The 72089-nt window shown below is 44.3% G+C and overlaps 3 protein-coding genes and 1 long non-coding RNA gene across 4 annotated transcripts; all 4 read right to left on the bottom strand.

Moving 5' to 3' along the window:
• Positions 1 to 9374: 9374 nt before the first annotated feature.
• LOC135527511 (uncharacterized) lies at positions 9375 to 10617 on the bottom strand. Its single transcript, XR_010453442.1, has 4 exons — positions 10594 to 10617; positions 10465 to 10506; positions 10225 to 10396; positions 9375 to 10147 (listed from the first exon to the last, which is right to left on the bottom strand). It is a non-coding gene; the product is annotated as an uncharacterized LOC135527511 (long non-coding RNA).
• Positions 10618 to 37396: 26779 nt separating this feature from the next.
• LOC135527646 (olfactory receptor 5AN1-like) lies at positions 37397 to 38581 on the bottom strand. The gene has a single exon (XM_064956131.1). The coding sequence runs from the start codon at positions 38579 to 38581 to the stop codon at positions 37397 to 37399; it is 1185 nt and encodes a 394-aa protein (XP_064812203.1).
• A 1521-nt stretch (positions 38582 to 40102) lies between these two features.
• Positions 40103 to 50079, bottom strand: LOC135527645 (olfactory receptor 5AN1-like). The gene is made up of 3 exons (XM_064956130.1): positions 48976 to 50079; positions 40507 to 40689; positions 40103 to 40363 (listed from the first exon to the last, which is right to left on the bottom strand). Exons 1-3 carry the CDS (start codon positions 50077 to 50079, stop codon positions 40103 to 40105), a joined length of 1548 nt encoding a protein of 515 aa, XP_064812202.1.
• Positions 50080 to 66028: 15949 nt separating this feature from the next.
• LOC135527644 (olfactory receptor 5AN1-like) lies at positions 66029 to 67213 on the bottom strand. The gene has a single exon (XM_064956129.1). The coding sequence runs from the start codon at positions 67211 to 67213 to the stop codon at positions 66029 to 66031; it is 1185 nt and encodes a 394-aa protein (XP_064812201.1).
• Between the last annotated feature and the right edge of the window lie 4876 nt (positions 67214 to 72089).

Raw genomic sequence — 72089 nt, 5'->3', positions numbered from 1 at the left:
CAATGGACAGAGCATGTTGCGGTGTGTGTTGTGGCGCTATGGAAAGCAACTGGGGCGGTTAGGTATGATCCCTCTGGCTTTCCATAAAAAACGGGGATAATGCGCCGCCTGTAAATATTTGATTTTGATTTATAAAGGCGGGGTCAAGTTTACCATTGAAATTGCTTTACTCAACTCTGACTCACACCCCATCACCACAGCCACAGGGTTTAGTTAGCTTCTTAGCTAGCTGTGAAAAGCGTTAGTGTTTTTAGCCTTAGGCTATTTAGGTAGCTCACACCAGCTTATCTGCCAGTGCCACAATGGATATCAGAAATTGGCTTCGCCAAAGTATATAAGCAAAGCCAAAAGGAGAAGGAGCGCAATGAGTGGCATCAAAGCACCGAGCGATGATAGTGCCGAGTTCCAGCTAGCTCCATAGGCAGTGCCTACCCACCCTTCCACAAGCAACACCAGGATAATGGCTCCACAACCCCCTCCACCTCTGACTGTTCTTGATGATCTTGGAACAGAGGAGACAGCCCAGGTTAAACTACACTAGTCTCAGGTTTTCTGTACAAAAATGTTAATTTAATAGTAACTGGTTCGTAGGAACAGAGTGGCTGGTATACTCGGTTACTGCAGATACGGCATGTTGGTTCCCATTACTAAAGTTCTGTTTTGGGTCCAATGCTAACGCAGACAAGGACTTCACCCAAGCTGGGTATTCGAACTGGAAGAATGTTATTGATAGAACCAAAGGATTGGCTAGGCACGCATCAAGCAAAGATCATTTGAAATGAACTGCGGGAAAGAAAGAAGTTTTAAGTGCTATGAGAACATCGGTGTAAACACTTGTTAATGACGGGCAGTTGGCAAGAAATTGCATGTATTTGTCAGCGATTATGTGGACATCATTGTGTTCCATGTTTCAAAACAGCAACCACTGAGTGGGCAATTGGATGTGACAGAGTCATTGCGCCGCAGCGCTAGCTGTGTCACTACAGATCCTGGTTCGATCCCAGGCTGTGTTGCAGCCGGCCGCGACCGGGTTAAGGGAGGGTTTGGTCCGGCCGGGATGTCCTTGTCCCATCTCGCTTTAGCGACTCCTGTGGCGGGCCCGGGCCAGGCGCAATGCACGCTGACACGGTCGCCAGGTGTACGGTGTTTCCTCCGACACTTTGATGAGGCTGGCTTCCGGGTTAAGCGAAAATTGTGTCAAGAAGCAGTGCATCTTGGCGGGGTCGTGTTTCGGAGAACGCATGGCTCTTGACCTTCTCCTCTCCCGAGTCCATACAGAGATGAGACAAGACTGTAACTACCAATTGGATACCATGAAATTGGGGAGAAAAAAGGGCTAATTAAAAAATATAAATAATCAAATTAATACTGTACTCATGAGCGGCATGGTTCCCCCTGTTTGAAGTGGGCCTATAGGCCTAATTATTTGGCAAGACAGCTGTGCATGGCTTCATCTCAGTGTAGTAGGCTGTAGACTGCATCTCAGTGTAGTAGGCTGTAGACTGCATCTCAGTGTCGTAGGCTGTAGACTGCATCTCATTGTAGTAGACTGCATCTCAGTGTCGTAGGCTGTAGACTGCATCTCGCTGTAGTGTGTTGTAAACTGCATCTCGCTGTAGACTGCATCTCAGTGTAGTAGGCTGTAGACTGCATCTCAGTGTAGTAGGCTGTAGACTGCATCTCAGTGTAGTAGGCTGTAGACTGCATCTCAGTGTAGTAGGCTGTAGACTGCATCTCAGTGTTGTAGGCTGTAGACTGCATCTCGCTGTAGTGTGTTGTAAACTGCATCTCGCTGTAGTAGGCTGTAGACTGCATCTCACTGTAGTGTGTTGTAGACTGCATCTCAGTGTAGTAGGCTGTAGACTGCATCTCAGTGTAGTAGGCTGTAGACTGCATCTCAGTGTAGTAGACTGCAGACCGCATCTCATTGTAGTAGACTGTAGACCGCATCTCATTGTAGTAGACTGCAGACTGCATCTCAGTGTAGTAGACTGTAGACTGCATCTCAGTGTAGTAGACTGTAGACTGCATCTCAGTGTAGTAGGCTGTAGACTGCATCTCAGTGTAGTAGACTGCAGACTGCATCTCACTGTAGTAGGCTGTAGACTGCATCTCACTGTAGTAGGCTGTAGACTGCATCTCACTGTAGTAGGCTGTAGAATGCATCTCACTGTAGTAGGCTGTAGACTGCATCTCAGTGTAGTAGACTGTAGACTGCATCTCACTGTAGTGTGTTGTAGACTGCATCTCAGTGTAGTAGGCTGTAGACTGCATCTCAGTGTAGTAGGCTGTAGACTGCATCTCAGTGTAGTAGGCTGTAGACTGCATCTCAGTGTAGTAGACTGCAGACCGCATCTCATTGTAGTAGACTGTAGACTGCATCTCAGTGTAGTAGACTGTAGACTGCATCTCAGTGTAGTAGGCTGTAGACTGCATCTCAGTGTAGTAGACTGCAGACTGCATCTCACTGTAGTAGGCTGTAGACTGCATCTCACTGTAGTAGGCTGTAGACTGCATCTCACTGTAGTAGGCTGTAGAATGCATCTCACTGTAGTAGGCTGTAGACTGCATCTCAGTGTAGTAGACTGTAGACTGCATCTCAGTGTAGTAGACTGCAGACTGCATCTCAGTGTAGTAGACTGTAGACTGCATCTCTAGTGTAGTAGGCTGTAGACTGCATCTCAGTGTAGTAGACTGTAGACTGCATCTCATTGTAGTAGACTGCAGACTGCATCTCAGTGTAGTAGGCTGTAGACTGCATCTCAGTGTAGTAGACTGTAGACTGCATCTCAGTGTAGTAGACTGTAGACTGCATCTCATTGTAGTAGGCTGTAGACTGCATCTCAGTGTAGTAGACTGTAGACTGCATCTCATTGTAGTAGGATGTAGACTGCATCTCAGTGGAGTAGACTGTAGACTGCATCTCATTGTAGTAGACTGTAGACTGCATCTCAGTGTAGTAGGCTGTAGATTGCATCTCAGTGTAGTAGACTGCATCTGATTGTAGTAGACTGTAGACTGCATCTCAGTGTAGTAGACTGTAGACAGCATCTCAGTGTAGTAGACTGTAGACTGCATCTCATTGTAGTAGACTGTAGACTGCATCTCAGTGTAGTAGACTGTAGACTGCATCTCAGTGTAGTAGACTGTAGACTGCATCTCATTGTAGTAGGCTGTAGACTGCATCTCAGTGTAGTGTGTTGTAGACTGCATCTCATTGTAGTAGACTGTAGACTGCATCTCATTGTAGGAGACTGTAGACTGCATCTCATTGTAGTAGACTGTAGACTGCATCTCAGTGTAGTAGACTGTAGACAGCATCTCAGTGTAGTAGACTGTAGACTGCATCTCATTGTAGTAGACTGTAGACTGCATCTCAGTGTAGTAGACTGTAGACTGCATCTCAGTGTAGTAGACTGTAGACTGCATCTCATTGTAGTAGGCTGTGGACTGCATCTCAGTGTAGTGTGTTGTAGACTGCATCTCATTGTAGTAGACTGTAGACTGCATCTCATTGTAGGAGACTGTAGACTGCATCTCATTGTAGGAGACTGTAGACTGCATCTCATTGTAGTAGACTGTAGACTGCATCTCATTGTAGTAGACTGTAGACTGCATCTCATTGTAGGAGACTGTAGACTGCATCTCATTGTAGTACACTGTAGACTGCATCTCATTGTAGTAGGCTGTAGACTGCATCTCATTGTAGTAGACTGCAGACTGCATCTCAGTGTAGTAGACTGTAGACTGCATCTCTAGTGTAGTAGACTGTAGACTGCATCTCAGTGTAGTAGACTGTAGACTGCATCTCATTGTAGTAGACTGTAGACTGCATCTCAGTGTAGTAGGCTGTAGACTGCATCTCATTGTAGTAGGCTGTAGACTGCATCTCATTGTAGTAGACTGTAGACTGCATCTCAGTGTAGTAGACTGTAGACTGCATCTCAGTGTAGTAGACTGTAGACTGCATCTCATTGTAGTAGACTGCAGACTGCATCTCAGTGTAGTAGACTGTAGACTGCATCTCTAGTGTAGTAGACTGTAGACTGCATCTCAGTGTAGTAGACTGTAGACTGCATCTCATTGTAGTAGACTGCAGACTGCATCTCAGTGTAGTAGACTGTAGACTGCATCTCAGTGTAGTAGACTGTAGACTGCATCTCAGTGTAGTAGACTGTAGACTGCATCTCATTGTAGTAGGCTGTAGACTGCATCTCAGTGTAGTAGGCTGTAGACTGCATCTCAGTGTAGTGTGTTGTAGACTGCATCTCATTGTAGTAGACTGTATCTCGCTGTAGTGTGCTGTAGACTGCATCTCAGTGTAGTAGACTGTAGACTGCATCTCAGTGTAGTAGACTGTAGACTGCATCTCAGTGTAGTAGACTGTAGACTGCATCTCAGTGTAGTAGACTGTAGACTGCATCTCATTGTAGTAGACTGTAGACTGCATCTCATTGTAGTAGACTGTAGACTGCATCTCATTGTAGTAGGCTGTAGACTGCATCTCATTGTAGTAGACTGTAGACTGCATCTCATTGTAGTAGGCTGTAGACTGCATCTCATTGTAGTAGACTGTAGACTGCATCTCAGTGTAGTAGGCTGTAGACTATTTCGGCTAATTGGATCTCCATTCACCTTTTGTTTACTGTTAATGTGGCCTAAATATAGACTGTGTCATGTCTTTATCGATCTGATAGTTCCTCTACAATTCCTACTTGATTCCACTGTTGAGTTCTGTTAACATTCATTGGTTCACATTCCCAGTTGTGTCGGTATTCTAAACCTAACTGTTATTGAGTATTATTGTTTTGCATGAATAACTCGGCTTCTACTTTCAACCTTCAGGTCGGCATTATTTTGGTAAGACGGCTGTGTGTAAGGCTGCGTTCACATACGTATTCACCTGTTACAAACAGCCTATCTATCTTGTAGCCTACAGTATATTCATTACCAAAACGGCCTTGCTTTAGTGTGTAGGGCGCTGTATGTTGTGGTGATGCAGCACAGAGGAGACAGCCTAAAGATTTCACGCCAACCTGTCACTTCAAAAGCACTCAATGATCTTGGAGTCTCTGTTTTAAAACTTTATGTTTATTGTGAGATAGCGTCATATAAGCAGAATTCAATATAATTCCAATGCAAAAACCCAGCGAAGTTGTCCCACCTCACCGATTTAAACTGCCCCCCTTAGTCACTTTATCCTGGCGCCAGGTCTGCAGGGAGCACCAGAACCAAGTCGAAGTGAGAGGTAAGTGAGGTTATGGTTTGACGATTGGGAACCTGTATGAGCTACCTGACGCCAATTCCATAAAATTGCTAGGTGGCTAGTAGTAGAGTAGTGTTACAGAGAAACTACAACAAATATTTGTAAAAAAAAAAATCTATAATAATAATTTGAACAGGACAATTATAAGAGTGCCATCTGTGGGCATGATGCCTCTGGTTCGAATTGGGGTATATTATTTGTTTTTTTATACCGGACGCTTCCGAGCGGTCGGGTAGGCTGTTTGGAGTGTTTATCTGACTGAATAAATAATAATAATGTCTGCCCCACTTCTAAAACCAAAGTTGCGCCCCTGATATTTTTCATTTGGTCCTGTTGTTATCACATTGCCAAATTTCAAACGAACTAAAACTCATAAACAAAACTACGTGTCCATTCAAGTAATGTGTTTATTGGACAAAAATGCTCACGTTAAATTATCATGAAGCATCACTTGTATCCCAATCTACATACTACTTTCGCTTTGGTCTTCAACAACATGCGGGAGGAAACAGCGCAATAGCTGCTCTAACTGCGACATGAATAGTCTATATTCAGTAGTTTATATCCCGGCATAGCCTCATCTCCACTAATCTGCATCGGATGCACTCATAAATGCGCTGCTATACAAATAATGTTTCAGAGATATCAAGTTATGATGCTGCATTTCATCTAATGCTCGCAGTCAAACAACCAATAACAATGCGCGACTGATTATTTTTCTGTTTGGTCCGCACTGAGTTCTCACCTGCAGCAAACAAAATGCCCTACGTTATAAATAGAATAAGGCCAAGACCACCCTTTTCGAGCGAACAAGGGGCGTTGTTTAGTGCGCCCCCGACTGCGGCTAGGGGGGGTAAACTAAGGGTAATTAGTTTTATGACACAGGCACAAGATCAGTGTAATGTTAAGTGTTACTGACAATGCTAAAGGTAACAAAATATGGCTAGTAGGTGTCGAAAGGAAATTAAATATGACAAAATTGCCTTCTTGAACGAACTACAGCCAAGGTAGGTGGAATATCATGTTAGTTTGTATTCTTCATAACCTATCCCTTTAAAGATGGCGGTGTGTGTGTGTGGAGTTAGAACACTTCCCTTTAGATGGACAAAGATGGTTCGAAGGTGTTTTTGCTAAGCATCCAACTTGCCGTTTGCAAATCGCTTTGAATTTCTCTGCAGTATTTTCAGGCATCATAAAATGAATTGCAGCTTTCATCGTTTTCAGTGGCTCGTTGAAAGAGTCATTATGGTATCTGAGCATCACAACTTATTTGTACTTACCTGTACAAAATATAATTGTTTGACTTGATTATGTACACCTGGGGCGATGGAGATTAAGGAGACTGGACATTTACTAAATGTTCAGATAAATGTATTGGGTCGATCAAATATGACTTTGAGATAGATTGGAATAGTATAGCAGATTGTGTGTCCTCTATTCATTATATTTCTATATTCAACATGCAGTTCTAGATACAGCCCTGCCATTAGTTGAAGACAGCCAATCCAACATGCAGTTCTAGATACAGCCCTGCCATTAGTTGAAGACAGCCAATCCAACATGCAGTTCTAGATACAGCCCTGTCATTAGTTGAAGGCAGCCAATCTAATAGTTTCAGAAAAGTAGTCACTGAGATCTGTATTCAAATAAGTAGTTGCTTTCTCAGATCTATATTGAAATAGGTTTAAAAGGGAATCACTTTCTGAGATCTGTATTGAAATGTAGTTATTTGTTGGGATCTGTATTCAAAAAAGTTAGCAAAATCCGAATAGCTGATTCACGGACCATCTATATCCAAGTTGCATCCTGTTTACACAGCCCAACCTGTGTAAACCGGAGCGCACTGGCACGCATTGTGCATAGGGAGCAGCGCGAGCAGCGACAACGTCATCCAAAAACAGACATTGGATGAATCTAAGATGTTCAAATCTTCAGCTGTGAGTGCTGGAAATAAAACCCGGCCTCAGCGACAATTATGTCATTAGGGACCTTTATTTCCTTTTTGTATTTATTTAGTATGGTCAGGGCGTGAGTTGGGTGGGCAGTCTGTTTGTTTTTCTATGATTTGGGGATTTTTATGTTTCAGCCTCGTATGGTTCTCAATCAGAGGCAGGTGTCATTAGTTGTCCCTGATTGAGAATCATACTTAGGTAGCCTGTACTGTTTGTTTGTGGGTGATTGTCTATGTTAGTTGCTTGTGTCAGCACAGGGGCCTGTTGCACAAAACTAGGATAAGGGATTAAGCCAGGATATCTTGGTGATCTTGGCTCAATTGATCCGTAATCCGGTTGCACTAAAGATGGATAGGGGGCAGGAGGATATGTTATGGTATAAATTACCATGGAGATTTATTCTGTGGAGCTAGCCTGCTCCAGACCAGGCTAAATTCCAGGATCTATTTAATCTCATCCCTAATGTCAGTCAGCAGTCACCACAAATGGAAACCAATAGTTATTTCACTGCTCACTATACATTGTTATCACATAACTAGACCCACTGTTATTAAACGTTTGTGATCATTAATTTCAATGATTTTGGATAAAAAATGTTTAGATGTTGCTATCATTAGATAATTTACAGTTTCCCATAGACTATAAGGCTATATATAAAATGATAGAATATTAGGGCCACAGAGGGGAAAAAAACACGTCATAATATTGTAACCAGTTGTTTTAAAGGAGGACAGTTGTTAAAATGACAGATGTGGGGCATTTCGTGAAATTGTACTTCAGTATGGTTTCATAAACAAAGACATGCTGATGTGCCAGAATATTAAGTATCACATTGTCATAAGTATCAAAACAATATGTAGCTTTTCTGCAGAAAGAACCAGCCTCATAAATGTATGACTTTATCCTTTTTCTTCAGTGTGGCCCTAGTACTCTTGTCATATAAACAAATACACATTCCATATGAATATAAAAACACAATGTGCAACATTATGTTCCTTTATTGAATAAGGACAAAACAAAGCAGGTAAACCATCAGCTCCTTTCGAAACTGAAGTCACAGTGGCTCTACAAGATGGAAAGCACAGAATCCAAGCATATTATACAAAATGATACATACACATTCAAAGGTCTGTATATAACACACCCTGCATGTCTGCACACTAAAATAAATGCAGGACAAATCCATACACATCAACTGAACAGACAAATGAATGATGCAGTAGCCTCCCTGCAGCCTTGTATTACACACAGTATACCGCACAATCATCATAAGAGGCCAAATTCGTCAAAAAACGAACCCAAAAAAAAACCAAATTCCTCTGCCACCGCAGGACATATTTAACCAAAATTGAAAGCACACATACTAACTAAAATAATTCAACACATATTGGTCCCTCAGCAGCCGACCACTGTCGTCATCAGGGAAGATTGCCGGATTGTCCCAGTCCATGGCTGGTGGCACTCTGGGGGCCCTCTCCTTCCTCAGGCAGGCCACATTGTGGAGGACAGCACAAGCCACAGTAATATCACATGCCCTAACAGGGCTGACCCTTAATTTGTGAAGGCAGTGAAAGCGTGCCTTCAGGAGGCCAAAGGTCATTTCAACTCTGGCCCTGGTCCTGGCATGGGCATGGTTGTAGGCCTGCTGTGCTTCCTGGGGGTCTGTGAAAGGTGTCAGGAGAAAAGGCTGGCAGCCATACCCCCTGTCTCCCAGCAACACACCAGAGAATTCACCTGTCAACACAAAATCTCATCATTACTACCTCATAAACACAGTGATATTCTTGACACAGCCATGATGGTAATAAATAGGGGTTGTGTGGCTTACCTTGTGATAGGCACTGATAGATTTCAGAGGCACTGATAGATTTCAGAGGCCCGAAAGATTCTGGAGTCATGGACTGAGCCAGGCCATTTTGCCACAACATTGCTGATCACTCAGTCAGCATTGCAGACCATCTGAAATCATAAGATGAGGAATATTACACCAATCAATGCACATCACTGGCAATGCAGAGTGTTCGTCAATGGACAATATCAAAAAGTTATGTTCACCTGAACATTAATGCTGTGAAAGGATTTCCTATTCACAAAATCGGCCTCATGGGCACCTGAGGGGGCTTTTATCCTTATGTGTGTGCAGTCCACTGCACCAATGACATTGGGGAAACCTGTCACACAAAGTAATGAGTATCCTACTATGTGTTAACAGTTGTCCTGTAATTTGTAGATCCTCTTACCTGCAATCCTATAGAACTCCTCTTTGATGTCACAGAGTCTTCTGTGGCCAGGGAAGGAGATGAAGACATCTGCTAATGCTTTGATAGCCAGACACACACTCCTTATTGTGTGGCAAATTGTGGCCTTGTTCGGCTGTTCTGCATCCCCCACTGAGTACAGGAAGGCTCCACTAGCAAAAAAGCGCAAGGCCACACAAACCATTTGCTCCACACTCAGTGCATGGCTCCGTGCAGTGCGGTGCTTAATCCTGGGACCCAGTAGTCTGCATAGATACCTGATGCCATCTGCAGAAAACCTGTATCTTTCATATAGATGGTCATCAGGGAAGGCCAGTGGGTCCAACCGGTCCCTGAAGACCCTTTCTCGCCTGAAGGCTCTCCTCAGCACAAGTGCTTCTTCATCCACCACATCTCGCACGAATGGGCATGCCATTGTCAGAGCAGAAAGGAACACACAATTTTGGGCCTTCATATAGGCTAGTGGCCACACCTGGTGCTGGGGGGGTGGGCAAAAGAGGGCGATGCCTTATAACTATGACTTGGTTGTACTGATTGCTGGGAAAATAAAAAAAACCTTAGAAAGATGCCACCGTCCTGTGTGCTCACAATAAGAGCTCATATGTCATGGCTCACTTGACTTTACGAGAATATACCTAATTTTTATTTTGAGCTGTGTCATCTTCTTGGAGCTGGGGGAGGAAAGAAAAATAATGATTAATACGTGTGTTACAGTTAGCATACAGTGTACATTGAAGGCATATCTCACCTCCCTCTCAAGTTTTTTTATTTCAAGGTCCAGTTTCCTAATTGTCCTCTTTTATTTCAGACTCCAGTGCAAGATTTTCCATCTTTTTCTTCTTGTACTGAATGTCTATGTCTGCCAGTTCTATTTGGCGCCGGAGGTGGTTGCCATACAACTTTCTGATAGCTTGTGAGCTCTGTGAACACAATACAATTAGCGCAGCTGGAATTTGGCAGGATGTGGTGTCCTTTTATTAATACGCACTATGTTGCCAGGCTGGTTTTCCCACTGTATAGCATCTGGGTCCTGTAAAATAAATTAGATTTTTTGATTTTGATGAGGACTCCTCACCATTGTAGAGTAAATAGTACTTTCACAGTCTTAACATGATACCTCATGCCTTCTGGAATCCAGAGATGGTCTCCTCCTCATCATCGTCTCCATCATGTGCTGTTGCTGCTGCACTGGGGCCTTCACCCTATCACATTTAATCGGATTCATATTGAAGCTAGTAGACAAGACATGCCAGGCCTACAGTATGCCTTTGATGGAGTACTCACTGGATCAGCATCGTCTGGTGCTTGTGCTGGTGGCTCTAACAGGAACACAGTGCTGCCAGACACTGCAAGGCAATAGGTAAACCAAAGTCAGACAGTCCAAATTGATTCAATATGAATGTGGTTGTATCCCATGTAGAGATGGAAGGACATACCTTGAATGAAGCGGGTGGCATCTTGGGAGGAACCTATGCTCGTCTCTTTCCCCCCAGGGATCCCCTCTAAGACGGGCCTGCCTTTATTTAGCTCCAAGGCCATGTCCTCTGCTGGGGTAAGGTCAGCCTTTGGTGACCCACCACCCGTGCCTTGTCTGTGGGTATTCTTTTTCAATGCTAAAACAGTACAGACAATGTGTGAGCAGGCACCTTCTGGGTACAATATATGCTTGTGCTTTGTTAAATATTAGTCAGGGACCATACCATTCTGCAGAATGTTCTTGTATTTGATTTTGACCTGCTGCCATGTCCGTTTTGGCCCGTTCATGTTTAATCTACACACACACACACACACATTTAATGGAGTCACACTGCAAAAAATTACTTGGTATTTTTGTCTTGTTTTCAGTAAAAATATTAAAAAATGTATCATAGCTTTATACAGTGTGATGGAGTTACTTTACACAATTTCACTCATATCTGCAGTGCATTTCAATTAAATTTAACCGTTTCATAATTACAGTACAACTGCATTTTTGGAGATGTGAATTAAATATTTGAATTGTAATTGTGATGTTTCAGCGGAGCGGTGAGTGTGTAATTGTGCACTACTTACGCATTCAGGCGGTCTGCAATACTTTGCCACGCTTTATCACTGTGGCGGTGTTGCCTTTCTTCTTAATTATATCTTTTACCTCCTCGTATGCCCCCATGAGGATTTGTGCTTCCGACGGGGAAAAGTACGCGGCTCTAGTTGCCATGGTAAATCAGTTAATCTGTGATCTGTGGCGGGGTCTATTTGAGTGAGCCGTGAGCGCGCACCTATCCAGGATTGGTTTCACCTGGTTTAATGAATCCGTGTCTGCTCATCCTGGCTTGGTCTTTGTGCAACCAATTAAGCCTGGACGCACATGTTTTGGCTTCATTGAGCTCAGCTGAGTCATTTATCCCGGATGTCTTAATTCTACTTTTGTGCAACAGGCCCCAGGTCTCATTTATAGCTTCACGGCCGTTATTTGTTTTTGTGTTCAGTACTTTCTTTAATTAAATATTCATCATGAACACATACCACGCCGCATTGTGGTCCTCCGATCCTTCTCGCCTCTTCATCCGACCGAGCCCTCCCTAACCCGGACGACGCTAGGCCACTGCGCCACCCGGGAGGCTTTCATAGCTCTTTTCATTCAGCTGATACTGATTATGGTGTCTACTTAGATTACATTTAGGATCAATATGGTGATTTTGATTGATAAATACTCTCATTGTATTTCGGGCACTGAAGGATTCAATTAATGTGCCACTTCTAATGACAAACTCAAAGAATAATACAGATTGTCACAAATAAAACAATTACTTTTTAAAACTCTTAGCGGAAACAACCAAAATACAATTTTGTAGATAAGTACTGCCACAGATAAAACAATGAGACAAATATTTCACTGGATGTATAAATGTGAAGCATCCGGTTGGCGTTTCCACTTACTACCAAATATGGTAGTGAGAGGAAGCCCACTCGCGGGCAGTGGGAGAAGATGGACCGAGATGGATTTTGGCTGATATTCTGCAAATCTTCTCATGAATTAAACATGTGATCTCAATTTTTTTATTTTACCTTTATTTAACTAGGCATGTCAGTTAAGAACAAATTCTTATTTTCAATGATGGCCTAGGAACTGTGGGTTAACTGCCTGTTCATGGGCAGAACGACAGATTTGCACCTTGTCAGCTCGGGCAGTTGAACTTGCAACAGTTGCAATACAGTTTCTGTTCCCAAAATTACAATATGTTATGAACAGAACGGACAAAATTGACGACTTTACACTTTGCAAAAGTTTCGAAGGAGTGCAAAGGCGAATTTAGTCATTACACACTTCACAGAGTAAGCATTCCCAAATGGAAAAATGCTGATGTATACTAGAACGCAACAGTAGGATATCGCCAGCGCGTGCTTGGCTCTGCCCCCCTCCTTGCTTGTTCTGCCCACTATGACTCTTTTGTTCCCATTTGAAAAGGACAAGCTGTCATCTTTCTTGGTTTAGCTATAAACGTCTTTGGTACTGCTCATCATATTAAAGTGAAGGCTTCTGGCAGATGAAGTTCAACTCAACCAGCATCCTCTCAATAATCTGGGACTGCCCTCTAGTGGAAGATTTGTCCAATTACACACACATTTCACTGACATTGGGATTAAGTTTCATTAGGAATAACCAGTGGTGGAAAAGTACCTAACCGTCAATCTTGAATAAAAGTAAATATATCTTAATTGAAAATGACTCAAGTAAAAGTGAAAGTCACCCAGTAAAATCCTACTTGAGTAAAAGTCTAAAAGTATTTGGTTTTAAATATATTTAAGTATTAAAAGTAAATGTAATTGCTAAAATATACTTAAGTATCAAAAGTAAAAGTATAAATCATTTCAAATTCCTTATATTAAGTTAACCAGAGGGCACCATTTTCTTGTTTGTTTTTTTACTTAAGGATAGCCAGGGACACTCTCCAACACTTTAAACTAAGTTTGTGTTTAGTGAGTCCACCAGATCAGATACAGTAGGGATGACCAGGGATGTTCTCTGTTTAGTGAGTCCACCAGATCAGAGGCAGTAGGGATGACCAGGGATGTTCTCTGTTTAGTGAGTCCACCAGATCAGAGGCAGTAGGGATGACCAGGGATGTACTCTGTTTAGTGAGTCCACCAGGTCAGAGGCAGTAGGGATGACCAGGGATGTTCTCTGTTTAGTGAGTCCACCAGGTCAGAGGCAGTAGGGATGACCAGGGATGTTCTCTGTTTAGTGAGTCCACCAGATCAGAGGCAGTAGGGATGACCAGGGATGTTCTCTGTTTAGTGAGTCCACCAGATCAGAGGCAGTAGGGTTGACCAGGGATGTTCTCTGTTTAGTGAGTCTGCCAGATCAGATACAGTAGGGATGACCAGGGATGTTCTCTGTTTAGTGAGTCCACCAGATCAGAGGCAGTAGGGATGACCAGGGATGTTCTCTGTTTAGTGAGTCCACCAGGTCAGAGGCAGTAGGGTTGACCAGGGATGTTCTCTGTTTAGTGAGTCTGCCAGATCAGATACAGTAGGGATGACCAGGGATGTTCTCTGTTTAGTGAGTCCACCAGATCAGAGGCAGTAGGGATGACCAGGGATGTTCTCTGTTTAGTGAGTCTGCCAGATCAGATACAGTAGGGATGACCAGGGATGTTCTCTTGATAAGTGTGTGAATTAGACCATTTTCCTGTCCTGCTAAGCATTGAAATTTAATGAGTACTTTTGGGTGTCAGGGAAATGTATGGAGTAAAAAAGTACATCATTTTATTTAGTAATGTAGTGAAATTAAAGTAAAAGTTGTCAAAAACATAAATAGTGAAGTAAAGTACACATACACCAAAAATCTACTTTCAAGTTTTTGTCCTGAAGTACTTAACCACCACTGCATCTGACAAACAACCAATCAAATGTATTTTATAAAGTCCTTCTTACATCAACAGTTGTCACAACATTTCTATGCAGAACCCCAGCATAAAACCCCAAAGAGCAAGCAATGCTGGGGCAGGAGCACGGTGGCCAGGAAAAACTACCAAGAAGGCAGGAACCTAGGAGAAAACCTAGAGAGGAACCAGGCTCCAAGGGATGGCCTGTCCTCCTTTGGCTACACAGTTACAATACATCACAGACATACGCTGGACATATTAAAAGCTATACACTCTTAGAAAAAAAGGCTTCCAAAATGATTTTTTTGACTGTCCCCATAGGAGAACCCTTTTTGGTTCCCTCTAGAACCTTCTGTGGAAAGGGTTGTAAATGGAACCCAAAAGAGTTCTACCTGGAACCAAAAAGGGTTCTTAAAATTGTTAACTGACGAACCCTTTTAGGTTTTAGATAGCACCTCCTTTTCAAAGAGTGTAGACACCACACGAAGACACTAAATAGTAATAAATACCCTGGCAGTGGGGATCAGTCTTTTTGTATTGACTGTTAAACCGTAGGCTTGATCATGGGGACTTTTCAGAAAGGTGAAAGAAGGACCCCTATGTGTATGGCAGGCGTCACAAGGCTTGTTTAGCCCGACCACTTCCTCCCGCTCCAGCTCACACGAGACGAGACCCAGGACCTCTGCCTTGCAAACTCACGTGCCCTCTCAATGTTCTGAACAGTTGTACCACTGAAAAGTTACATTTGCATACAGCATTTGCATAGAGCATTGTCAACTAAAAGGGACATGTTTTTTTTAATGTAACCTTTATGTAACTAGGCAAGTCAGTTAAGAACAAATTCTTATTTACAATGATGGGTTAACTGCCATGTTCAGGTGCAGAATGACAGATCTTTACGTTGTCAGCTCTGGGATTTGACCCGGCAACCTTTTGGTTATTGGCACAACGCACGAACCATTAGGCTACCTGTCACCCCGGCAGTTAGCTACAACCGTTAGCTATAACAGTTCCTGTACCTCCTATGTGCCCCATCAGTAGTGTGTACCAGGTGGGTGAGGCTGTGTGGACCGGAGATTGGATGAGGAAGTACTCAGCTGTTGTCTCCTTCCCGAACAGCCTACACAGAGACAGCAGCTGATTAAATACATATACACACACACACACACACACACACTGTATTAGCCCATACTGTGCATCACAATTATAATGCTTCCATCCAATTATAATGCCAATATTATGTACAACTGCTGTGTTGTATTGATTTTCCGATACCCACAGAGAGCAATTAATACATTCAGAAACAATGACCTGAGAAGATACAGGATTCACTCATAAACACTAATTCACCTACATAAGTAAACAGGTATATCAGATATAACAGGTATAACAAATATGTTTAACGTCCACACACTATGCATATGGTTAACAATACATGTGCAGCCTTTCATACATACAGTATCCACACTCACATGTAAACCCAAAGAAACACAAAAATCCAGTAGTCCTGTTCAGTGCCAGCCCCAGTGTCTGGTTCAGATGGGCTGTGCCTTGTCCCCCAGGACATTTGTCTCAGTAACCTGCGTGCTCATATCGACAGTGAAGCTGAACAGGCACATGGGTGGAGTCCACCATATTATTTGTATTTGGTTGAATTTATTAGATATTTCAAATCCATCTGTCAGTAATCTATAAATACCCAGGGTAACAGCAACAAAGATAAACATCATAGTGATCATGCATGAGAGGTCACGCACTCCCTCATCTCTCCTTTCTGCAGGAATCAAATCCTTGGCTGTTCTGTTCCCGTTCAACCCTGTGCTTATTATCACATAAAACAGAGGTCCAATTTGGCCTTACCAATTGGATTCGGTGAAGACAGCTGCTGAGTGGGGCTGTGTTAGTACGTGGGCAGATTGCTGCTGAGTGGGGCTGTGTTAGTACGTGGGCAGATTGCTGCTGTGTGGGGCTGTGTTAGTACGTGGGCAGATTGCTGCTGTGTGGGGCTGTGTTAGTACGTGGGCAGATTGCTGCTGAGTGGGGCTGTGTTAGTACGTGGGCAGATTGCTGCTGTGTGGGGCTGTGTTAGTACGTGGGCAGATTGCTGCTGTGTGGGGCTGTGTTAGTACGTGGGCAGATTGCTGCTGTGTGGGGCTGTGTTAGTACGTGGGCAGATTGCTGCTGTGTGGGGCTGTGTTAGTACGTGGGCAGATTGCTGCTGTGTGGGGCTGTGTTAGTACGTGGGCAGATTGCTGCTGCGTTTCTTTCACAGGAATCAGAGAAACGCCTACGTCTCACTTCGTAGGGACACTTGGTCTCTCAGCAGCTCCACAGGGCCATGTCACTACAAGGGCAGCGGCGGGGAACACCTGATTCCCTTTTATGGAAGAGAAGACAAACGCTGTCCTGACTCTCAATCATTCTCAATCATTCAATCATTCTCTCTCACTTCCAGAGAGACCTCCACCTGCGTTCCAGTCTACTTAACTTACCTGCAGACTGTGCGCCCGATCGAGCTCTGTTAATCCCAAACCAATCACTAGTCAAAGGCTAACAGAAACAATGCATTCGTGAGAGATGTCTAGAGAGGTGGGGTGACCTGAACCAGATACAGGGACGGGCCTGATTGTAAAAGAACACATGCAGGGCCTGCATATTGAAAGAAAAAAACACAACATGCAGTCAATACCACCATTATATTCCTCATCCTGAAGAAAACAGAAATAAAATCAGTCAGGTTATTACAGAATATATATGCAGACTCTCACATGCACAAACCCTCTGCTTTGGCCCCTTCCCATTTCATTTTCCACTTCAAAATTGTTGAGACGTCAAAGGCCCAAGGCGGCAGTTTCTATATCAATATCAAATCCTTTCTGGGTGACAAGAAGTACCTTACTGTAATTGTAATCGATCTAAATGGTCAAAAAGATTTAAAAAAAAATAGCTTCTTAGCGAGAGCAATTTCTCATACAAGAATTTAGCTATGCCTGTCTGGGAGTGGGGAGGTGAATCCTAACAAGCTGATATTGGCAGAGATATTTTGAACTCTCTTATCAGTCTCTTAGCTAATTTACAGGTCGTCTTTTCAAACAGCAACTACACTAAAGGGCATCCACTTGTATTTATTTTTTTACACAATTTCACAGTGTTATTCCACCTTCATAAACATGTAAACATGAGCGGTGCATTTGCCGTACCAGGCAGTGATACAGCCCGACAGGGGGCTTCAATTGTGCATCTGTAAAATTTGTGAGTGTTTTCGGTGTTAAGCCAAATTTCTTTAGACTTCTGGGACTTAACTGTCACATTTACATCACTTTGTCAAAAGTTAATAATTGTAATAGTCATCATGATAATTTGCCATAGATTAAAGTGCACTCAGGGTATTTTGCCAAGGCTGCTTGAACAAGATTCTAACAGCCTAGCCATTACACACTATAGAAATTATGTTATTAAAACCAGATCTCGCCCACTTAAGCTGTCCAAAATAATGCTATGGCAGGGTCCATAATTGCTATGTGGTCTTTGTAATCCTTCAAACACAGTATGATTGGTCTACATCCTGGTCTGTGCTACTGAAACATGCACGAGCAAAAAAGTAACTTCAGTTAGTATGTCCATGGATAAATACTATTAATACTGTTGATGTACATTAGAAAAGTGAGTAAGAGGACCATTAATCTCATCCTTCTATCCCAGTTTCATATATATATATATATATATGACAGTTGAAGTCGGAAGTTTACATACTGTAACGATCGTCGTAGGTGGAAGAAGGAGAGGACCAAGGTGCCATACACTAAACAGAAAACAACCACCCACAACCAAGAGTGGGAAAACAGGCTACCAAAGTTTGGTTCTCAATCAGAGACAACGATTGACAGCTGCCTCTGATTGGGAACCATACCAGGCCAAAAGCAGAAATACAACACATTGAACAAAAACATAGAATGCCCACCCCAACTCACGCCCTGACCAAGCTAAAACAGAGACATAAAAAAGGAACTAAGGTCAGGTCGTGACACATACACTTAGGTTGGAGTCATTTAAAACTTGTTTTTCAACAACTTCACAAATTTCTTGTTAACAAACTATAGTATCGGCAAGTCGGTTAGGACATCTACTTTGTGCATGACACAAGTAGTTTTTCCAACAATTGTTTACAGACAGATTATTTCACTTATAATTCACAATTCCAGTGGGTCAGACGTTTACATACACTAAGTTGACTGTGCCTTTAAACAGCTTGGAGAATTCCAGAAAATTATATCATGGCTTTAGAAGCTTCTGATAGGCTAATTGACATCATTTGAGTCAATTGGAGGTGTACCTGTGGACGTATTTCAAGGCCAACCTTTGAACTCAGTGCCTCTTTGCTTGACATCATGGGAAAACCAAGACCACAGAAAATAATTGTAGACCTCCACAAGTCTGGTTAATCCTTGGGAGCATTTTCCAAATGCCTGAAGGTACCACGTTTATCTGTACAAACAATAGTACACAAGTATAAACACCATGGGACCACGCAGCTGTCATACCACTCAGGAGACGCGTTCTGTCTCCTAGAGGTGAACGTAGTTTGGTGCAAATAGTGCAAATCAGTCCCAGAACAACAGCAAAGGACCTTGTGAAGATGCTGGAGGAAACAGGTACAAAAGTATCTATATCCACAGTAAAACGAGTCCTATATCAACATAACCTGAAAGGCCACTCAGCAAGGCAGAAGCCACGGCTCCAAAAACACCATAAAAAAAGCCAGACTACGGTTTGCAACTGCACATGGGGACAAAGATCGTATTTTTTGGAGAAATGTACTCTGGTCTGATGAAACAAACATAGAACTGCTTGGCCATAATGACCATCGTTATGTTTGGAGGAAAAGGGGGAGGCTTGCAAACTGAAGAACATCATCCCAACCGTGAAGCATGGGGGTGGCAGCATCATGTTGTGGGGGTGCTTTGCTGCAGGAGGGACTGGTGCACTTCACAAAATAGATGGCATCATGAGGAAGGGAAATTATGTGGATATATTGAAGCAACATCTCAAGACATCAGTCAGGAAGTTAAAGCTTGGTCGCAAATTGGTCTTTCAAATGGACAATGACCCCAAGCATACTTCCAAAGTTGTGGCAAAATGGCTTAAGGACAACAAAGTCAAGGTATTGGAGTGGCCATCACAAAGCCCCGACCTCAATCCTACAGAAAATTTGTGGGCAGAACTGAAAAAGTGTGTGCGAGCAAGGAGGCCTACAAATCTGACTCAGTTACACCAGCTCTGTCAGGAGGAATGGACCAAAATTCACCCAAATAATTGTGGGAAGCTTGTGGAAGGCTCCCCAAAACGGTTGACCCAAGTTAAACAATTTAGATACTAATTGAGTGTATGTAAACTTCTGACCCACTGGGAATGTGATGAAAGAAATAAAAGCTGAAATAAATCATTCTCTCTACTATTATTCTGACATTTCACATTCTTAAAATAAAGTGGTGATCCTAACTGACCTAAAAATTGAATTTTTACTATGATTAAATGTCAAGAATTGTGAAAAACTGTATATGGCTAAGGTGTATGTAAACTTCCAACTTCAACTGTATATCCTGTCAATGCCAGTGTGTTGTGTCACAGCCGATTGTGTTGGGATTAATAACATGACTATCAGGCATCTGGAGATTTCTTTAGTTTAATGTGCTTTACAGATGCCCAACCTAAAACCACATACAAAGAGCAAGCGATGCAGGAGCACAAAGGGACATAATGTGAAAGAACAGGCTGTTCCATTGATGACTTTACCTTGATTTTGTATTTAAACATTTTGTTTCCGTTGTGCATAAAAGCAGTTGCCAATGAGAACTGAAATTACAGTACGTGTCTCTTATCGACTCGGAAAAGTCATAATGCAAAAAACTGCTTCACTTTATTTTGGTCTTGAGCACAGATTCTATTTTTCACTTTGTCAAACTAAAGACGAGATAAAACAGAATATGTCAACACTAATGAGAAGGTCACCAGAGACGTACAACATGTGTATCTGGTGGTGTGTTCTGCAGCTATGTTCCCTGGGGCCCACTGTGAATGTCGAAACTGCTGGTCAAAACAGACTCTCATTACTATATCTAATTGGTACACTAATTAGTAACTCCCAACACAAAAATTGGTCGATGACAAAGCAACAACACTTATGTACTTATTTTTAACCATTAAAAAGAATTATATTGTGACCTTTGTAGCATTCTTGTTATAATGGAAGTTTACAATGAAAACCTGCATAGTGCAATACATTTGATTGAATTGGGTTTCCAGGAATGGACTTGGCTCTCGGGCTGAAGAAAAGAAAACACTGAAGAATATTGAACCAATGGAAGCATACATTTTTCCTGATGTATAGATCCCATTTAATTATCTGTGTAATTAGATTGTTAAATCAGACAGTGTAGTAGATGAACAAAATGGTTAAATAAGCTCATATTTTTGGCATCATGATGCTCTGTTGAGTAACAGAACCTGAAAAGAATGCATTCACAGACAGCCAGTGTGAGGGTCTGTACTCTGGCTACAATGGAAGGGTGGTCGGAGCGTGGGAGAAGAAATATCTGTACAATTAAATAGGTACTCACACTCAAACCACAAAAATAAAAAAACAAGGACACCGTGATGCAAAAAATAAACTTCAAAAAGCAACTGCTCCTGAAAAACCAACTTCTCATTTAAAACACAGCCTGTGTGACATCGATATGATTTAGAAACATTTATTCTACTGCCAAAATTCACTACAAAGTGTCAAATATTGCCACGGCCACACACCAGTCGGATCATTTTGATCTTAAAGTCAGTCGTGCGTTTGTGACTTCTTCACAACATAAATTATGGTTGGAATTGTTTCAATCCTACCCACATGTCCACAGCTGGCAGCACAAAAGTAAATCAATTTGGAGTGCAGTTTATCACGACCCGATGGTAATGTCAGAGGTAAAGTTGGGTTGATGTTGGATATCCTAATGGAACTACAGAGGCCACTTATCAGCAACCATCACTCCTGTTATTTCAGTGGCACGTTGTGTTAGCTAATCCAAGTTTATCACTTTAAAAGGATAATTGACCATTAGAAAACACTTTTGCAATTATGCTAGCACAGGGTGGCAAAGGGTGGATATTTTGAAGAATCTCAAATATAAAATCTATTTAGATATAACACTTTTTTTGGCTACTAAATTATTCCATGTGTGTTATTTCATAGTATTGATGTCTTCACTATTATTCTACAATGTAGAAAATGAGGTGTCCAAACTTTTGACTGGTAATGTATATGTTCAATAACCAAAAATATTGTATTTTCAGCTGTTTGAAGCTGGTGTACAAAAATCTTAGGGTTATGGTTTAGGATATGGTATTCCCAAGGATCCCACTTAGCATCTACCAATCATCAATGATTGTGACCCGTGCAATTCAATTGGAGACTGAATATTTAAGCATTTTTTTTGAGTAATATTCCTTGAATTATTATTTGGTGAAATGTCTAAAGTTAACATGCAACATGATCAATTGAATGTTAATCAAAAAGGACAAAATTATTAAATAAGAAACATTTTCAATCATATAATCACTTTTAAAGATCATATTTTCTGGCGATCATTTGGCTAGTCTTCCCTCACCTGAATCACCAGCATGTCCTGCCGAAGGTCATCTCCCTGTTTGAAGATTATTCTTACAGTGGGACCTGGAGGACATGAAGTGTCCATGCGGGCAAACGCCACAAAGGCTTCTTCTTGGAGGCCCTAACTTTGCACCTGCTTAGCTTGGGTTGTAGAGATTGGAGGACTGGGATTGGTACCGGCCAGAGAGAAGCGACCGTTAGCGAATTATGATTATGAAATGACAATCAACAACAGTTGAAATGACAATCAACAACAGTGATAATTAAAATAAATCAAGTTTAAGTTCAACTCAGGAATCCTTTACGTTAGAGTGACAACAAAAACACGCTATGGTTAAAAATGTCCCTTCCTGCCATACAGACACTGAAAAAAACCTTACCAGGATGCTGCCTGCCCTGATGCGTGGGTCAAAGGGCATTTGAAAGTATTTATTTTTTATTTTTTTTATTTTACCTTTATTTTACTAGGCAAGTCAGTTAAGAACAAATTCTTATTTTCAATGACGGCCTAGGAACAGAGGGTTAACTGCCTGTTCAGGGGCATAACGACAGATTTGTACCTTGTCAGCTCGGGGATTCCATGATGGGAGATTCCATGTCCTCAGGAGCTCATGAAGCCTCTGGGCAACTGAGAAACAAACATCAAGAAAGTAGCAGTCAAGAAGTGTAACCAATCTCTCAAACAAATGTCATTTTGTAACACTCCAAGGTCAACTGAATAACCACTCCACAGTACACAGCAATATATTTATTCCACTATGACTCAATGGGAGGTTGACTAAATGTTTTATTGTTGTTCTACGCTCAACATCCCAGGTCAGAGGTCAGAACCACAACTGTGGATGGGGAGGTCAGTCTTGTCAGGGTAGTCTCTTGACCACCTCACATAGAGCCTACACGGCCTGCACCTCTCAGTCATGAAGCTGCTCAGAATGACCTGGCCACAGCCCAGCAGGTAGGCCTCCAGCACCACGGCCACAGCCCAGCAGGTAGGCCTCCAGCACTACGGCCACAGCCCAGCAGGTAGGCCTCCAGCACCACGGCCACAGCCCAGCAGGTAGGCCTCCAGCACCACGGCCACAGCCCAGCAGGTAGGCCTCCAGCACCACGGCCACAGCCCAGCAGGTAGGCCTCCAGCACCACGGCCACAGCCCAGCAGGTAGGCCTCCAGCACCACGGCCACAGCCCAGCAGGTAGGCCTCCAGCACCACGGCCACAGCCCAGCAGGTAGGCCTCCAGCACCACGGCCACAGCCCAGCAGGTAGGCCTCCAGCACCACGGCCACAGCCCAGCAGGTAGGCCTCCAGCACCACGGCCACAGCCCAGCAGGTAGGCCTCCAGCACCACGGCCACAGCCCAGCAGGTAGGCCTCCAGCACCACGGCCACACCCCAGCAGGTAGGCCTCCAGCACCATGGCCACAGCCCAGCAGGTAGCTCTGCATTCAAAAAGAAAGCACATTTATTTAAACTATAGCTTATTTATGTTGTTAATTTATTACAAGAATAGCAGGGTGCAGGGTCACTCCAGTAACCACAATGAACTGTTTCCTTGGAAATTAAAAAATAAAACCATATAAGTTCATACACTCTGAGAGCTCTTTGGATGAGCTCTCTATTCAGGAAGCTGTCATGGTAAGGCTCCACTTTGAGATCGGCAGTGGATTTTAATTTACTGTATTGTGCTAGTTCATGTTGTACAGCCCAAACTTTGAATTCTTTAAAACAAGCTAGGGGTTATACGTACACACACAGTACTGTAGATACGTGGTCGTGGTGGATTTAGTACTGTAGATATGTGGTAGTGGTGGATTTAGTACTGTAGATATGTGGTAGTGGTGGATTTAGTACTGTAGATATGTGGTAGTGGTGGATTTAGTACTGTAGATATGTGGTAGTGGTGGATTTAGTACTGTAGATATGTGGTAGTGGTGGATTTAGTACTGACTCTCCTTTACCTACAGAAAACCGTGACAATAGCCATATCTATAGACAGGAAATTTCCATGCGAGAGGGAAGTCTAACAATTAGTGCCGTGAGATAACGATTATTAGCGTTCTTTAAAAGCCCTCTGACACAACCGGAAAATAGGATATTAACTAGGGATTTACAAACCCTGGGCTTATAGTTGTAGGGTAAGACCTAATATCTGATTCAAAAGTCAAAGCTATTGATAAGATTTCCATAAAAGAGACACACACATAGTCAGACAGAAAAGCACTAAAAGTAATTAAGTAACGGTAAATTGCTAATTCGTAGAAAGACACGCACATATAATGTAAAATGAAATAAAGAAAGGCATAGATAAGTGATTAAATACCATAGCTAAGTAATGGTAAGGATGTTTAGAAATTCCTCAAAAGAAGTGGCGGAAACTAGCGGGAGATTACCGTTATAGGAGAACAAAGAGAATGGAAGGGAGGCGTCCAAAATCTGACTCAGACAAAGAACCTGAATGGAAGCTGATATTACGAATATAGCCAGGAAGGGTTTTAAATTAGGACGATTTTCTGGGAATTCCCGGTGTCGAAGTTTTGCGACTACGGACAATTATAATAATATAATTATTGGCGGGGAAACACAATCATTTTAATAGCGGAACACCAAGGTACAGTATTTCAGCTTTGAAACCGATAGACTAAAATTGATTTTAGATTGTAATTCACCTATTTGCATGTTTTGCCCGAAAAATACAGTTACCAGTGTTAGTGTAAAATATGAACTGAAACGTTAAAATGTGTTTAAGATAGAAAAAAGAGACGAAAAAAAAAACACTTTTTCCCGCTCCCACAGCGGGAAAAAGTGGTCAATTGAGTGGGGGTGGGGATCAAAACCTATATCCTTCTCTAGTGGACCAGGCGTACAGAGATACTCCCGACGATGAGGTGGGGATGGCTCAGAGGAGAGTGCAATTGCCGCTCCGTGCTGAGCCTCCCCCAGTTTATGATCTGGGAGTGGATGGTGTGAGTCCAGAGGGGCAGAAAGGCACAGAGAGAGAGCAGGAGCTGATTAGGGCAGTATTGAGGAAGGTGCAGACGGAAAGAGCATTGGTAGAGACTCAGATAGAGAAGGAGGAAGATAGGTCGGGGAGGGAAAAATATCAGACACCTTCACCGAATCAGAACCGATCGGGACTACTCAGAAAACCCTCTGATATAGGAGGAAAAAATAGACCAAGGCATAGGAGAGATTCTCAGTATTATAGCAGGGAAGAAGATAGTGTAGAGAGAGAAGAGCAGTTTCCCCTGATAGAGCTACCCAACCCCCAAGCTGGGATAGAGGGCAACGAACCTACTGTTCGGGTCTATCGATCCTGGACACAGAGGGACGTAGAACATGCAGTAGAAGGAATTACACACCCTAAAACAGGAATGGCAGGTTTTGAGAGAGATTTAAACGGACTGGCGTCCAATTTCAGGCTAAACACAGGGGAGGTGGAAAGAGCAGTTAGAACCATAGTGGGAATCTCATCGTTAAATCATGCGACCCTGCTGACGTGAGTAACTACAGGCCCATTAGTATACTACCTGTGGTGTCAAAGGTTGTTGAAAAGTGTGTAGCAGAACAACTGATTGCCCACCTCAACAACAGCCCCTTCACATTACACTCCATGCAGTTTGGCTTCAGAGCGAAACACTCCACAGAAACGGCCAACTGCTTTCTTCTGGAAAATGTGAAGTCCAAGATGGACAAAGGGGGTGCTGTTGGGGCTGTGTTTCTGGACCTAAGGAAGGCTTTTGATACTGTTAACCATGAGATTCTCATCACAAAATTGTCCAAGTTCAACTTTTCCCCTGATGCCTTGAGATGGATGAAATCATACCTTGAAGGCAGAACTCAGTGTGTCAGAGTGAGCAATGAGCTGTCGCCCACTCGTAGCTATGATGTGGGCGTGCCCCAAGGGTCAATACCGGGGCCCCTCCTGTTCAGCCTGTACATTAATGATCTGCCTTCGGTCTGTACTGGGTCTGAAGTTCAAATGTATGCAGATGATACAGTGATATATGTGCATGCAAAGACCAAACAACAAGCTGCACAAGAACTCACTACTGTAATGGTCCAGGTTACAAAGTGGCTCAGTGACTCGTGTTTGCATCTCAATGTGAAAAAAACTGTTTGCATGTTCTTCACAAAGAGGGCAACAGATGCTACTGAGCCAGATGTCTATGTGTCAGGGGAGAAGCTCCAGGTGGTATCCGATTTTAAGTACCTTGGCATCATACTTGATTCCAACCTCTCTTTTAAAAAGCATGTGAAAAAGGTAATTCAAATAACTAAATTCAACCTAGCTAATTTCCGATTTATACGAAATTGTTTGACTACAGAGGTAGCAAAACTGTACTTCAACTCTATGATACTCCCCCACTTAACATACTGCTTGACTAGTTGGGCCCAAGCTTGCTGTACAACATTAAAACCTATTCAGTCTGTCTACAAACAGGCTCTCAAAGTGCTTGATAGGAAGCCCAATAGCCATCATCATTGTCACATCCTTAGAAAGCATGAGCTCTTGAGTTGGGAAAATCTTGTGCAATACACCGACGCATGTCTTGTATTCAAGATCCTTAATGGCCTGGCTCCCCCTCCGCTCAATATTTTTGTTAAACAGAAAACCCAGACATATGGCAGCAGATCCACAAGGTCTGCCATGAGAGGTGACTGTATAGTTCCCCTAAGGAAAAGCACCTTTAGTAAATCTGCATTCTCTGTGAGAGCTTCCCATGTCTGGAATACACTGCCATCAGACACACATAACTGCACCACATATCACACTTTCACAAAATGCTTGAAGACATGGCTAAAGGTCAATCAGATTTGTGAACATGGTCCCTAGCTGTGTGTTGCCGCTTTCCATGTTGTTTGTTGTCTGTAGCTTGTGAGGTGTGGAAACACTTTGTTGCTTTTATGAATTTTGTCTTGCTGCTTTTTGTTCTATGTTGCTCTGTCTGTATGCTACGTCTTGCTTGTCCTATGTTGCTCTGTCTGTATGCTATGTCTTGCTTGTCCTATGTTGCTATGTCTTGCTTGTTCTATGTTGCTATTGTCTATATTGTAATTGTTTTTAATAACCTGCCCAGGGACTGCAGTTGAAAATTAGCCGGCTGGCTAAAACCGGCACTTTTACTGAAACGTTGATTAATGTGCACTGTCCCTGTAAAAATACAAATAAACTCAAACTCAAACTCAAAGGATTAGTTTGCTGTGCGCGGAGCCTGGGTAACAACAGGGAATAATGGGGACATTATACAGTGGAGCGCGGGACTTGGAGCCATTTAGAGCAAAAATTACAGAACTCTGCGCTAACCTAACTGAACATTACCACCGACACGCCGACTTCTCTAAGGCAACTGAATGTACATAGGGAGAAAATGAGACAGTCAGTACCTAGAGCGTTTAAAAGATGTATTTAATGCCAACAGTGGTACGCCAGAACCAGCCCCCGGGGGGGGGATCAAAATAATCCCTATCATCAGCAACTAAACAGCCTTATTAACTGGAATGTGCGTTGAAATCAGTAAGGAGGTGAAAAAGAACTTAGTGGGGTGGGGGTTGGCAACTCTCACAGAGGTGAAAAGTAATGCGGTCCACCACGAACAGCACTGACAGACAGAAAAAAGGAAAAAAGATGTGGATCCTGTTGTCTAACTCCTCACAGGAGGCCTGTAAAGAGGACACTCTTGCTCTGTTCCTCTTCTTAGCTGACCATGGTCACAAAGTTAGTAAGGGGAAGTTACAGCTCTGGGAGAAACAAGTTCTCTATTTAGAATACACCATAACTCAGGAAGGGAGGACTCTCAATTCAACAAGGAAAACAGCCATTCTAGAAGCACCCAAACCATTGAACAAAAAACAGATGATGAGTTTCTTGGGAATGATTAACTATTGTAGAGCATGGGTCCCACACTTTGCATTGCACACGGGGTTACTTAGTAAATTGATCTATGGTAAGGCTATGACAGCTAAAGACAAAATAGTATGGACAAAAGTGGCAGAGGAACAGTTTGTGGCTATTAAACAGCTATTGATATCTGACACTGTTCTGGCCTTCCCTGGGTATGACCGTGAATTCACACGTACATGTCACCAGCAAGACATTTGTCTTGTATGATTATTCTGTTGAATATGCCAAACCTAACAACTGAGCGTTGTACCACTTTGAACCCCTCCACTCTAATTCCTATAGCCACAGATGGGAGCCCCCATGATTTGAGCCAGATCTAACTGATCTGCCTTTGCCAGATGCAGAAATAACTATGTTCGTTGACGGGTCTTCTAGGAAGAACCCAGATGGCTCAAATGCTACGGGTTATGCAGCAGTGACTCTCACTAAGGTGCTGGAAGCTGAAGCTTTACCAAAGAATTACTCTGCTCAACAAGCTGAAATTGTGGCCCTCACCAGGGCTTGTATATTAGGAAAGGGTAAATGCATTACGATACATACAGACAGTGCTAAAGCCTTTAACACTGTTCATGTATTCACAGCACCGTGGAGAAACAGGGGCATGATAACCACAGCAGGTAAACCCAGTACTCACGCGCAACTAATCTTAAATTTACTAGATTTTTTTTTTGCCATTTGTAAATGCGAGGCACATACTAAGGGCATGGATAGCGTCAGTATTGGGAATAGACGGGCAGATGAGGAAGTGAAGAGCGCGGGGGGGGGGGGGAAGCCACACTCACACATAGACTCACACTTAAAGGAGGAAGTTTATATCAACACCGAAATACTGAGGGAAAGTCAGCTTGGAGCCCCCATTAAGGAAATTACTAAATGGATCAAAAAGGGAGCCGTAGATAGAGGTATTTGGCACAATGGGGATCTTCCGATTTTACCAAAGTCACTGTTAAAATATGCAGCTATATTGTTACATGGGCAAAGCCATGTATCAACAGGGGGTATGGTAGGGTTATTTAAACAACACTTTGTAGCATATGGAATAACTAACTATTTTAAAAACGTTTGCTCACGGTGCACTAAACGTAATTTGAGAGTTGCCAGGATAGTCAGGAAAGATGCTAAAAACTAGCAGCTGATACGTTAGGTAGGCATCATAAGATTTGTGGTGTTTGTTTGGATTGAATTAGGCTTTGGGAGAGAGAGACTGGATGTCTGAATCGTAAAACATCGTGGTAATGGATTCCGATGGTTGTGATTGTTTGATTTAACTTAGTTAAACATTGTGTTCTGGTGTGTTTAGGTGGGATTCTTTGTTCCGGGACGGATGGTAGTTACCTAAAATAAGTAAATTAAAGGAGCCATGGGAGAATGCGAATGTATATTTATTAAATATAGGGGATTAAATTACGGATTTCTTACAATGAGAAATGTACGACATTTGCAGCAGAGGGGAAAAGTAATACATTGGATAATGTTATCAGGTTCAATTGTATCTAAGGGTAGCATGTTCATTTAAGTAAACACATACGTAGACCATGTTAAAAAAGCTTAAGATTAATGATTTGAGTCAAAGGGGAATTATAATTAGGTTATAGTTCACTTATTGAGTTTCTGAATCGAAGTAGCATAGTGAATGTTAGTTAGGCGTGTTGTCTCTCTTTTAGAAGTCTCCTTGGATTATAATTTTGGGGAGAGTGGGGGAGAGAGCAGCCATAAACAACCAAATTGAAAAAGGTCTGCAAATATATACACATAAAACAATTGTTAGAACTATTTGTTTTAGTGCAAATGTATTTTAAAGAGGACGCTCACATATGGAACCTTATGAGTTTTTATTTTATGGGTTTTAATTACACAGGTGATTATTTTTATTTTAAGGATAAAGGGTTCTTTGTATAATATGGTATGACCTTTTGACCTTATCGTGGCTATCTTTTGGGGTCTGATCAGCCCCGGGCGAGAGCCATTTGTATAATGAATTGTGGTCAGTTGGGTTACTAATTTTAAGGTAAATGAGTTATAATGGAATACTAGTTTGGAGTTTAGAATTATTGGTTGAATCACTGAAGCTGATTTACAATATTAGCTGGGAAGTTTTTGAATTGGCTATTATGGATTTGATATTACAACAGAAAATAGTTATATTTATCATAGAGAATAAATAGGGGTGATAAATTACTGTAGATAAGGTATTCCATGTTATTGTCAGATAGAATACTGCGGATCCCTGAAGTAGAGAGCTGGTAAAGTGTAGGAAGGATTTCGATATGGTTAGCATTTGTTCAGGCTCTGGTTAACCATTAGGAGGTCTTTTTAATAGTATTAAATTAAATTTGACAGGAATATAGGACATCTGTGGTGATTTAGAATTATTGTAAGGATTAAGATAGATTGATTAAGGAAATGTAAGGACTTTAGAGATGGCCACTTATAGACAGGTTTTTTTTCTAAAATCAAGGATTTTAGATAGTCAAACAGTGACACGTTTCGTGGCATTTTGAGAGATAGCAGAGAAAGGAGTTACTGTTTTAAATCAGTAAATATATATATATTTAAGAACATATATAAATAGCACAGATACTACTTAAACTAGATAAGACACTGGACAGAGAATTGATACAGGATTGGGATGAATGGATGCCCAAGAGAGAATTGGACATATATGATAATGTCAGAAAATAAGGATAATTTACTAATCCTACCTAAGTCATTATTTAGGTTATATAAGGTTGATACCTGGGCAGAGCCAGGTATCAAAAGGGGGGTGGGTAAGTTAGTGGCCACCCTCTCCCTTCTCGGGGAGAGGGTGGGGCTTCACATGGAAGCTGTTCGTCTGAGCTGTCTTATTGTGGGTGACATATTCCTGATACAGCAAGTCCTACTTGAGTATGCGGAGAGTGGTAATGTGACCCATGGTTTAGATGAGGATTGTGTTCCAAAATAAGCATAAGAGATCCCTAGATCTGGGTAGACAGGAAGTTAGAGTAAAGGTTGGGAAGGATCTCTCAATGGAGTTTTATGTAGACCAAAATGGAGTCTCTAACTACATGACAGTCTAGGACTCTGAGCCATTATGGCATCGGTGCAGGTTCCCATATTGATCGTGGACACAGGTCATAGCTCATTTGGAGAGAGAGGGCTATATGAATCCACTCACCCAGTATGGAAGGAGGTGGAGTATAGTGAAGGTGAGAGTTTTTGATTGTAATCAGGAGAGAGGGATGTATTGCATAAAGATACGCCTAACCATTTAAACAGTAATGAAGGAGAATCTAGGGTTGTGGTATGATGGATATGACCAGGTCTTGGTCGACACCCTAGTACGGTTCTGGGTAGAGGAGTTTAGGCCGGTATGGTAAAGCTGTTCACGAAAGCAGGAATGCCAGATAATGACAGTTGTATTGATTTGTACTATTTAAATCCCCAGGTTCCTCCCTTCACAGTGACCGGAGGAGATTATTACCGTTTGGCCCGGTACAGTACTCTTGGGAAATGATGTCAGGGCGAGGTTTTACCGACAGATTGGACAGGATTATGCTCCATTGTAATGCCTTTCACACTCATTCAACACCAAGACATGAAGTATAGCCAAACGGGAGAAAAGAGCTATTCCATCCGGGTCTCTTATTGACTAAGTATACATTGATAACATTGGGGTCCCAAGGGGGGTGCCAGATGAGTCAAAGCAAGAAATCAGATCCTAGCAGGATTAGAGTTAAGCATTTCCGGGGGGTCTACTCTCAATAAGAACGTGGATTAATTATATTTATGATGATCAACAGCGCTTTAACAAGTATACCAGAGATGCTATTAAAGGTGTTGCAGAACAGACTGAAGCAACCAGCTGGATGGCTTGGCAGAATAGAATTGCATTAGATATGTTAATGGCTGAAAAGGGAGAAGTATGAGTGATTATCGGGACCATGTTTGTGCTTACATCCCAAATAACACAGCTCCGGACGAATCAGTGCCCGAAGCCTCAGCTGGTTTGACCACCCTGGATCACTGTTTGGCAGAAAATTCTGGGGTGGATACTTCTCTGACTGATTGGGTTTGATAAGTATGTTTGGAAAATGGAAAAATGTTATGATCACTGTGTTATGGGCTACATTCACCTGTGTGACTGTTTTAGTTTAATGGGGCTGTTGTCTAATTCCCTGTGTATGAGGCCTTATTTCCAGGAGAAATCTATGACAATAGATGGTGCAGTATGGGCCGATTCCAGGTTCTGACCCGTGGAGGACTGAATGCATGTCTACAGAACAAGTGGACGAATCTGGATCGTTTATTTGTGGGGAATTTATATTTGATGAGACCATTTTTGATGTTTCGGGAGGCTAGGTTGTATCGCATCTCAATATTAGACTGTTTTTTTAATAAAGATTGTAACGAAAATCCTGATAGGAAGAGTTATGATTCTGATGTAGGCCTGAGAAACAGTTAAGGCGAATGCAACCAGTTGGGATATGTTTAGGTGACAGAAGGATCACAGCGCTTTTACGTGACAGTCTTTCTGTGGGGCAGGAGAAAAAAACGAGGCCTCTTGATTTGACACTGATCACTTCTATTAGAAGGGTTACAGTGCGAACAGTGAAACAATTGATACATCATGCCGCTAGAGGTACCGGATCAAGGCAAATAGGTGCCGGAACAATCAAAGTCAAATCTGAGAGGTTAAGCACTGGTTTTACCTGAGCGTAACCCAGAAACAAAGGACTAATTAGCCAGCTCTGTTGTTTAAGATTTTGTTGTCATGAAAGACTGATTGCGCTTATTGCTTCGAGTAGAACTGACATGCTTGGAACACTACCGAAAAGTGTTATTTGCATGTGAAAAATGTATGCTATATGTTGCATTTGCAATAAGCCTATTGTTTACGTTTTTGTTGGTGACACTTTGATATCTCGATAATTTGCAGTCCATCAAAAATCCGCATTTGTTTTTGAGCAGGATGAGTTAGTTTGAGCAATAAAAGCCCAATTCGCAGTCTTCTTAAATTAAACTTATTTTGACAGTAGGGAGCACACTGCAATGGAGGAGTTTAGGGAAGGAATGGCCTGATAAGGAGAAATAAAGCCCTGTTATGGCCTGATAAGGAGAAATAAAGCCCTGTTATGGCGTGATAAGGAGAAATAAAGCCCTGTTATGGCCTGATAAGGAGAAATAAAGCCCTGTTATGGCCTGATAAGGAGAAATAAAGCCCTGTTATGGCCTGATAACGAAACATAAAGCCCTGTAATGGCCTGATAACGAAACATAAAGCCCTGTTATGGCCTGATAAGGAGAAATAAAGCCATGTTATGGCCTGATAACGAAACATAAAGCCCTGTTATGGCCTGATAAGGAGAAATAAAGCCATGTTATGGCCTGATAACGAAACATAAAGCCCTGTTATGGCCTGATAAGGAGAAATAAAGCCCTGTTATGGCCTGATAACGAAACATAAAGCCCTGTTATGGCCTGATAAGGAGAAATAAAGCCCTGTTATGGCCTGATAACGAAACATAAAGCCCTGTTATGGCCTGATAAGGAGAAATAAAGCCATGTTATGGCCTGATAAGGAGAAATAAAGCCATGTTATGGCCTGATAACGAAACATAAAGCCCTGTTATGGCCTGATAAGGAGAAATAAAGCCCTGTTATGGCCTGATAAGGAAAAGGTTCATCTATTCCTGCCAGATAAGAGTTTCCTGTGAACTGACAGGTTTCCAAACTGAGAGGAAGAGTTGAGACCAATAATTGGCAGTAAAATCCCTGTTTTTTGAGCTGAATATAATCACACAGAGACACACTAATAAAAGAGAAGTTGTACTTCCAAACATATAAATGTACGAAGCTGTTTGGCTTGTCACTCATAGCCTGGAGTGACAGTCCTGGAATCCAAATTATTTTTTCTGTGAGAGTATGAACATCAACCACGCTGTTGCCTGATTATAAAAGGACATGAATAAAATGGAAAACAACCAAAAAAGACAGACTGTTACCTGATGGCACAAGGAGATGAATTAAAAGTTGTTTTTTTTAACTGCCAAACAGTACAGTGAGATGTCCTTATAAATGGTTACATAACTAACAATTGCAGATGTAAATGTCTAATTCATTCATCCAGCTATATTCCAGTCCGTTTGTATTTATTTATTACACGTGGTTAGATTAGATAGTTGTTTATTGTCTGTTGTTCACTGATATGTGTTTACGTGGTATAGGCTTGACATAACATCAAACAGAAACATTTGTGAAATTTATGAAAACAAAATGACAGCTTAAGCACTTTTTATCGCTCACTCCCTCTGGCCTTGTCCTGTACCCCCTTTCCTTGTACAGTGCCGTGAAAAATCATTTGCCCCCTTTCTGATTTTCCCACATTTTTGCATATTTTCAATACTGAATGTTAGCAGCTCTTCAACCAAAACCTAATATTAGATAAAGGTTTACCTTATTAAATTTAATTAAGAAATTAACAAAGTTATGCAACAGCCAATTCCCCTGTGTGAAAAAGTAAATGTTCTCTTTACAAGCAATAACTGGTTGTGCCACCTTTGGCTACAATGACTGCAACCAAATGCTTCCTGTAGTTGTTGATCAGTCTCTCACATCGCTGTGGGTGAATTTTGAACCACCCTTGCATGCAGAACTGCTTTAGCCCTGTGACTTTAGGTGGGGTCTCTATGCACAGGGTAGCCGAGTGGTTCGAGTGTAGAGGCGGCAGGGTGGCCTAGTGGTTAGAGTGTAGAGGCAGTCCTTCTCAGGGACAGAGAAGACAGGGACAGAGAAGATAAGGGTAGAGAAGACAGGGACAGAGAAGACGGGGACAGAGAAGACAGGGACAGAGAAGACAGAGAAGACAGAGACAGAGAAGACGGAGAAGACAGGGGCAGAGAAGACAGAGACAGAGAAGACAGGGACAGAGAAGACAGGGACAGAGAAGACAGGGGCAGAGAAGACAGGGGCAGAGAAGACCGGGGCAAAACATATTCCTTTCATCTTCTGCCTGAATCACTGGTCATTTTAATAATGGAACACTGGTCACTTTAATAATGGAACACTGGTCATTTTAATAATGGAACACTGGTCATTTTAATAATGGAACACTAGTCACTTTAATAATGGAACACTGGTCACTTTAATAATGGAACACTGGTCATTTTAATAATGGAACACTAGTCACTTTAATAATGGAACACTGGTCACTTTAATAATGGAACACTAGTCACTTTAATAATGGAACACTAGTCACTTTAATAATGGAACACTAGTCACTTTAATAATGGAACACTAGTCACTTTAATAATGGAACACTGGTCACTTTAATAATGGAACACTGGTCATTTTAATAATGGAACACTAGTCACTTTAATAATGGAACACTAGTCACTTTAATAATGGAACACTGGTCACTTTAATAATGGAACACTGGTCATTTTAATAATGGAACACTAGTCACTTTAATAATGGAACACTAGTCATTTTAATAATGGAACACTGGTCACTTTAATAATGGAACACTCATCACTTTAATAATGGAACACTGGTCACTTTAATAATGGAACACTGGTCACTTTAATAATGGAACACTGGTCATGTTAATAATGGAACACGGGTCATTTTAATAATGGAACACTAGTCACTTTAATAATGGAACACTGGTCACTTTAATAATGGAACACTGGTCATTTTAATAATGAAACACTAGTCACTTTAATAATGGAACACTGGTCACTTTAATAATGGAACACTAGTCACTTTAATAATGGAACACTAGTCACTTTAATAATGGAACACTAGTCACTTTAATAATGGAACACTAGTCACTTTAATAATGGAACACTGGTCACTTTAATAATGGAACACTGGTCATTTTAATAATGGAACACTAGTCACTTTAATAATGGAACACTAGTCACTTTAATAATGGAACACTAGTCACTTTAATAATGGAACACTAGTCACTTTAATAATGGAACACTGGTCACTTTAATAATGGAACACTGGTCATTTTAATAATGGAACACTAGTCACTTTAATAATGGAACACTAGTCATTTTAATAATGGAACACTGGTCACTTTAATAATGGAACACTCATCACTTTAATAATGGAACACTAGTCACTTTAATAATGGAACACTAGTCACTTTAATAATGGAACACTGGTCACTTTAATAATGGAACACTAGTCATTTTAATAATGGAACACTAGTCACTTTAATAATGGAACACTAGTCATTGTAATAATGGAACACTGGTCATTTTAATAATGGAACGCTGAGCCAATTGTGCGCCGCCCTATGGGACTCCCAATCACAGCCAGTTGTGATACAGCCTGGAATCGAACCAGGGTGTCTGTAGTGATGCCTCTAGCACTGAGATGCAGTGCCTTAGACCCTCTGTGCCACTCGGGAGCCCAAAGATAATGAAAGAGGACAACAGTCCAAGAACAGTAAAAGCCTGTGATGGTCTCTAACATCTCAGCATGTGAAAATGCATTTGCCCTTGTAAATGCGAACCACTTTTCTCAATACAATATCAGATGCCTTCCGAAACACTACACCAATACTTGTATTGAAGATTGATTAAATAGCACGCCTTGGCCAACTATAATTGCATGGTACAGATAATTATACATTCAGTATAATATTATAAAACTGGTATTTTTGGTCCTTACTGTACTATGGTTCTTACTATATTATGGTCCTTACTGTATTATGGTCCTTACTATATTATGGTCCTTACTGTACTATGGTCCTTACTATATTATGGTCCTTAGTGTATTATGGTCCTTACTGTACTATGGTCCTTACTGTATTATGGTCCTTACTGTATTATGGTCCTTACTGTATTATGGTCCTTACTGTATTATGGTCCTTACTGTATTATGGTCCTTACTATATTATGGTCCTTACTGTACTATGGTCCTTACTATATTATGGTCCTTACTGTACTATGGTCCTTACTGTATTATGGTCCTTACAGTACTATGGTCCTTACTGTACCATGGTCCTTACTGTACTATGGTCCTTACTATATTATGGTCCTTACTGTATTATGGTCCTTACTGTATTCTGGTCCTTACTGTATTATGGTCCTTACTGTACTATGGTCCTTACTGTATTATGGTCCTTACTGTACTATGGTCCTTACTGTACTATGGTCCTTACTATATTATGGTCCTTACTGTACTATGGTCCTTACTGTATTATGGTCCTTACTCTATTATGGTCCTTACTGTATTATGGTCCTTACTGTACTATGGTCCTTACTGTATTATGGTCCTTACTGTACTATGGTCCTTACTGTACTATGGTCCTTACTATATTATGGTCCTTACTGTATTATGGTCCTTACTGTACTATGGTCCTTACTGTATTATGGTCCTTACTGTATTATGGTCCTTACTGTATTATGGTCCTTACTGTAGTTTAGTCCTTACTGTAAATTCCCTTCGCAAGTTTCTGTGTCTGTCTCTTTCCAAATTGAATGCATCTCATCGTCCCTCTTCTCAGCTGCTATTTCTGGGAGACATCTCTCTCACCTCTCCACTGCCTCGTTCCAACACACCTGCCCTGTGCTGTGACCTCACCCACGTCCTCTCCAGCTCCAGCTCAGGGCATTTGCCCTTCCAGCGGAAGAGTCTGAACAGCGCCTGACGTACCTCCTGATTGCGAATGCCAAAGATAAGTGGGTTGATGCAGGGAGGCACCATGATGAGGATCAGGAGGGCGATGTGCAGAGTTCCAGCAGACAGCGAGGTCCCAGCCCCGGAGAGGGTGGTCATCATGGCCCCTGTGCCCTCCAGCTCCCACAGAGCATCCGAGGTGATCTTGAGGAGCATAGGGAGTAGCTGCAGGAACAACATCCCACAGTAGAAAAGCACAGTGTTGCGCGCCCGAGTGTTCACCGTGTTGAAGGTCACCACAGCTTTGCGAGCGTCCTGGTACATCCGTCCATAGGCAAAGACGTAGCTGAGGATGCAGAGCAGGGTGAAGATGAAGTCCACCAGCTTGCGGGTGATAGCCGCTGCCCTGGGGAAACCCATGTGGCGTTCCACGGTGTAAGGCTCACATATGAGTCCAGAGGTTGCTGTGCCGTACTCCCCTTCCCCCTGGTGTAGCAGGGTGAAGTTAACGCAGCCAACGCTGATGGACAAGACCCAGGTGAGGCAGATGGTGAGGCGCAGGCGCAGAGGGGTGAGGATGGACAGGTAGTGGATGGCATGGCACACATACAGGTATCGCTCAATGGCCATGCAGGAGATGGTGATGAGGGTGCTGAAGATGCAGACGCTGCCGGTGAAATACTGGAGGAGGCACAAGGTGTTAAAGTTCATTGTGCTTCTCTGCAGTAAGCAGTGGGTCACAAAGGGGCCCAAATTGATGGTTTGCACCATGTCACTCAGAATCAAGTTCTTCAGCAGGGCGTAGCGTGGCTCCCAAGATAGGTCTTCCGAGCATCCCAGTCCCAACAAAGTGAATCCGTTCACAGCCAAAGACAGGATTGTGAGCATCAAGAACACAAAAACCAGCACATTCACAACTGCATCAAATGGCATTATGAACAAAAAGAGGCAGCCTCCTAGGTCGAAGTTGCGCTTGTCATCTTCCGTTCCGTTCTCAAAAGTATGAGCAACGCATGGACCCGTGCGGTTGAACACCTGAGTGGAATTCATGATGAACTTATGAGCCATGGTCAAGCCGAGTGCATGGCTTTACTCCTTTATATTCTCTCTTTCTCTTTCTTTCTTTCTCTCTCTCTCTCCCTCTCCCTCTCCCTCTCCCTCTCTCTCTCTCTCTCTCTCTCTCTCTCTCACTCTCTCATCCACTCTCTCTCTCTCTCTCTCTCTCTCTCTCTCTCTCTCTCTCTCTCTCAATTCCTTCAATTCAATTCAAGGGGCTTTATTGGCATGGGTAACATGTGTTAACATTGCCAAAGCTAGTAAGGTAGATAATATATAAAGTGAAATAAACAATAACAATTAACAGTAGACATCACACATACAGAAGTTTCAAAACAATAAAGACATTACAAATGTCATATTATATATATATATACAGTGTTTTTACAATGTACATTATATTCTCTCTCTCTGTCTCTCCCTCTCTCTCTCCCCCCCTCTCTCTCTCCCTCTCTCCCCCCCTCTCCCTCTCTCCCCCTCTCTCGCTCTCTCTCTCTCCCCCTCTCGCTCTCTCGCTCTCTCCCCCTCTCTCTCTCCCCCCCTCTCTCTCTCTCTCTCTCACTCTCTCGCTCTCTCTCTCTCCCCCTCTCTCGCTCTCTCGCTCTTTCTCTTTCTCTCTCTCTCTCTCTCTCTCTCTCTCTCTCTCTCTCTCCCCCTCTCTCTCTCTCTCTCCCTCTCTCGCTCTCTCCCTCTCACTCTCTCTCTCCCCCTCTCCCTCTCTCTCTCTCTCTCCCTCTCTCGTGCAAGCGCTCTAGAAGGGTGCTGAGACTGTGTCCACCTGTTGAATCAGCGGTTGCAGACTTTCATGTTATCTGTTGCTAAATTTGCTTACAGTCACCATATGTTTAAATGTATATTTTATTTACACTTTATTTTGGTTATTCATTGATATTTGTTGGTATGATAATAAATAATGACAGTAAAAATAGCCAAATAGTCATCATCACCTTCATCCTCATCACCTTCATCATCCTTGTAATTTTCATTGTCGACTAGTTTTCTATATAAAAAAAATATATATTTAAAGTAATTGTGTAAAATAGTTTTCCTTCCAATAAATGGTAATGAAGTATGTTAAAAAGCAGCTTTTCTGTGTTGGAATGGTCGTCATAGTGAGGAGACCAAGGCGCAGCGTGGTAAGCGAACATAACTCTTTAATAAAAGAGAGAACACTGAACAAAACTAAACAAAACGAACCGTGAAGCAATATGGCAAGTAAACATAGAATCACAACCCACAAAATAACCAGGGAATATGGCTACCTAAATATGGTTCTCAATCAGAGACAACGATAAACAGCTGCCTCTGATTGAGAACCAATCTAGGCAACCATAGACATATAAACACCTAGATTGAAAAAAAACATAGACAAGCAAAACCCCTAGACAATACAGAAACTAAACAACTAAACAAACCACCCTTGTCACACCCTGAATTAACCATATAATAAAGAAAACTAAGATAACTAAGGTCAGGGTGTGACAGTTTCCCCCGCCAAAGGTGCGACTTTGGTTCTGGACGCCACCCCCTTCTTTACACTGAGTCCGCTCTTGTAGCACTGACCCGTGGATCATCGCCGGATGCTCTGGACTGCGGATCCTCACTGTAGGCCCCGGGCTGAGGACCCTCGCTGTGTGGATTATCGCCGGATGTTCTGGACTGGGGACCGTCACTGGAGACCCCGGGCTGGGGCCCATTGTTGAAGATTCCGGACTGGGAACCGTCGTTGGAGGTTCCGTACTGGGGCCCGGCGTTGGAGGTTCCAGACTGGGGCCCGTCGCTGGAGGTTCCGGACTGTGGCCCATCGTTGGAGGTTCCGGACTGGGTACTGTCACCGGACGCTCTGGACTGGGTACGGTCGCCGGACGCTCTGGACTGGGTACTGTCTCCGGACGCTCTGGACTGGGTACTGTCGCCGGACGCTCTGGACTGGGTACTGTCGCCGGACGCTCTGGACTGGGTACTGTCACCGGACACTCTGGACTGGGTACTGTCACCGGACACTCGGGAATGCCAAGGCGCACTGTAGGCCTGGTGCGTGGTGCCAGAACTGGTGGTTCCGGGCTGGGGATACGCACCTCAGGGCGAGTGCGAGGAGAAGGAAGAGGGCGTACTAGATCCTGGAGGCGCACTGGAGGTCTGGAGTGTAGAGCTGACACTCTACTGTATGTACCCTCACTACTGTATATACCCTCACTACTGTATATACCCTCACTACTGTATATAGCCTCACTACTGTATAGAGCCTCACTACTGTATAGAGCCTGTCTACTGTATATAGCCTCACTACTGTATAGAGCCTCTCTACTGTATATAGCCTCTCTACTGTATAGAGCCTCTCTATTGTATATAGCCTCACTACTGTATATAGCCTCACTACTGTACATAGCCTCACTACTGTACATAGCCTCTCTACTGTATATAGCCTCACTACTGTATATAGCCTCACTACTGTATAGAGCCTCACTACTGTATAGAGCCTCACTACTGTATAGAGCCTCTCTACTGTATATAGCCTCTCTACTGTATAGAGCCTCACTACTGTATAGAGCCTCACTACTGTATAGAGCCTCTCTACTGTATAGAGCCTCTCTACTGTATAGAGTCTCTCTACTGTATATAGCCTCTCTACTGTATATAGCCTCACTACTGTATATAGCCTCTCTACTGTATATAGCCTCACTACTGCATATAGCTTCTCTACTGTATATAGCTTCTCTACTGTATATAGCCTCTCTACTGTATATAGCCTCTCTACTGTATATAGCCTCACTAATGTATATAGCCTCACTACTGTACATAGCCTGTCTACTGTATATAGCCTCTCTACTGTATATAGCCTCTCTACTGTATAGAGCCTGTCTACTGTATATAGCCTCTCTACTGTATATAGCCTCACTACTGTATATAGCCTGTCTACTGTATATAGCCTCTCTACTGTATATAGCCTCTCTACTGTATAGAGCCTCTCTACTGTATATAGCCTCTCTACTGTATATAGCCTCACTACTGTATATAGCCTCTCTACTGTATATAGCCTCACTACTGTATATAGCCTCACTACTGTATATAGCCTCACTACTGTATAGAGCCTCACTATTGTATATAGCCTCACTACTGTATATAGCCTCACTACTGTATAGAGCCTCACTACTGTATATAGCCTCACTACTGTATATAGCCTGTCTACTGCATATAGCCTGTCTACTGTATATAGCCTCACTACTGTATATAGCCTCACTACTGTATATAGCCTCACTACTGTATATAGCCTGTCTACTGTATATAGCCTCGCTACTGTATATAGCCTCGCTACTGTATATAGCCTGTCTACTGTATAGAGCCTCTCTACTGTATAGAGCCTCACTACTGTATAGAGCCTCTCTACTGTATATAGCCTCACTACTGTATATAGCCTGTCTACTGTATAGAGCCTGTCTACTGTATATAGCCTGTCTACTGTATAGAGCCTGACTACTGTATATAGCCTCACTACTGTATATAGCCTCACTACTGTATATAGCCTCACTACTACCCTATGGCAGTTTAGTGTGCTGGCTCCACCACTATGGCAGTTTAGTGTGCTGGCTCCACCACTATGGCAGTTTCTGGATGATAGTCAAAGCTTTTGAAACTTTAGGAGACAATGTTTTAAATCCATTTATATCTAGAAAATCGCAAAAATATATATTTTTTACATTAATAATTATCACCCGCAGGGCTATTGTCATGAATCTTGTCCTGTAGGCTAAACTGATCTATTTCCTGCTAGATGGGCCAGCTGCAAAGTCATAATGGGCTATATTGTCAAAAATGGACATTTTGTTTTGCTTTTTGGTCACAATTTCAGGTTATGGTTAGGCATTAGGGTTAGCCGTGTGGTTAATGTTAGGGTTAGTTTTTAAATCAGTGTGGTTTGGGTTTGGTTTAGCATCCAATTTCATGACTCTGTGGCTGTGCCAGCTAGAGACCACTCTGCAGAGCTGCCTTCATGATAATAAATGCAAACCTGAGTTTTATCCAAGGGATACCTGGCCAAGAAGGCAGCTGCTCCTGTATAAACAATAATATAAGATATAATAACATACTCTCAGAACATTCAATATAAAATACAACACCTGCCTGTTGATCAATGAGACCTATAAGCAATAGACCAATAAGAAAGAGAGTTCCAAACATCTCTGCCAATAACAGATCGTTGTCAGTTTTCCCCTCCCCACTCCACTCCCAGACAAGTCCAAGCAAAATTATTGCTTGAGAAATGACTCTTTGCTAAGAAGCTATTTTTGTTTGTTTTCAATTCAAATGGTCAAAAATAATCACAGTAAGGTTCTTAATTGTTCCCCAGAAAAAAATTGATATTGACATTTTTTTTTTTTAACTGCTGCATTTGACCTGAAAACATTTATCCACATCCCACTGTGTTGTTCTCATCCTCACTGCTTGGACAGAGAAGACAGGGACAGAGTAGACAGGGACAGAGAAGACAGGGGCAGAGAAGACGGGGACAGAGAAGACAGGGGCAGAGAAGACGGGGGCAGAGAAGACGGGGACAGAGAAGACGGGGACAGAGAAGACGGGGACAGAGAAGACGGGGACAAAGAAGACGGGGACAGAGAAGACGGGGACAGAGAAGACACGGGCAGAGAAGACGGGGGCAGAGAAGACGGGGGCAGAGAAGACGGGGGCAGAGAAGACGGGGGCAGAGAAGACGGGGGCAGAGAAGACGGGGGCAGAGAAGACGGGGACAGAGGAGACAGGGACAGAGATGACAGGGACAGAGAAGACAGGGACAGAGAAGACAGAGAAGACAGAGACAGAGAAGACAGGGACAGAGAAGATAAGGATAGAGAAGACAGGGACAGAGAAGACAGGGACAGAGAAGACGGGGACAGAGAAGATAAGGGTAGAGAAGACAGGAACAGAGAAGACAGGGACAGAGAAGATAAGGGTAGAGAAGACAGGGACAGAGAAGACAGGGACAGAGAAGATAAGGGTAGAGAAGACAGGGACAGAGAAGACAGGGGCAGAGAAGACGGGGACAGAGAAGATAAGGGTAGAGAAGACAGGAACAGAGAAGACAGGGACAGAGAAGATAAGGGTAGAGAAGACAGGGACAGAGAAGACAGGGACAGAGAAGATAAGGATAGAGAAGACAGGGACAGAGAAGACAGGGACAGAGAAGACGGGGACAGAGAAGATAAGGGTAGAGAAGACAGGAACAGAGAAGACAGGGACAGAGAAGATAAGGGTAGAGAAGACAGGGACAGAGAAGATAAGGGTAGAGAAGACAGGGACAGAGAAGACAGGGGCAGAGAAGACGGGGACAGAGAAGATAAGGGTAGAGAAGACAGGGACAGAGAAGATAAGGGTAGAGAAGACAGGGACAGAGAAGACAGAGACAGAGAAGACAGAGACAGAGAAGACGGGGACAGAGAAGACGGGGGCAGAGAAGACAGGTACAGAGAAGACAGGGACAGAGAAGACAGGGACAGAGAAGACAGAGAAGACAGAGACAGAGAAGACAGGGACAGAGAAGATAAGGGTAGAGAAGACAGGGACAGAGAAGACAGGGACAGAGAAGACAGGGACAGAGAAGACAGGGGCAGAGAAGACAGGGGCAGAGAAGACAGGGGCAGAGAAGACGGGGACGGATAAGATAAGGGTAGAGAAGACAGGGACAGAGAAGACAGGGACAGCGTAGATAAGGGTAGAGAAGACAGGGACAGAGAAGACAGGGACAGAGAAGACAGGGACAGAGAAGACAGGGACAGAGAAGACAGATAAGACAGAGACAGAGAAGAGAGGGACAGAGAAGACAGAGACAGAGAAGACAGGGGCAGAGAAGACAGGGGCAGAGAAGACAGGGGCAGAGAAGACGGGGACGGATAAGATAAGGGTAGAGAAGACAGGGACAGAGAAGACAGGGACAGCGTAGATAAGGGTAGAGAAGACAGGGACAGAGAAGACAGGGACAGAGAAGACAGGGACAGAGAAGACAGGGACAGAGAAGACAGATAAGACAGAGACAGAGAAGAAAGGGACAGAGAAGACAGAGACAGAGAAGACAGGGGCAGAGAAGACAGGGGCAGAGAAGATAAGGGCAGAGAAGACGGGGACAGAGAAGATAAGGGTAGAGAAGACAGGGACAGAGAAGATAAGGGTAGAGAAGACAGGGACAGAGAAGACAGAGACAGAGAAGACAGAGACAGAGAAGACGGGGACAGAGAAGACGGGGGCAGAGAAGACAGGTACAGAGAAGACAGGGACAGAGAAGACAGGGACAGAGAAGACAGGGACAGAGAAGATAAGGGTAGAGAAGACAGGGACAGAGAAGACAGGGACAGAGAAGACAGGGACAGAGAAGACAGGGGCAGAGAAGACAGGGGCAGAGAAGACAGGGACAGAGAAGACAGGGACAGAGAAGACAGGGGCAGAGAAGACAGGGGCAGAGAAGACAGGGGCAGAGAAGACGGGGACGGATAAGATAAGGGTAGAGAAGACAGGGACAGAGAAGACAGGGACAGCGTAGATAAGGGTAGAGAAGACAGGGACAGAGAAGACAGGGACAGAGAAGACAGGGACAGAGAAGACAGATAAGACAGAGACAGAGAAGAAAGGGACAGAGAAGACAGAGACAGAGAAGACAGGGGCAGAGAAGACAGGGGCAGAGAAGATAAGGGTAGAGAAGACAGGGACAGAGAAGACAGGGACAGAGAAGACAGAGACAGAGAAGACAGGGACAGAGAAGAGAGAGAAGACAGGGGCAGAGAAGACAGAGAAGACAGGGGCAGAGAAGACAGAGAAAACAGGGACAGAGAAGACAAGGGCAGAGAAGACGGGGGCAGAGAAGACGGGGACAGAGGAGACGGGGACAGAGAAGACAGGGACAGAGAAGACTGGGACAGAGATGACAGGGACAGAGAAGACAGGGACAGAGAAGACAGAGAAGACAGGGACAGAGAAGACGGGGACAGAGAAGACGGGGACAGAGAAGACGGGGACAGAGAAGACTGGGACAGAGAAGACAGGGACAGAGAAGACAGGGACAGAGAAGACGGGCAGAGAAGACAGAGAAGACAGGGACAGAGAAGATAAGGGTAGAGAAGACAGGGACAGAGAAGACAAGGACAGAGAAGACGGGGGCAGAGAAGACGGGGACAGAGAAGACAGGGACAGAGAAGACAGGGACAGAGAAGACAGATAAGACAGAGACAGAGAAGAAAGGGACAGAGAAGACAGAGACAGAGAAGACAGGGGCAGAGAAGACAGGGGCAGAGAAGATAAGGGCAGAGAAGACGGGGACAGAGAAGATAAGGGTAGAGAAGACAGGGACAGAGAAGATAAGGGTAGAGAAGACAGGGACAGAGAAGACAGAGACAGAGAAGACAGAGACAGAGAAGACGGGGACAGAGAAGACGGGGGCAGAGAAGACAGGTACAGAGAAGACAGGGACAGAGAAGACAGGGACAGAGAAGACAGAGAAGACAGAGACAGAGAAGACAGGGACAGAGAAGATAAGGGTAGAGAAGACAGGGACAGAGAAGACAGGGACAGAGAAGACAGGGACAGAGAAGACAGGGGCAGAGAAGACAGGGGCAGAGAAGACAGGGGCAGAGAAGACGGGGACGGATAAGATAAGGGTAGAGAAGACAGGGACAGAGAAGACAGGGACAGCGTAGATAAGGGTAGAGAAGACAGGGACAGAGAAGACAGGGACAGAGAAGACAGGGACAGAGAAGACAGGGACAGAGAAGACAGATAAGACAGAGACAGAGAAGAAAGGGACAGAGAAGACAGAGACAGAGAAGACAGGGGCAGAGAAGACAGGGGCAGAGAAGATAAGGGTAGAGAAGACAGGGACAGAGAAGACAGGGACAGAGAAGACAGGGACAGAGAAGACAGAGACAGAGAAGACAGGGACAGAGAAGAGAGAGAAGACAGGGGCAGAGAAGACAGAGAAGACAGGGGCAGAGAAGACAGAGAAAACAGGGACAGAGAAGACAGGGGCAGAGAAGACGGGGGCAGAGAAGACGGGGACAGAGGAGACGGGGACAGAGAAGACAGGGACAGAGAAGACTGGGACAGAGATGACAGGGACAGAGAAGACAGGGACAGAGAAGACAGAGAAGACAGGGACAGAGAAGACGGGGACAGAGAAGACGGGGACAGAGAAGACGGGGACAGAGAAGACTGGGACAGAGAAGACAGGGACAGAGAAGACAGGGACAGAGAAGACGGGCAGAGAAGACAGAGAAGACAGGGACAGAGAAGATAAGGGTAGAGAAGACAGGGACAGAGAAGACAAGGACAGAGAAGACGGGGGCAGAGAAGACGGGGACAGAGAAGACAGGGACAGAGAAGACAGGGACAGAGAAGACAGGGACAGAGAAGACAGGGACAGAGAAGACAGAGAAGACAGAGACAGAGAAGACAGGGACAGAGAAGATAAGGATAGATAAGACAGGGACAGAGAAGACAGGGACAGAGAAGACAGGGACAGAGAAGACAGGGACAGAGAAGACAGATAAGACAGAGACAGAGAAGACAGGGACAGAGAAGACAGAGAAGACAGGGGCAGAGAAGACAGACAGAGAAGACAGAGAAGACAGGGACAGAGAAGACAGGGGCAGAGAAGACAGGGGCAAAACATATTGCTTTCATCTTCTGCCTGAATCACTGGTCATTTTAATAATGGAACACTGGTCACTTTAATAATGGAACACTGGTCACTTTAATAATGGAACACTGGTCATTGTAATAATGGAACACTAGTCACTTTAATAATGGAACACTGGTCACTTTAATAATGGAACACTGGTCATTGTAATAATGGAACACTAGTCACTTTAATAATGGAACACTGGTCACTTTAATAATGGAACACTGGTCATTTTAATAATGGAACACTAGTCACTTTAATAATGGAACACTGGTCACTTTAATAATGGAACACAAGTCACTTTAATAATGGAACACTCGTCACTTTAATAATGGAACACTAGTCACTTTAATAATGGAACACTGGTCAATTTAATAATGGAACACTGGTCATTTTAATAATGGAACACTAGTCACTTTAATAATGGAACACTAGTCATTTTAATAATGGAACACTAGTCATTTTAATAATGGAACACTGGTCATTTTAATAATGGAACGCTGAGCCAATTGTGCGCCGCCCTATGGGACTCCCAATCACAGCCAGTTGTGATACAGCCTGGAATCGAACCTGAGAACACTGAGATGCAGTGCCTTAGACCTCTGTGCCACTCGGGAGCCCAAAGATAATGAAAGAGGACAACAGTCCAAGAACAGTAAAAGCCTGTGATGGTCTCTAACATCTCAGCATGTGAAAATGCATTTGCCCTTGTAAATGAGAACCACTTTTCTCAATACAATATCAGATGCCTTCCGAAACACTACACCAATACTTGTATTGAAGATTGATTAAATAGCACGCCTTGGCCAACTATAATTGCATGGTACAGATAATTATACATTCAGTATAATATTATAAAACTGCTATTTTTGGTCCTTACTGTACTATGGTTCTTACTATATTATGGTCCTTACTGTATTATGGTCCTTACTATATTATGGTCCTTACTGTATTATGGTCCTTACTATATTATGGTCCTTACTGTACTATGGTCCTTACTATATTATGGTCCTTACTATATTATGGTCCTTACTGTACTATGGTCCTTACTATATTATGGTCCTTACTGTATTATGGTCCTTACAGTACTATGGTCCTTACTATATTATGGTCCTTAGTGTATTATAGTCCTTAGTGTATTATGGTCCTTACTGTACTATGGTCCTTACTGTATTATGGTCCTTACTGTACTATGGTCCTTACTATATTATGGTCCTTACTGTACTATGGTCCTTACTGTATTATGGTCCTTACTGTATTATGGTCCTTACTGTACTTTGGTCCTTACTGTATTATGGTCCTTACTGTACTATGGTCCTTACTGTACTATGGTCCTTACTGTATTATGGTCCTTACTGTACTATGGTCCTTACTGTATTATGGTCCTTACTGTACTATGGTCCTTACTGTACTATGGTCCTTACTGTATTATGGTCCTTACTGTACTATGGTCCTTACTGTATTATGGTCCTTACTGTATTATGGTCCTTACTGTACTATGGTCCTTACTGTACTATGGTCCTTACTATATTATGGTCCTTACTGTACTATGATCCTTACTGTACTTTGGTCGTTACTGTAATTTAGTCCTTACTGTAAATTCCCTTCGCAAGTTTCTGTGTCTGTCTCATTCCAAATTGAATGCATCTCATCGTCCCTCTTCTCAGCTGCTATTTCTGGGAGACATCTCTCCCACCTCTCCTCTGCCTCGTTCCAACACACCTGCCCTGTGCTGTGACCTCACCCACGTCCTCTCCAGCTCCAGCTCAGGGCATTTGCCCTTCCAGCGGAAGAGTCTGAACAGCGCCTGACGTACCTCCCAATTGCGAATGCCAAAGATAAGTGGGTTGATGCAGGGAGGCACCATGATGAGGATCAGGAGGGAGATGTGCAGAGTTCCAGCGGACAGCGGGGTCCCAGCCCTGGAGAGGGCGGTCATCATGGCCCCTGTGCCCTCCAGCTCCCACAGAGCATCCGAGGTGATCTTGAGGAACATAGGGAGTAGCTGCAGGAACAACATCCCACAGTAGAAAAGCACAGTGTTGCGCGCTCGAGTGTTCACCGTGTTGAAGGGCACCACAGCGTTGCGGGCGTCCTGGTACATCCGTACATAGGCAAAGAAGTAGCTGAGGATGCAGAGCAGGGTGAAGATGAAGCCCACCAGCTTGCGGGTGATAGCCGCTGCCCTGGGGAAACCCATGTGGCGTTCCACGGTGTCAGGCTCACATATGAGTCCAGAGGTTGCTGTGCCGTACTCCCCTTCCCCCTGGTGTAGCAGGGTGAAGTTAACGCAGCCAACGCTGATGGACAAGACCCAGGTGAGGCAGATGGTGAGGCGCAGGCGCAGAGGGGTGAGGATGGACAGGTAGTGGATGGCATGGCACACATACAGGTATCGCTCAATGGCCATGCAGGTGATGGTGATGAGGGTGCTGAAGATGCAGACGCTGCCAGTGAAATACTGGAGGAGGCACAAGGTGTTAAAGTTCATTGTGCTTCTCTGCAGTAAGCAGTGGGTCACAAAGGGGCCCAAATTGATGGTTTGCACCATGTCACTCAGAATCAAGTTCTTCAGCAGGGCGTAGCGTGGCTCCCAAGATAGGTCCTCCGAGTGTCCCAGTCCCAACAAAGTGAATCCGTTCACAGCCAAAGACAGGATTGTGAGCATCAAGAACACAAAAACCAGCACATTCACGACTGCATCAAATGGCATTATGAACAAAAAGAGGCAGCCTCCTTGGTCGAAGTTGCGCTTGTCATCTTCCGTTCCGTTCTCAAAAGTATGAGCAACGCATGGACCCGTGCGGTTGAACACCTGAGTGGAATTCATGATGAACTTATGAGCCATGGTCGAGCCGAGCGCATGGCTTTACTCCTTTTATATTCTCTCTCTCTTTCTCTCTCGCTCTCTCTCTCGCTTTCTCTCTCTCTCGCTCTCTCTCTTTCTCTCTCGCTCTCTCTCTCTTTCCCCCTCTCTCTCTCTGTCTCTCCCTCTCTCGCTCTCTCTCTCTCTCTCTCTCTCCCTCTCTCGCTCTCTCTCTCTCCCCCTCTCTCTCTCTCTGTCTCTCCCTCTCTCTCTCTCTCTCCCTCTCTCGTGCGCGCACTCTAGAAGGGTGCTGAGACTGTGTCCACCTGTTGAATCAGCGGTTGCAGACTTTCATGTTATCTGTTACTAAATTTGCTTACAGTCACCATATGTTTAAATGTAAATAAAATATACACTTTATTTTGGTTATTCATTGATATTTGTTGGTATGATCATAAATAATGACAGTAAAAATAGCCAAATAGTCATCATCACCTTCATCCTCATCACCTTCATCATCCGTGTAATTGTCATTGTCGATTAGTTTTCTATATAAAAAAATATATATATTTAAAGTAATTGTGTAAAATAGTTTTCCTTCCAAAAAATGGTAATGAAGTATGTTAAAAAGCAGCTTTTCTGTGTTGGAATGGTCGTCATAGTGAGGAGACCAAGGCACAGCGTGGTAAGCGAACATAACTCTTTAATAAAAGAGAGAACACTGAACAAAACTAAACAAAACGAACCGTGAAGCAATATGGCAAGTAAACATAGAATCACAACCCACAAAATAACCAAGGAATATGGCTACCTAAATATGGTTCCCAATCAGAGACAACGATAAACAGCTACCTCTGATTGAGAACCAATCTAGGCAACCATAGACATATAAACACCTAGATTGAAAAAAAACCTAGACAAGCAAAAACCCCTAGACAATACAGAAACTAAACAAAGCACCCTTGTAACACCCTGAATTAACCATATAATAAAGAAAACTAAGATAACTAAGGTCAGGGCGTGACAGTACCCCCCCGCCAAAGGTGCGACTTTGGTTCTGGATGCCACCCTCTTCTTTACACTGAGTCCGCTCTTGTAGCACTGACCCGTGGATCATCGCTGGATGCTCTGGACTGCGGATCCTCACTGTAGGCCCCAGGCTGGGGACCCTCGCCGTGTGGATTTTCGCCGGATGTTCTGGACTGGGGACCGTCACTGGAGACCCGGGCTGGGGCCCATCGTTGAAGATTCCGGACTGGGAACCGTCGTTGGAGGTTCCGGACTGGGGCCCGGCGTTGGAGGTTCCAGACTGGGGCCCGTCGCTGGAGGTTCCGGACTGTGGTCCATCGTTGGAGGTTCCGGACTGGGCACTGTCGCCGGACGCTCTGGACTGGGTACTGTCGCCGGACGCTCTGGACTGGGTACTGTCGCCGGACGCTCTGGACTGGGTACTGTCACCGGACACTCTGGACTGCCAAGGCGCACTGTAGGCCTGGTGCGTGGTGCCAGAACTGGTGGTTCCGGGCTGGGGATACGCACCTCAGGGCGAGTGCGAGGAGAAGGAAGAGGGCGTACTAGATCCTGGAAGCGCACTGGAGGTCTGGAGTGTAGAGCTGACACAACCCGTCCTGGCAGGATGTTTATTTTCACCGGGTTGTGTAGACTCACCGGAGATAGAGTACGCAAAGCCGGCGCAGGATATCCTGGTCCATGGAGGTATACTGGAGACCAGGAGCACTGAGCCGGCACCCTCCTTCCTGGCTGGATGCTCATTCTAGCCCGGCCAATGTGAGGAGCTGGAATAGAGTGTACCAGGCTAGAAGAGCGCACTGGAGACATCGTGCGCTCCACCGCATAACACGGTGCCTGACCAGTAACGCGCTCCCCACAGTAAGCACGAGGAGTTGGCTCAACATCATTCAACATCATTGTCCCCTCGAAGCTCATCATAAAGCTTCAATCATCAACTGGATCCTGGACTTCCTGACGGGCCAACCCCAGGTGGTGAGGTTAGGCAATATCAACTCCGCCACGCTGACCCTCAACACGGGGACTCCTCAGGGGTGCGTGCTCAGTCCCATCCTGTACTCCTTGTTCACCCACGAGCAGGTCGAGAGCTTCAAGTTCCTCGGTGTACAAATCACTAGAGACTTGAAATGGTCCAAACACACGCGCACAGTCATGAAGAAGGCACAACAGCGCCCCTTCCCCCTCAGGAGGTTGAAAACGTTTGGCATGAAACCTCAAATCCTCAAAAAGTGATACAGCTATACCATTGAAAGCATCTTGACTGGCTGCATCACTGCCTGGTATGACAATATCACCGCCCTCCATTGCATTGCGATACAGAGGGCGGTGCGGACAGCCCAGTACATCACTGGGGCTGAGCTCCCTGCCTTCCAGGACATCTATATCAGGCAGTGTGGTAGGAAGGCCCTGAAAATTGTTAAAAACTCCAACCACCCAAGCTATAGACTGTTCCCTCTGCTTCCGCACGGCAAGTGGTACCGGTGCATCAAGTCTGGCCCAACAGACTCTTGAACATCTTCTATCCCCAAGACTGATAAATAGCTAACAAAATACCTAAACAGATTATCTGAATAAACCTTGAATCTTTATTGACCTTTTGCACTCTCTCTCTATACACAGTCACAGGGCCTTACACAGTCACTGGGCTTTACACAGTCACAGGGCCTTACACAGTCACTGGGCTTTACACAGTCACTGGGCTTTACACACTCACAGGGCACTACACAGTCACTGGGCTTTACACAGTCACTGGGCTTTACACAGTCACAGGCCCTTACATACCTTAAGGGAACTTTTCGACAATTACCATATGGTTAGTGAGAAAGTCCATATTGCAAATGTACCATCCCTTACTAGACGTCCGAAAACATTTTTAAAATTCGGGGACGGCGTCGGGCCGAGCGGCAGGGCCAGACCTACCGGGAAGTCATCAAATGAACTTTGTCGGACATTCGGTTTTCGTTTTATAAAATAATCAAATTTTGGTCCATTTTTCCGCTATGCCGGAAAATCCCACAAGAGGGCATAAGCAATCATATTGCAATTTGACAAAACATCACGAATCACGACGGGCCATATCTCGAAAACTGAAAATATTTAGAAGCCGAAACTTGGTGAGCATAGGTTTGGCATAATGGGCAGTTGGCCCCGAACAAGATGGCGTCTAGGCCTCAACGGTTTTTGAGTTATGGCCATATTTCTGGGATTAAAGGTCCAAAATGAAAATAGAGAAATGATTTTTTCACTTCACGTCAAAGTTAAGGAGCCTCCGGTGTCAATAAAAAAAAATCAGCCATTTATCTATCGTCATTTAAGAGAAATCGTACGATGACAGGTTTGTGATGTTCAAATATAGGTGTTTTTTTTTCAACGGTTACAGATCCAGTTGCAGGGTGTTCATATGAATATTTTTAAAGTGTGCTGCGGAGCTCTGCGACATTTCTGTGATTTTCTATGATTTTCTGAAATAACACACACTCACTAAACCCTCCGTAAATAACTCAGTTCTTAACGTAAAGACTTAAAACTCAGGATTCTGTAAAGGCATACCCCAATGAGGATATGAGTTTATTTATAGCTTCCTGTGCCAACAGGAAGTGCCGTAAATGGTGTCATAGTGGCTGTATCCAAGGGTTAAAAAGGTCAGATCTTTTCAAAACTTCATATGTGATTAGGCAACCCTCCTGAACTGTAAAATCAGTAATTTCTCCCAACAGATGTCAAAGAAAAGCTCTCACACACACACACAGCAAGGATGGAGTGACAAAGCGCGGTGTTTAAAGACACAGAGAGCAGGCAATGGCATAAACATAATCCCAAGGCCGTGCCGAGTTCAACGAGATATCCCGCTTGACCGTAGCTCGCTCGGTCTAAGCGCAGCGACCATGAGAAAAGTAGGCCCAATATGAAGCCTGCACCAGAACGTCATTTGATTTTGGGTGACAGCGGCGGAACCGTTAGGTTTAGAAGGACAATTCAAACACAGGTATGTTCCTAAGGTCCTCCCGATCTGTGCAAGCCTAACCTTGACCGTGTGACATTAACCCTTCACAGTTAAAAGAAGGTGTTTACATAAAAACAGTTTACATTGACTTCTCTCCCCATAGGAATACATTGGCTTCACCTCGAAATTCAACCTGAAGCCTATGTGGGTTATGAATGCCTTATGAACCTGTCTTCTATGACATTCCATCAGACCACTATGAGGTCTACCTGTGTCGATTCTAAGCTTCCTGGAGCAACCGGAAGTGGTTAAATTGACCCAAAAGGTATTTGGATGTACATCACCACCAAAGGTGAAAATGACTCTGCATTCAACCCTGTGTAGATCAGTCAAAAACTCAGGATTCTGTAAGTTTCTATGTCAATCAAGACATGTGTGTATTTATAGCTTCCTGTGCCAACCGGAAGTGCCATAATTGGTGTCTCAGGGGTTGTTTGGAAGGGTTAAAAAAATCAGATCTGTCCAAAACTTCATATGTGTGATTAGGCAACCCCCATGAACTGTAAATCAGTCATTTTACCCATAAAAATTCAAAGGAAAACTAAATCACACAGATTCACAACTTGGATGGAGGGACGTATTATTGGGGTGCGTAGAGACTGACAGTGCCTCCAATAGTAAGCTTTGAATGATATCAAATTGACTGATGGACGGTTAATTGCAGGTGACTCTTGTCCATTTGCAATATGTTTAAGCGGTGAGGTACCATCACCAAAAGTGACATTCTGAAATCAACACTAACGAGCGATGGAGAGGTACCAGAATCACTGCCCAGCCATCCCGAGTTCATCGGGCCAGTCAATTTGGCATTCCTGCACGATTTTTATAGCATGACAAATTGGTGATGGTGAATGCCCAGTTAACCATATTGCAAATGCACAGTGACTTTGCAAGAGTGAGAAACATCACCAAATGGACATTCTGGAATCAACCCTAACGAGCGATGGAGAGGTACCAGAATCACTGCCCAGCCATCCCGAGTTCATCGGGCCAGTCAATTTGGCATTCCTGCACGATTTTTATAGCATGACAAATTGGTGATGTTGAATGCCCAGTTAACCATATTGCAAATGCACAGTGACTTTGCAAAAGTGAGAAAACATAAACAAATGGACATGATGAAATCAACACCACGAGTGATTGAAAGGAACAACAATCACTGCCCGGCCATCCCGAGTTCATCAGGCCAGTCAATTTTGCATTTCTGCAGGATTTTTGAGCATGTCAAATTTCTTATGACATTTGGCCCCCACAAAACATATGCCTTATGCACAAGTAAAAAAAAACAAAAAAACATTATGATAATAAAATATGACTAAAGTATGTTGATACAGTTCTTATACGTGTGTAATTGACACAAAATTCTAAAGAATTTCGAAAAACGGTCCAGAAAGCACTTTTTTAGGGGTGTGTGAAGTTTTTTATGAAATTTTGCAATTATTGACTTTTGACTTCTGACTTCCTATGAAATCATATTGCAAATGGAGAAAACACATGCAATAATGCGCAAGTAAAAAAAATAAAAAAATAATGATAATAAAATTGGACAAAAGTATATTCATACAGTTCTTACACATGTGTAATTGACAAAAAAAGCGAAAGAATTTCGAAAAATGGTCCAGAAAGCACTTTTTTAAGGGGTGATAAGTTTTTGACAAAAAATCAATTTTTTCAAAATTTGGCTTTTGGATGTTGACTTGGAGTCCATTTTCAATATGAAAAACCACGGTGGAGCGCACACGCCACCTGTTGGATTTTTGAAGTGTTACAACTGGCAATAGCCATATGGCATTTGAAGTACATTTTGCGTGAATCAACGCCGATTTGGGTGGTATTGGCCAATGTGTACATGGTTTGTACTATGCCAATAGTTTGCCATTCATTTTTGTCCAATACAGGGGGGAATTCACTTACAAACTCACAGGGCCCTACACAGTCACTGGGCTTTACACAGTCACAGGCCCTTACAAACTCACAGGGCCCTACAACCTCACATGGCCCTACAAACTCACAGGCCCTTACAAACTCACAGGGCCCTACAACCTCACCGTGCCCTACAAACTCACAGGACCCTACAAACTCACAGGCCCTTACACACTCACAGAGCCCTACAAACTCACAGGGCCTTACACAGTCACATGGCCCTACAAACTCACAGGGCCTTACACAGTCACATGGCCCTACAAACTCACTGGGCCTTACACACTCACAGGGCCCTACACACTCACAGGGCCCTACACACTCACAGGGCCCTACACACTCACAGGGCCCTACACACTCACAGGGCCCTACAAACTCACAGGGCCTTACAAACTCACAGGGCCCTACAAACTCACAGGGCCCTACAAACTCACAGGGCCTTACAAACTCACAGGGCCCTACAAACTCACAGGGCCATACACACTCACAGGGCCTTACACAATCACAGGGCCTTACACAGTCACAGGGCCCTACAAACTCACAGGGCCTTACACACTCACAGGGCCTTACACAGTCACAGGGCCCTACAAACTCACAGGGCCTTACACACTCACAGGGCCCTACACAGTCACAGGGCCATACGAACTCACAGGGCCTTACACACTCACAGGGCCTTACACAGTCACAGGGCCCTACAAACTCACAGGGATCTACAAACTCACAGGGCCCTACAAACTCACAGGGCCTTACAAACTCACAGGGCCCTACAAACTCACAGGGCCCTACACACTCACAGGGCCTTACACACTCAATCACACACACTCACTCCATCATCTTCTCACTCACACATAATATGTCCATACATTTATACTGACTCTACACACAAACACACCCACTCACATACCCACTCAGAGGAGGCCCTAAAAATGGTCAAAGACCCCGGCCACCCCAGTCATAGACTGCTCTCTCTACTACCGCATGGCAAGCGGCACCGGAGTGCCAAGTCTAGGACAAAAAGGCTTCTTAACAGTTTTTACCCCCAAGCCATAAGACTCAAATGGTTACCTGGACTATTTGCATTGTGCCCCCAATCTCTCTTATACTCTGCTGCTACTCTCTGTTTATCATATATACATAGTCACTTTAACTATACATTCATGTACATAGTACCTCAATTGGTCCGACCAACCAGTGCCCCCGCACATTGGCTAACCAGACTATCTGCATTGTGTCCCGCCACCCACCAACCCCTCTTTTACGCTACTGCTACTCTCTGTACAACAATAATGCATAGTCACTTTAACCATATCTACATGTACCTACTACCTCAGTCAGCCTGACTAACCGGTGTCTGTGTATAGCCTCGCAACTGTTATAGCATCACTACTGTATATAGCATCTCTACTGTATATACAGTAGCCTTACTACTGTATATAGCCTCTCTACTGTATATAGCCTCTCTACTGTATAGAGCCACTCTACTGTATATAGCCTCTCTACTGTATATAGCCTCACTACTGTATATAGCCTGTCTACTGTATATAGCCTGTCTACTGCATATAGCCTGTCTACTGTATATAGCCTCACTACTGTACATAGCCTCACTACTGTATATAGCCTCACTACTGTATATAGCCAGTCTACTGTATATAGCCTCGCTACTGTATATAGCCTCGCTACTGTATATAGCCTGTCTACTGTATAGAGCCTCTATACTGTATATAGCCTCACTACTGTATAGAGCCTCACTACTGTATAGAGCCTCTCTACTGTATAGAGCCTCTCTACTGTATATAGCCTGTCTACTGTATAGAGCCTCACTACTGTATATAGCCTCACTACTGTATATAGCCTCACTACTGTATATAGCCTCACTACTACCCTATGGCAGTTTAGTGTGCTGGCTCCACAACTATGGCAGTTTAGTGTGCTGGCTCCACCACTATGGCAGTTTCTGGATGATAGTCAAAGCTTTTGAAACTTTAGGAGACAATGTTTTAAATCCATTTATATCTAGAAAATCGCAAAAATATATATTTTTTACATTAATAATTATCACCCGCAGGGCTATTGTCATGAATCTTGTCCTGTAGGTGTCAGGATTTGGCCAGGGTTGTTCCGGTTTTTGGTCACTAGATGCCCCCATTGTGCTTTTTGACCTTTTGCTTTCCCTTGATCCCCATTATTATTTGCACCTGTGCCTCGTTTCCCCTGATTGTATTTAAACCCTTTGTTTCCCTCAGTTCTTTGCTCTGTGTTTGTATGTTAGCACCCAGCCCTAGTATTCTGTGTACTCTTTTTGATCCCGGTGGACGCTCTTGTGGAATTCTGTTTTTTGTTCTTGTTTATTTATTTTTGAGCATCTTTTGAGGCTTTTTATGCTTTACCTACCACCTTGTGGATTTACCTTTTTGTCTTGGAGGATTACCTTGTGGATTACCTTGTTCTTGTGGAATTCCTTTTGAGCTTGTGGAGTTACATGTTTTCCTGAAGGACTTCACTTTTTACTTTATTAAATACACCGTCTCAAGTACTGCTGTGTCTGCCTCATCTTCTGGGTTCTGCTGACTATTCGTGGCTCAGTTGGTTAAGTGACTGTTTCTCACTCCGGAGACCCGGGTTCGTAACCGGGTCCTGACAGTAGGCTAAACTGATCTATTTCCTGCTAGATGGGCCAGCTGCAAAGTCAAAATGGGCTATATTGTCAAAAATGTGGAAATTTTGTTTTGCTTTTTGGTCACAATTTCAGGTTATGGTTAGGCATTAGGGTTAGCCGTGTGGTTAATGTTAGGGTTAGTTTTTAAATCAGTGTGGTTTGGGTTTGGTTTAGCATCCAATTTCATGACTCTGTGGCTGTGCCAGCTAGAGACCACTCTGCAGAGCTGCCTTCATGATAATAAATGCAAACCTGAGTTTTATCCAAGGGATACCTGGCCAAGAAGGCAGCTGCTCCTGTATAAACAATAATATAAGATATAATAACATACTCTCAGAACATTCAATATAAAATACAACACCTGCCTGTTGATCAATGAGACCTATAAGCAATAGACCAATAAGAAAGAGAGTTCCAAACATCTCTGCCAATAACAGATCGTTGTCAGTTTTCCCCTCCCCACTCCACTCCCAGACAAGTCCAAGCAAAATTATTGCTTGAGAAATGACTCTTTGCTAAGAAGCTATTTTTGTTTGTTTTCAATTCAAATGGTCAAAAATAATCACAGTAAGGTTCTTAATTGTTCCCCAGAAAAAAATTGATATTGACAATTTTTTTTTTTAACGGCTGCATTTGACCCGAAAACATTTATCCACATCCCACTGTGTTGTTCTCATCCTCACTGCTTGGACAGAGAAGACAGGGACAGAGTAGACAGGGACAGAGAAGACAGGGGCAGAGAAGACGGGGACAGAGAAGACGGGGGCAGAGAAGACGGGGACAGAGAAGACGGGGACAGAGAAGACGGGGACAGAGAAGACGGGGACAGAGAAGACGGGGACAGAGAAGACGGGGACAGAGAAGACACGGGCAGAGAAGACGGGGGCAGAGAAGACGGGGACAGAGAAGACGGGGACAGAGAAGACGGGGACAGAGAAGACGGGGACAGAGAAGACACGGGCAGAGAAGACGGGGTAGAGAAGACGGGGGCAGAGAAGACTGGGACAGAGGAGACGGGGACAGAGAAGACAGGTACAGAGAAGACAGGGACAGAGAAGACAGGGACAGAGAAGACAGGGACAGAGAAGACAGGGGCAGAGAAGACAGGGGCAGAGAAGACAGGGGCAGAGAAGACGGGGACGGATAAGATAAGGGTAGAGAAGACAGGGACAGAGAAGACAGGGACAGAGAAGATAAGGGTAGATAAGACAGGGACAGAGAAGACAGGGGCAGAGAAGACGGGGACAGAGAAGATAAGGGTAGAGAAGACAGGGACAGAGAAGATAAGGGTAGAGAAGACAGGGACAGAGAAGACAGGGACAGAGAAGACAGGGACAGAGAAGACTGGGGCAGAGAAGACGGGGGCAGAGAAGACAGGTACAGAGAAGACAGGGACAGAGAAGACAGGGACAGAGAAGACAGGGACAGAGAAGACAGGGGCAGAGAAGATAGGGGCAGAGAAGACAGGGGCAGAGAAGACGGGGACGGATAAGATAAGGGTAGAGAAGACAGGGACAGAGAAGACAGGGACAGCGTAGATAAGGGTAGAGAAGACAGGGACAGAGAAGACAGGGACAGAGAAGACAGGGACAGAGAAGACAGAGACAGAGAAGACAGAGAAGACAGGGACAGAGAAGACAGGGACAGAGAAGACAGGGACAGAGAAGACAGGGACAGAGAAGACAGGGACAGAGAAGACAGGGACAGAGAAGATAAGGGTAGAGAAGGCAGGAACAGAGAAGACAGGGACAGAGAAGATAAGGGTAGAGAAGACAGGGACAGAGAAGACAGGGACAGAGAAGATAAGGGTAGATAAGACAGGGACAGAGAAGACAGGGGCAGAGAAGACGGGGACAGAGAAGATAAGGGTAGAGAAGACAGGGACAGAGAAGACAGGGACAGAGAAGACAGGGACAGAGAAGACTGGGGCAGAGAAGACGGGGGCAGAGAAGACAGGTACAGAGAAGACAGGGACAGAGAAGACAGGGACAGAGAAGACAGGGACAGAGAAGACAGGGGCAGAGAAGACAGGGGCAGAGAAGACAGGGGCAGAGAAGACGGGGACGGATAAGATAAGGGTAGAGAAGACAGGGACAGAGAAGACAGGGACAGCGTAGATAAGGGTAGAGAAGACAGGGACAGAGAAGACAGGGACAGAGAAGACAGGGACAGAGAAGACAGATAAGACAGAGACAGAGAAGACAGGGGCAGAGAAGACAGGGGCAGAGAAGATAAGGGTAGAGAAGGCAGGAACAGAGAAGACAGGGACAGAGAAGATAAGGGTAGAGAAGACAGGGACAGAGAAGACAGGGACAGAGAAGATAAGGGTAGATAAGACAGGGACAGAGAAGACAGGGGCAGAGAAGACGGGGACAGAGAAGATAAGGGTAGAGAAGACAGGGACAGAGAAGATAAGGGTAGAGAAGACAGGGACAGAGAAGACAGGGACAGAGAAGACAGGGACAGAGAAGACTGGGGCAGAGAAGACGGGGGCAGAGAAGACAGGTACAGAGAAGACAGGGACAGAGAAGACAGGGACAGAGAAGACAGGGACAGAGAAGACAGGGGCAGAGAAGACAGGGGCAGAGAAGACAGGGGCAGAGAAGACGGGGACGGATAAGATAAGGGTAGAGAAGACAGGGACAGAGAAGACAGGGACAGCGTAGATAAGGGTAGAGAAGACAGGGACAGAGAAGACAGGGACAGAGAAGACAGGGACAGAGAAGACAGATAAGACAGAGACAGAGAAGACAGGGGCAGAGAAGACAGGGGCAGAGAAGATAAGGGTAGAGAAGACAGGGACAGAGAAGACAGGGACCGAGAAGACAGGGACAGAGAAGACGGGGGCAGAGAAGACAGAGAAGACAGGGGCAGAGAAGACAGGGGCAGAGAAGTCGGGGGCAGAGAAGACGGGGACAGAGGAGACGGGGACAGAGAAGACAGGGACAGAGATGACAGGGACAGAGAAGACAGGGACAGAGAAGACAGAGAAGACAGGGACAGAGAAGACGGGGACAGAGAAGATGGGGACAGAGAAGATGGGGACAGAGAAGACGGGGACAGAGAAGACAGGGACAGAGAAGACAGGGACAGAGAAGACAGGGGCAGAGAAGACAGGGGCAGAGAAGACAGAGAAGACAGGGACAGAGAAGATAAGGGTAGAGAAGACAGGGACAGAGAAGACGGGGACAGAGAAGACGGGGGCAGAGAAGACGGGACAGAGAAGACAGGGACAGAGAAGACAGGGACAGAGAAGACAGAGAAGACAGAGAAGACAGGGACAGAGAAGATAAGGATAGATAAGACAGGGACAGAGAAGACAGGGACAGAGAAGACGGGGACAGAGAAGATAAGGGTAGAGAAGACAGGAACAGAGAAGACAGGGACAGAGAAGATAAGGGTAGAGAAGACAGAGACAGAGAAGACAGGGACAGAGAAGATAAGGGTAGAGAAGACAGGGACAGAGAAGACAGGGACAGAGAAGACGGGGACAGAGAAGATAAGGGTAGAGAAGACAGGAACAGAGAAGACAGGGACAGAGAAGATAAGGGTAGAGAAGACAGAGACAGAGAAGACAGGGACAGAGAAGATAAGGGTAGAGAAGACAGGGACAGAGAAGACAGGGACAGAGAAGATAAGGGTAGAGAAGACAGGGACAGAGAAGACAGGGGCAGAGAAGACGGGGACAGAGAAGATAAGGGTAGAGAAGACAGGGACAGAGAAGATAAGAGTAGAGATGACAGGGACAGAGAAGACAGGGACAGAGAAGACAGGGACAGAGAAGACAGGGGCAGAGAAGACAGAGAAGACAGAGACAGAGAAGACAGGGACAGAGAAGACAGGGACAGAGAAGACAGGGGCAGAGAAGACGGGGACGGATAAGATAAGGGTAGAGAAGACAGGGACAGAGAAGACAGGGACAGCATAGATAAGGGTAGAGAAGACAGGGACAGAGAAGACAGGGACAGAGAAGACAGGGACAGAGAAGACAGATAAGACAGAGACAGAGAAGACAGGGGCAGAGAAGACAGGGGCAGAGAAGATAAGGGTAGAGAAGACAGGGACAGAGAAGACAGGGACCGAGAAGACAGGGACAGAGAAGACGGGGGCAGAGAAGACAGGGACAGAGAAGACAGAGAAGACAGGGGCAGAGAAGACAGAGAAGACAGGGGCAGAGAAGACAGGGGCAGAGAAGTCGGGGGCAGAGAAGACGGGGACAGAGGAGACGGGGACAGAGAAGACAGGGACAGAGATGACAGGGACAGAGAAGACAGGGACAGAGAAGACAGAGAAGACAGGGACAGAGAAGACGGGGACAGAGAAGATGGGGACAGAGAAGATGGGGACAGAGAAGACGGGGACAGAGAAGACAGGGACAGAGAAGACAGGGACAGAGAAGACAGGGGCAGAGAAGACAGGGGCAGAGAAGACAGAGAAGACAGGGACAGAGAAGATAAGGGTAGAGAAGACAGGGACAGAGAAGACGGGGACAGAGAAGACGGGGGCAGAGAAGACGGGACAGAGAAGACAGGGACAGAGAAGACAGGGACAGAGAAGACAGGGACAGAGAAGACAGAGAAGACAGAGAAGACAGGGACAGAGAAGATAAGGATAGATAAGACAGGGACAGAGAAGACAGGGACAGAGAAGACGGGGACAGAGAAGATAAGGGTAGAGAAGACAGGAACAGAGAAGACAGGGACAGAGAAGATAAGGGTAGAGAAGACAGAGACAGAGAAGACAGGGACAGAGAAGATAAGGGTAGAGAAGACAGGGACAGAGAAGACAGGGACAGAGAAGACGGGGACAGAGAAGATAAGGGTAGAGAAGACAGGAACAGAGAAGACAGGGACAGAGAAGATAAGGGTAGAGAAGACAGAGACAGAGAAGACAGGGACAGAGAAGATAAGGGTAGAGAAGACAGGGACAGAGAAGACAGGGACAGAGAAGATAAGGGTAGAGAAGACAGGGACAGAGAAGACAGGGGCAGAGAAGACGGGGACAGAGAAGATAAGGGTAGAGAAGACAGGGACAGAGAAGATAAGAGTAGAGATGACAGGGACAGAGAAGACAGGGACAGAGAAGACAGGGACAGAGAAGACAGGGGCAGAGAAGACAGAGAAGACAGAGACAGAGAAGACAGGGACAGAGAAGACAGGGACAGAGAAGACAGGGGCAGAGAAGACGGGGACGGATAAGATAAGGGTAGAGAAGACAGGGACAGAGAAGACAGGGACAGCATAGATAAGGGTAGAGAAGACAGGGACAGAGAAGACAGGGACAGAGAAGACAGGGACAGAGAAGACAGATAAGACAGAGACAGAGAAGACAGGAACAGAGAAGACAGAGAAGACAGGGGCAGAGAAGACAGACAGAGAAGACAGAGAAGACAGGGACAGAGAGGACAGGGACAGAGAAGACAGGGGCAGAGAAGACAGGGGCAAAACATATTGCTTTCATCTTCTGCCTGAATCACTGGTCATTTTAATAATGGAACACTGGTCACTTTAATAATGGAACACTGGTCACTTTAATAATGGAACACTGGTCATTTTAATAATGGAACACTAGTCACTTTAATAATTTGTAAGTCGCTCTGGATAAGAGCGTCTGCTAAATGACTTAAATGTAAATGTAATGGAACACTGGTCACTTTAATAATGGAACACTGGTCATTGTAATAATGGAACACTAGTCACTTTAATAATGGAACACTGGTCACTTTAATAATGGAACACTGGTCATTTTAATAATGGAACACTAGTCACTTTAATAATGGAACACTGGTCACTTTAATAATGGAACACAAGTCACTTTAATAATGGAACACTCGTCACTTTAATAATGGAACACTAGTCACTTTAATAATGGAACACTGGTCACTTTAATAATGGAACACTGGTCATTTTAATAATGGAACACTAGTCACTTTAATAATGGAACACTAGTCATTTTAATAATGGAACACTAGTCATTTTAATAATGGAACACTGGTCATTTTAATAATGGAACGCTGAGCCAATTGTGCGCCGCCCTATGGGACTCCCAATCACAGCCAGTTGTGATACAGCCTGGAATCGAACCAGGGTGTCTGTAGTGATGCCTCTAGCACTGAGATGCAGTGCCTTAGACCTCTGTGCCACTCGGGAGCCCAAAGATAATGAAAGAGGACAACAGTCCAAGAACAGTAAAAGCCTGTGATGGTCTCTAACATCTCAGCATGTGAAAATGCATTTGCCCTTGTAAATGAGAACCACTTTTCTCAATACAATATCAGATGCCTTCCGAAACACTACACCAATACTTGTATTGAAGATTGATTAAATAGCATGCCTTGGCCAACTATAATTGCATGGTACAGATAATTATACATTCAGTATAATATTATAAAACTGCTATTTTTGGTCCTTACTGTATTATGGTCCTTACTATATTATGGTCCTTACTGTACTATTGTCCTTACTATATTATGGTCCTTACTGTACTATGGTCCTTACTGTACTATTGTCCTTACTATATTATGGTCCTTACTGTATTATGGTCCTTACTATATTATGGTCCTTACTGTACTATGGTCCTTACTATATTATGGTCCTTACTGTACTATGGTCCTTACTGTACTATGGTCCTTACTATATTATGGTCCTTACTGTACTATGGTCCTTACTGTACTATTGTCCTTACTATATTATGGTCCTTACTGTATTATGGTCCTTACTATATTATGGTCCTTACTGTACTATGGTCCTTCCTATTTTATGGTCCTTACTGTACTATGGTCCTTACTGTACTATGGTCCTTACTATATTATGGTCCTTACTGTACTATGGTCCTTACTGTATTATGGTCCTTACTGTACTATGGTCCTTACTGTATTATGGTCCTTACTGTACTATAGTCCTTACTGTATTATGGTCCTTACTGTACTATGGTCCTTACTGTACTATGGTCCTTACTATATTATGGTCCTTACTGTACTATGGTCCTTACTGTACTATGGTCCTTACTATATTATGGTCCTTACTGTACTATGGTCCTTACTGTATTATGGTCCTTACTGTATTATGGTCCTTACTGTACTTTGGTCCTTACTGTATTATGGTCCTTACTGTACTATGGTCCTTACTGTACTATGGTCCTTACTGTATTATGGTCCTTACTGTATTATGGTCCTTACTGTACTATGGTCCTTACTGTATTATGGTCCTTACTGTATTATGGTCCTTACTGTACTATGGTCCTTACTGTACTATGGTCCTTACTGTACTATGGTCCTTACTGTACTTTGGTCGTTACTGTAATTTAGTCCTTACTGTAAATTCCCTTCGCAAGTTTCTGTGTCTGTCTCATACCAAATTGAATGCATCTCATCGTCCCTCTTCTCAGCTGCTATTTCTGGGAGACATCTCTCCCACCTCTCCTCTGCCTCGTTCCAACACACCTGCCCTGTGCTGTGACCTCACCCACGTCCTCTCCAGCTCCAGCTCAGGGCATTTGCCCTTCCAGCGGAAGAGTCTGAACAGCGCCTGACGTACCTCCCAATTGCGAATGCCAAAGATAAGTGGGTTGATGCAGGGAGGCACCATGATGAGGATCAGGAGGGAGATGTGCAGAGTTCCAGCGGACAGCGGGGTCCCAGCCCTGGAGAGGGCGGTCATCATGGCCCCTGTGCCCTCCAGCTCCCACAGAGCATCCGAGGTGATCTTGAGGAACATAGGGAGTAGCTGCAGGAACAACATCCCACAGTAGAAAAGCACAGTGTTGCGCGCTCGAGTGTTCACCGTGTTGAAGGGCACCACAGCGTTGCGGGCGTCCTGGTACATCCGTACATAGGCAAAGAAGTAGCTGAGGATGCAGAGCAGGGTGAAGATGAAGCCCACCAGCTTGCGGGTGATAGCCGCTGCCCTGGGGAAACCCATGTGGCGTTCCACGGTGTCAGGCTCACATATGAGTCCAGAGGTTGCTGTGCCGTACTCCCCTTCCCCCTGGTGTAGCAGGGTGAAGTTAACGCAGCCAACGCTGATGGACAAGACCCAGGTGAGGCAGATGGTGAGGCGCAGGCGCAGAGGGGTGAGGATGGACAGGTAGTGGATGGCATGGCACACATACAGGTATCGCTCAATGGCCATGCAGGTGATGGTGATGAGGGTGCTGAAGATGCAGACGCTGCCGGTGAAATACTGGAGGAGGCACAAGGTGTTAAAGTTCATTGTGCTTCTCTGCAGTAAGCAGTGGGTCACAAAGGGGCCCAAATTGATGGTTTGCACCATGTCACTCAGAATCAAGTTCTTCAGCAGGGCGTAGCGTGGCTCCCAAGATAGGTCCTCCGAGTGTCCCAGTCCCAACAAAGTGAATCCGTTCACAGCCAAAGACAGGATTGTGAGCATCAAGAACACAAAAACCAGCACATTCACGACTGCATCAAATGGCATTATGAACAAAAAGAGGCAGCCTCCTTGGTCGAAGTTGCGCTTGTCATCTTCCGTTCCGTTCTCAAAAGTATGAGCAACGCATGGACCCGTGCGGTTGAACACCTGAGTGGAATTCATGATGAACTTATGAGCCATGGTCGAGCCGAGCGCATGGCTTTACTCCTTTTATATTCTCTCTCTCTTTCTCTCTCGCTCTCTCTCTCGCTTTCTCTCTCTCTCGCTCTCTCTCTTTCTCTCTCGCTCTCTCGCTCTCTCTCTCTTTCCCCCTCTCTCTCTCTGTCTCTCCCTCTCTCGCTCTCTCTCTCTCTCTCTCTCTCTCTCTCTCTCCCTCTCTCGCTCTCTCTCTCTCCCCCTCTCTCTCTCTCTGTCTCTCCCTCTCTCTCTCTCTCTCCCTCTCTCGTGCGCGCGCTCTAGAAGGGTGCTGAGACTGTGTCCACCTGTTGAATCAGCGGTTGCAGACTTTCATGTTATCTGTTGCTAAATTTGCTTACAGTCACCATATGTTTAAATGTAAATAAAATATACACTTTATTTTGGTTATTCATTGATATTTGTTGGTATGACAGTAAAAATAGCCAAATAGTCATCATCACCTTCATCCTCATCACCTTCATCATCCTTGTAATTGTCATTGTCGATTAGTTTTCTATATAAAAAAATATATATATTTAAAGTAATTGTGTAAAATAGTTTTCCTTCCAATAAATGGTAATGAAGTATGTTAAAAAGCAGCTTTTCTGTGTTGGAATGGTCGTCATAGTGAGGAGACCAAGGCACAGCGTGGTAAGCGAACATAACTCTTTAATAAAAGAGAGAACACTGAACAAAACTAAACAAAACGAACCGTGAAGCAATATGGCAAGTAAACATAGAATCACAACCCACAAAATAACCAAGGAATATGGCTACCTAAATATGGTTCCCAATCAGAGACAACGATAAACAGCTACCTCTGATTGAGAACCAATCTAGGCAACCATAGACATATAAACACCTAGATTGAAAAAAAAACCTAGACAAGCAAAAACCCCTAGACAATACAGAAACTAAACAAACCACCCTTGTCACACCCTGAATTAACCATATAATAAAGAAAACTAAGATAACTAAGGTCAGGGTGTGACAGTACCCCCCCCGCCAAAGGTGCGACTTTGGTTCTGGATGCCACCCCCTTCTTTACACTGAGTCCGCTCTTGTAGCACTGACCCGTGGATCATCGCTGGATGCTCTGGACTGCGGATCCTCACTGTAGGCCCCAGGCTGGGGACCCTCGCCGTGTGGATTTTCGCCGGATGTTCTGGACTGGGGACCGTCACTGGAGACCCCGGGCTGGGGCCCATCGTTGAAGATTCCGGACTGGGAACCGTCGTTGGAGGTTCCGGACTGGGGCCCGGCGTTGGAGGTTCCAGACTGGGGCCCGTCGCTGGAGGTTCCGGACTGTGGCCCATCGTTGGAGGTTCCGGACTGGGCACTGTCGCCGGACGCTCTGGACTGGGTACTGTCGCCGGACGCTCTGGACTGGGTACTGTCGCCGGACGCTCTGGACTGGGTACTGTCACCGGACACTCTGTACTGCCAAGGCGCACTGTAGGCCTGGTGCGTGGTGCCAGAACTGGTGGTTCCGGGCTGGGGATACGCACCTCAGGGCGAGTGCGAGGAGAAGGAAGAGGGCGTACTAGATCATGGAGGCGCACTGGAGGTCTGGAGTGTAGAGCTGACACAACCCGTCCTGGCAGGATGTTTATTTTCGCCGGGTTGTGTCGACTCACCGGAGATAGAGTACTCAAAGCCGGCGCAGGATATCCTGGTCCATGGAGGTATACTGGAGACCAGGAGCACTGAGCCGGCACCCTCCTTCCTGGCTGGATGCTCATTCTAGCCCGGCCAATGCGAGGAGCTGGAATAGAGTGTACCAGGCTAGAAGAGCGCACTGGAGACATCATGCACTCCACCGCATAACACGGTGCCTGACCAGTAACGTGCTCCCCACAGTAAGCACGAGGAGTTGGCTCAGGTCTCCGGCTTGACTAATACAATCTCCTCGTGTGCCCTCCCCAAAACAAATCTTGGGGCTACCTCTCGGGCTTCCGTTCACCCTCATATCGTCGCCGTTCCTCCTGTGCTTTCTCCACCTGCTTCCATGGCAGGGTCTTGTTCCCTGCCATTACCTCCTCCCAGGTCCAGGATGTCCTCCACTCCTTTTTCTCCCAGGTCCAAGATGTCCACTCCTTTTTAGCACGCTGCTTGGTCCTTTTTTGGTGGGTTGTTCTGTCATGGTCATCATAGTGAGGAGACCATGGCGCAGCGTTGTAAGCGAATATAACTCTTTAATAAAAGAGAGAACACTGAACAGAACAAAACAAAACAACAAACCGAACCGTGAAGCAATATGGCAACTAAACATAGAATAACAACCCACAAAATAACCAAAGAATATGGCTACCTAAATATGGTTCCCAATCAGAGACAACGATAAACAGCTGCCTCTAGGCAACCATAGACATATAAACATCTAGACTACAAAACCCCTAGATATATAAAAAACCCTAGACAATACAAAAATCCCTAGACAATACAAAAACTAAACAAACCACCCTTGTCACACCCTGACCTAACCAAATAATAAAGAAAACAAAGATAACTAAGGTCAGGGCGTGACAAATGGTGAAGGCCTACCCCAATAATAGAATGGTGTGGGAGCATATCGATCATGAAAAATATGAACGTAGACCTCTGATTGGCCAGCTCATCCTCCTCAGGAGGTTGACATCATCCTCTATGAGGAAATAGCATTTTTTTAAATGGTCTATTTGAGATACAAGTTTTGAGGTGTTTTTTTAAAGTGTTTTTTTTTTCTCAAATTTACGCTTTGGCCACAAATGCAAGTATAGGATGAGTCAACAACTCTATTTGGATATGAGTTAACAGAATATGAGATTTTCACTGGACAGTTACTTTAGTAATAATTATATTTCATATATTTGGTTATAAATAGAAGATTGAGTATCCTAAATCACCTGTCACTCACATCTGTGGTAGCTGTGAGTATTGAATTGCTTATAGAATTACTTATTACTGTAATTATATAAATTGCACACGTGTTCGTGTGTGCTTGTGTGTGCTTGTGTGTGCTTGTGTGTGAGAGTGAATCGTTTTAAAGAAAATAATTAAATTGATAATGAAAATCATTATCAAACATTTAGCTAATTTTGTAGGCCTAGTTCAGCAATATTAAGTATAAATTGGGTCATTCCACTGAGATAGTGCCGTTTGGGTTGTGTAACTTGGTTAAAAAAACATGTTTTCCCATCTCAAGAAGAAAGACGAGTAAGTGCCAACAGAGTTGATTGTAACAGGGTTGATGATTTGCTCTTGAATAGCTATAAATACCCATGTGCTTTGCTAGCGCTGATTGGAATATGTTTCGAGACGCCACCGATAACATTGATGAGTGAACCACCTCCGTCACCGGCTTCATTAGAAAATGTATTGGCGATGTTGTGCACGTTTGCTGTTTTCCCAATCAAAAGCCCTGGATTAACATCGAGGATGGCGCTTAACTAAAGGACAGGGCTACCGCAGAAAAGGCTGAGGCTACGGCAGAGGACAGGAATAAGTACAAGAAGTCCCGCTACGACCTCCGCAAATTCATCAAACGGGCAAAAGGAAAATATAGAAGTAAGGTGGAATCATATAACACAGGCTCCGACGCCCACCGCATGTAGCGGAAGACCCAGCTGTAATCTCCCCAACGACACCAGACGAAGACAATGCATTTTATGCACTCTTTGACAACAACAACATCGTTACAGGTGTGAGGGCCGTCACCGACTCAGAGGTTTGGGTGATCTCGCTCTCTGAGGGCCCCGGCACTGGGTCCTTAATCACGTCAACACCCGCAAGGCCGCTGGGCCCGACAGTGTTCCAGGGCTCGTTCTCAGAGCAGAACAGCTGGTAGGCATATTCATGGTAATGTTCAACGTCTTCTTGTCCCAGTCTGTCATCCCCACATGTTTTAAGATGACCACCATTATCACTGTCCCCAATAACTCTAAGGCTTCATGCCACAATGACTACTGCCCTGTAGCACTCAGTTCTGTAATCAGGAAGTGCTTTGAGAGGATGGTTATGGAATACATTAACTCCATCATCCCAGACCCACTCCAATTTGCATAACGCCACAACAGACTCACAGATGACGCAATCTCAATTGCTCTCGACACCGCCCTCACCCATCAAGATAAGTTTATTTTATTTATTTTACCTTTAGGCAAGTCAGTTAAGAACAAATTCTTATTTTCCCCCTAGGAACAGTGGGTTAACTGCCTGTTCAGGGGCAGAACGACAGATTTGTACCTTGTCAGGTCAGGGAGTTGAACTTGCAACCTTCCGGTTACTAGTCCAACGCTCTAACCACTAGGCTACCCTGCCGATGTGAGAATGCTGTTCATTCAATACAGCTCAGGGTTCAACATCATTGTCACCTCGAAGCTCATCATAAAGCTTCAATCATCAACTGGATCCTGGACTTCCTGACGGGCCAACCCCAGGTGGTGAGGATAGGCAATATCACTTCCGCCACGCTGACCCTCAACACGGGGACTCCTCAGGGGTGCGTGCTCAGTCCCATCTTGTACTCCTTGTTCACCCACGAGCAGGTCGAGAGCTTCAAGTTCCTCGGTGTACAAATCACTAGAGACTTGAAATGGTCCAAACACACGCGCACAGTCATGAAGAAGGCACAACAGCGCCCCTTCCCCCTCAGGAGGTTGAAAACGTTTGGCATGAAACCTCAAATCCTCAAAAAGTGATACAGCTATACCATTGAAAGCATCTTGACTGGCTGCATCACTGCCTGGTATGACAATAGCACCACCCTCCATTGCATTGCGATACAGAGGGCGGTGCGGACAGCCCAGTACATCACTGGGGCTGAGCTCCCTGCCTTCCAGGACATCTATATCAGGCAGTGTGGTAGGAAGGCCCTGAAAATTGTTAAAAACTCCAACCA

This window comes from Oncorhynchus masou, chromosome 33, assembly GCF_036934945.1.
Source record: "Oncorhynchus masou masou isolate Uvic2021 chromosome 33, UVic_Omas_1.1, whole genome shotgun sequence".
In the NCBI taxonomy this organism is placed as follows: domain Eukaryota; kingdom Metazoa; phylum Chordata; class Actinopteri; order Salmoniformes; family Salmonidae; genus Oncorhynchus; species Oncorhynchus masou.
Note: the sequence above shows the minus strand (reverse complement) of the source record. Positions and strands in the feature narration are given on the sequence as shown.

What these genes read in the sequence shown, in the direction of transcription:
- LOC135527646 (XM_064956131.1), bottom strand. Translation starts at nt 38,581, where the DNA reads ATGGCTCATAAGTTCATCATGAATTCCACTCAGGTGTTCAACCGCACG.
- LOC135527645 (XM_064956130.1), bottom strand. Translation starts at nt 50,079, where the DNA reads ATGGCTCATAAGTTCATCATGAATTCCACTCAGGTGTTCAACCGCACG. An exon ending in TGGAGCTGGAGAGGACGTGG is followed by an intron (nt 40,690 to 48,975) that starts GTGAGGTCACAG and finishes GTGCGCCTCCAG; the next exon opens with GATCTAGTACGCCCTCTTCC. An exon ending in GTCCAGAGCGTCCGGCGACA is followed by an intron (nt 40,364 to 40,506) that starts GTACCCAGTCCA and finishes GATGGGCCACAG; the next exon opens with TCCGGAACCTCCAGCGACGG.
- LOC135527644 (XM_064956129.1), bottom strand. Translation starts at nt 67,213, where the DNA reads ATGGCTCATAAGTTCATCATGAATTCCACTCAGGTGTTCAACCGCACG.